This window comes from Arachis stenosperma, chromosome 4 (genome assembly GCF_014773155.1).
Source record: "Arachis stenosperma cultivar V10309 chromosome 4, arast.V10309.gnm1.PFL2, whole genome shotgun sequence".
Classification (NCBI taxonomy): domain Eukaryota; kingdom Viridiplantae; phylum Streptophyta; class Magnoliopsida; order Fabales; family Fabaceae; genus Arachis; species Arachis stenosperma.
This window is the reverse complement of record NC_080380.1, coordinates 111,240,924-111,313,012: the sequence shown is the minus strand read 5'-3', so window position 1 is coordinate 111,313,012 and position 72,089 is coordinate 111,240,924. Positions and strand designations below refer to the sequence as shown.

The 72,089-nt window shown below is 36.6% G+C and overlaps 1 protein-coding gene and 2 non-coding genes across 3 annotated transcripts; 2 read left to right on the top strand and 1 right to left on the bottom strand.

Annotated features, from left to right (window-relative positions):
• Positions 1–9,952: 9,952 nt before the first annotated feature.
• On the bottom strand, positions 9,953–10,056 carry LOC130978855 (small nucleolar RNA R71). The gene has a single exon (XR_009086465.1). It is a non-coding gene; the product is annotated as a small nucleolar RNA R71 (small nucleolar RNA).
• A 19,737-nt stretch (positions 10,057–29,793) lies between these two features.
• Positions 29,794–29,901, top strand: LOC130977690 (small nucleolar RNA R71). The gene has a single exon (XR_009085373.1). It is a non-coding gene; the product is annotated as a small nucleolar RNA R71 (small nucleolar RNA).
• A 14,595-nt stretch (positions 29,902–44,496) lies between these two features.
• LOC130973230 (probable anion transporter 3, chloroplastic) lies at positions 44,497–49,842 on the top strand. The gene is made up of 8 exons (XM_057897666.1): positions 44,497–45,194; positions 45,846–46,072; positions 46,802–47,150; positions 47,258–47,302; positions 47,744–47,890; positions 48,367–48,504; positions 48,969–49,002; positions 49,110–49,842. Exons 1-8 carry the CDS (start codon positions 44,748–44,750, stop codon positions 49,277–49,279), a joined length of 1,557 nt encoding a protein of 518 aa, XP_057753649.1. The 5' UTR covers positions 44,497–44,747; the 3' UTR covers positions 49,280–49,842.
• The last annotated feature ends 22,247 nt before the right edge of the window (positions 49,843–72,089 follow it).

Below are 72,089 nucleotides of genomic sequence, written 5' to 3'. Positions count from 1 at the left end.
TTACAATAGAGGCCAGAAAGTTTCTAGGGTTCATGCTAACACAAAAGGGGATAGAAGCTAACCCCAACAAATGTAGGGCAATCCTATAGATGAAAAGTCCAACTTGTTTAAAAGAAGTCCAGCAGCTGAATAGACGACTTGCAGCTTTGTCCAGATTCCTAGCGGGATCGGCATTAAGATCCCTTCCACTAATGCCAGTTTGAATGGACTCCTGAATGTAAAGAAGCTTTTCAGGAGTTCAAAAGGTTTTTAAGCCAACCTCCTATTCTTACCTGACCTAAAATTGGAGAAGAACTCATCTTGTATTTGGCAGTCGCCAAGAAGGCTATATCGTCAGCATTAATACGAGAAGATGAGGTCGGGCAGCATCCCGTCTACTTTACCAGTAAAGTTCTACAAGGCCCTGAGTTAAGGTATCAAAAACTTGAAAAGTTTGCGTATACCTTAATAGTAGCGTCTAGAAGACTTCGGCCTTATTTTCAAGCTCACACAATAAAATCTGAACAAACCAACATATGAAGCAAATCCTTTTAAAAGCAGATGTTGTGGGTAGAATGGTTCAGTGTGCTATAGAGCTATCGGTGTTCGACCTGAAGTATGAAACTCGGACAGCAATTAAGGTTCTGTGCCTGACCAACTTCATGGCAGAATACGCAGGAGATCAAGAGGAGGCCTCCACAACCTAGGAATTGTATGTAGATGGCTCCTCCAAAGTTGGAAGCGGTGCGGGCATAATACTAGCTAACTCGGAAGGAACTCAAATAGAAGTCTCCTTAAAATTTGAGTTCCCGGCCTCTAACAATCAGGCAGAATATGAAGCCATGATTGCCAAACTAAAGTTAGCTAAGGAAGTCAGAGCAACCAAAGTAGTAGTCCTCAGTGACTCTCAAGTCGTGACTTCTCAGATTAATGGAGAGTATCAGGCTAAAGACCCAAACATAAAAAGGTACTTGAAAAAAACTATGGAGTATATTCGACGATTTGCTAAAACCGAGGTGTGACACATAACTCGGGAGCATAACAGCAGAGTTGACGCCCTTTTCAAGTTAGCAAGTACTAAACCAGGGGAAAACAACAGAAGCCTGATTCAAGAAACTCTCCAAGAACCCTTAGTCATGAAGACAGAAACTAAGCTACATGTCTTAGAAGTTTTTGGATTCGACCTCGGATGGATGACTCCTCTGATCAAATACTTAAAATTTGATATTTTACTGGAGGAACAAAAGAAGGCCAAAAAGATTTGAAGGGAGGCACAGAATTACACATTGGTAAAAAGCGTCCTCTACGGAAGAGGAATATCTACACCGTTGTTAAAATGCGTCCCAACTTCTAGGATAGAGGAAGTGTTGGATGAAATACATAACGGCATATGTGGCAACCATCTCGAGGCAAGATTTTTAGCCAGAAAAGTTATCCGATCTGGATTCTTCTGGCCGACTTTATAGAAAGATGCCAGCAACTTCGTGATAAAGTGTCAACCATGCCAAATGCATGCCAACTTCCATGTCGCTCCTCCAAAAGAATTAATTAGTATAACTTCTCCATGGCCTTTTGCAAAATGGGAACTGGACCTACTTGGGCCTTTTCCTCAGGCGCCTGGACGAGTTAAATATCTCATAGTAGGAGTAGACTATTTTACAAAATAGATAGAAGCAGAACCACTAGCTACTATTACGACACAAAGAAGTCAGAAATTCCTGTACAAAAACATTATCACCCGATTTGGAGTCCCATACTCCATCACGACTGATAATGGTACACAATTTACTAACTCCGCATTCAGAAGCTTTGTGGCGAGCATGAAAATCAAACATCAGTTCACCTTGGTCGAACATCCCCAGGCAAATGGGCAAGCAGAAGCGGCCAACAAAGTTATACTGGCAGAACTTAAGAAAAGACTTCAAGAAGCAAAGGGAGCTTGGGCGGGAGAGCTTCCTCAAGTATTATGGGCTTACCAAACTACACCTCATTCTACTAGTGGAGAGACACCCTTTCGAATCGCTTATGGCATAGAAGCCATGATTCCCGTTGAAGTCAACGAGTGAAGTCCAAGGGTAAAATTCTATGATGAAGTCGGTAACATTCAAGCACACAAGGAAGAACTCGAGTTGCTCTCAGAAGTCTGAGAAAAAGCCCAGATAAGGGAAGCAGCGCTGAAGCAAAGGATGACAAATAAATACAATAAAAAATTCATTCGAAGAAGCTTCGCCCTAGATGACTTGGTTTTAATCCGAAATGACATCGGCGTAAAATAGTCGGGCGAAGGGAAGCTCGCTGTAAACTGGAAGGGACCCTACAAAATAATTGAGGTCTTAGGAAAAGGATACTATAAGGTGTTCAACATGGGAGAATCCGAGCTTCCTAGGTCATGGCACGCCTGCAATATGAAGAGATATTATAGCTAGAAACGAACATCACTCCGTGATGTACTCTTTTTCCCGACTTCATGGTTTTTCCCCGAAAAAGGGTTTTCTTGAAGGGGGTTTTAATGAGGCATCACAGCGAGGGCTAGGGGGTAGAAATTCCAACCCCTTAGTAGCAAAAGCATCCTTGTAAAGCTATATTACATTTAATAATAACATCTCTTTTTCTCTATCTTTTTATTTTTTTTCTTTAAAAGTTTCCATTACTACAATACACACCAACTTAAGCTCGAAAAAGCGCAAACATTCATCGACCGACCTACGTGGTCAGCAAGATAAAGCGACGAGGTACAAGTCGGTGTAAAGAGGTTATAAAAGTCGTTCATGACAAGCTCGAACATGATATAGCTAACGACTTACAAGTCGGAAAGCCTGAGCAGAATAAAATGCATCGCAAAAATAACCTAAGTTACGATTCAAAAAATAAAGCAAAATTGAACGTAGGTAAACAATGTAAATGGAAAGCTAGAGGCATGAAAGTCCCTCAAAAAGTTGAAGGTATAGGGGTTCTTACAAAACCCTCACCAAACGTCATTACAAGAATAATAAAAAAGCTACATTGTTAAAGGTCCTATTCAAAAGGATCAGAAATAAAACTTTTGTTTAAAAACCCTATTAAGGGTTAAAAGTTAGCAGCCATCCACAAAACACACGAAACATCAAAGATAAAGTGTTCAAAAAAGGTCCTACAAACTGGGCCTTATGAGCAACATCTAATAGAACCAATAAGAGGATTGAATCACAATCAGGAGAGGTCAGGTTGGTCACAGATGTCGGAGGAACAGGAGGGTTCCCTTCAGCAGCAGAGGTCGGAACATCCCCAGGTTGAGCAGACGAACTTGGCAGGAACCCCTAAGATAAATCAGCTTCACGAGGAGGGGACTTCACTAAACGCTGACCAGCTATTTTTAACTCAGACTTGGTAGGAGGACGAGGGGGAGACACAATTTTTCCATCAATAACAACTTTGTCAGGGTGAAGAGGTGACAACTCCAAGTCGGGAGCCAAAACTCGGACCTGCTCTTTTAACACCTCAAACACCACCTCGATGCCTTCAGCCACGGACTCTTTCAAGTCTTGATACCCCTCCCTAAGCCGATCCAGCTCCACCCTAAGCTATATTTTTTTAGTAAACAAACACACGTAATTCTGCTCAGCCTTCTCTTTAAAACCCTCAGCCATAGCCAAAGAGCCCATCAACTGCTTCTCCCTCTCGCGAGACTTGGAAAGCGCCTCCTTCAGTTGATCCCTCTCCTCCGTCAGCCTCTTCTCATCCTCACGGAACATGGCTAGTTGACCCTCAAGAGCCTCTAAAGAACGCTGGGTAGCGTTCAGATGAGTCTTTTCAAGTTCCTTGAGCAGAGAAGTATAAACCCCAGTAGTATGAATTCTTCCCCGGATTAAAATTTGGAGATGGTTTCTAAGGAAGGTATCATCCATAGCAATAGTACAATGCAGCAGGATATGCCTTTCATAGAAGTTCACCCCGTTAAAAATAGAATCACCACTATTGGAGATACCAGACTCTGAGGTTTTCCTCTTCTTTGAAACGGGCTCCGAGGTGGGAAGAACTGGAGGGGTAGGTACAAAAGGGGAGGAGGAGGAGGAGGAGGAGGAAGAGGTGTAGGAAGATCTGCTGACTTGGCCAAGCCGGAGGAGGTCTCCCCCAAATATGGCTTCAGAAGAGGAGAAGTAGTTGATGTTCTGCCTTCTTGCAATTGAGCAGCTCGGGCCCGGGCGTTTCTCTTCGCCTCTTGAACTTTTTGGTACGCTTTAGATCCACTTTTCATTTTTTCTACAAAAAGAAAAGAGGCAACATCAGTGAATAAGTCAGAAAAGGCAAAGAGTCATCCACGAAACAAAAAAGTAAATACTACCTAATTCAGTACAAACATAACTCGGAGTTCCAAGGAGGAACTTTTTTGTATCGAGATTTGGAGCGCGCCCCCAAGCTTCTCGATAGAATTCAACTACAGCCTCTTCGACCTCATCCAAATCTACCATATGGTACTTTTCGACAGAGGCTGCCTCTACCCAGTATAAGGGAAAACGAGGCTCATCATTTTCAGTAAGAAAGAAAGGATGGTGATCTTCTACAACTCAGACGTTGAAAAAGAAATTTTTAAAATCATGGAATGATTCATCGAAAATAAAAAATTCTTTCCGACACTGGATGGCACGGAAAGAGACCCGCTGTTGCTTGTTTTTAGACGAAGCATTAAAATGCTTGGTAAGATGAAAAAGAAAGAGATCTTCAGAGAAATCAAGAAATCAAGCTCGCGACTGACAAGCTAGTAAATCTTCATAAAATCCAAGAGTTAGGATGAAGTTGTGAAGGAGCAACTTGGCAGTAAGAAAGAACCTCCGTTTCGAAATCAGAGAAAGAAAACGTCACCCCCGGCCTAGTAAAAAGGCAGTCATACATAAAAATAAAAAGGGGATGTAAATTAACCATTTTGCCAAAACAGACTCAGTCCTCTAAATCAGGGGCAACTAAGTCATATTTGACCTCATCCTCCCCAGCATCACAGAGCCTATGGTGTTTTCGAAATTCATCAACAAAAACACTATCTACCAAAGGAACCTCACAAAGGACAGAGGCATCTACCCATCTTAACAGATCTTCGGGAACCCTCGAGGACATTTTTTGAACAGAAGGGCGAGACATAAGGAATGATATACCTACATTACGCAAAGAAAAAAAATCATCAAAAATAGAGTCGCATGAGAAAAATTTTCTTTAGCAAAACAGGAACTGTCAGCAAAATCATAAAAGAAACAGCCTTTCGGAAAAATACGTAAAGTCTCTAAAGTTTCCTACCTAGTACGATGGCAGAAACTATAATAAACAGCACAATAAAGCCTACCCAGAATCTCCTATCCAAACTTCTCAGTTCTCTTGACAGAAATAAAAGAATCACCGTACAAACAAGAAAGGAAGAAAACAGAGAAACTAACCTTTTTAAGGAAAAGAAAGCTGTCGGTGGAGAATAAGGCAAGCAAGGCACCAAAAACTAAGAATACAGAACGCAGAGCGCTGAGTCGAAGGAAAAAGGGAAGTATACCCAAAGAGAAGACGAAAAAGGAGAGAAGGAAAGAGAGGGAAAGTATTTATAAGATCTTAGGGGCACAATAGTAAATTAGCCCACTCATTAAAAAGGTGCGCCATTTGATGCGTGAGCATCTTTCCTATCTTTTCCTAGTGAATTTGCATCTAATTTATTGAGTTTAATAAAGAATTAATTATCTTTTAGCCAATATGGACGCTACTTTGAGTCTTTTGCAATTTTGTTTATTTTAGGTAGCATTCGGCTGGATTTGATAGAGTTTCTGTAGCACAAGAATCAAAGGAGATGGCAGTAAGGAGCGACGTGTATGCATGACCGACGCGTGCGCGTGATTTGGAGCTTTCCATGGTGATGCGTGCGCGTGACTGATGCGTACGCATGATTTGAAGAATTGCACAGCGACGCGTGAGCGTGACCGACGCGTTCGCGTGACTTGTGAAAAAGACCATCGACGCGTACGCGTGATTGATGCGTACGCGTGACATGCGCCACGTGCGGAAAATACAGAAAACACTTGGGCAATTTCTGGACGGCTTTTGACCCAGTTTTTAGCCCAGAAAGTACAGATCAGAGACTACAGAGTGAAGGAATCAAGTGGTCCCTAATGAGCGGATAATTTATACGCTTTTTGGCATTGTTTATAGGTAGTTTTTAGTAAGTTCAAGCTACTTTTAGGGATGTTTTCATTAGTTTTTATGTTAAATTCACATTTCTGGACTTTACTATGAGTTTGTGTGTTTTTCTGTGATTTCAGGTAATTTCTGGCTGAAATTGAGGGACTTGAGCAAAACTCTGAAAAAGGCTGACAAAAGGACTGCTGATGCTGTTGGAATCTGACTTCCCTGCACTCAAAATGGATTTTCTGGAGCTACAGAACTCCAAATGGCGCGCTCTTAACGGTGTTGGAAAGTAGACATCCAGAGCTTTTCAGCAATATATAATAGTTCATACTTTATTCGGAAATTGACGACGTAACTTGGCGTTGAACGCCAAGTACACGCTGCTGTCTGGAGTTAAACGCCAGAAACACGTCATGATCCGGAGTTGAACGCCCAAAACACGTTATAACTTGGAGTTCAACTCCAAGAAAAGCCTCAGCTCGTGGATAGATCAAGCTCAGCCCAAGCATACACCAAGTGGGCCCCGGAAGTGGATTTATGCATCAATTACTTACTCATGTAAACCCTAGTAGCTAGTTTAGTATAAATAAGACTTTTTACTAATGTATTAGTCGTCTTTTGACCACGTTTCATCTCTGGTCTCAGTTTTGTTTTATTCTTCATCTTAGGAGGCCATTGATCACGTTTTGGGGGCTGGCCATTCGGCCATGCCTGAACCTTTCACTTATGTATTTTCAACGGTGGAGTTTCTGCACACCATAGATTAAGGGTGTGGAGCTCTGCTGTACCTCAAGTTTTAATACAATTACTATCACTTTCTATTCAATTCTCTTTTATTCTTATTCCAAGATATACGTTGCAAAACACTTTGATGAATGTGATGATCTGTGACACTCATCATCATTCTCACCTATGAACGTGCGTGACTGACAACCACTTCCATTCTACCTTAGGCCGGGCGCATATCTCTGAGATTCCCCAACAGAATCTTCGTGGTATAAGCTAGATAGATGGCGGCATTCATGGGGATCCGGAAAGTCTAACCTTGTCTGTGGTATTCCGAGTAGGATCCTGGGAATCCGGAAAGTCTAACCTTGTCTGTGGTATTCCGAGTAGGATTCCGGTATTGAATGACTGTGACGAGCTTCAAACTCGTGAAGGCTGGGCGTGATGACAAACGCAAAAGAATCAAGGGATTCTACTCCAACCTGATTGAGAACCGACAGATGATTAGCCGTGCTGTGACAGAGCTTTTGGACCATTTTCACTGAGAGGATGGGATGTAGCTATCAACAAGGGTGATGCCTCCAGACGATTAGCCGTGCAGTGACAGCGCATAGGACCATTTTCCCGAGAGGATTAAAAGTAGCCATTGATGATGGTGATGCCCTACATACAGCTTGCCATGGAAAGGAGTAAGAAGGATTGGATGAAAGCAATAAGAAAGTAGAGATCCGAAAGGATTCCAGCATCTCCACACACCTATCTGAAATTCCCACTATTGATTTACATAAGTATTTCTATCCCTTTTTATTTTTTATTTATTATTAATTATTCAAAAAATCCATAAACCAATTTAATCTGCCTAACTGAGATTTAAAAGGTGACCATAGCTTGCTTCATACCAACAATCTCTGTGGGATCGACCCTTACTCACGTAAGGTATTACTTGGATGACCCAGTACACTTGCTGGTTAAGTTGAACGGAGTTGTGGAAAGAAAGTGCTGAGTTAATTTTTATGCACATGCCAAAGAGCCATTATTGTTGATCACAATTTCGTCCACCAAGTTTTTGGCGCCGTTGCCGGGGATTGTTCGAGTATGGACAACTGACGGTTCATCTTGTTGCTCAGATTAGGTAATTTTCTTTTCAAAAACTTTTCAAAAGTCTTTTTCAAAATTTTTCTTTTCTTTTTTGTTTTATTCCAAAAAGTATTTTCGAAAAAAATTAATAAAAATTCAAAAAAAATCATAAAATCATAAAAATCAAAAATATTTTATGTTTCTTGTTTGAGTCTTGAGTCAATTTTTAAGTTTGGTGTCAATTGCATGCTTTAAAAATTTTTTTTCTTGCAATTTTCGAAAATTCCATGCATTCATAGTGTTCTTCATGATCTTCAAGTTGTTCTTGGTAAGTCTTCTTGTTTGATCTTGATATTTTCTTGTTTTGTGTCTTTTCTTGTTTTTTATGTGCATTCTTGCATTCATAGTGTCTAAACATGAAAATTTCTAAGTTTGGTGTCTTGTATATTTTCTTTACATAAAAAATTTTTCAAAAATTATGTTCTTGATGTTCATCATGATCTTCAAAGTGTTCTTGGTGTTCATCTTGACATTCATAGTGTTCTTGCATGCATCTTGTGTTTTGATCCAAAATTTTCATGTTTTGGGTCATGTTTGTGTTTTTCTCTCTCATAATTAAAAATTCAAAAATCAAAAATATATCTTTTCCTTTTTTCTCTCCAAATTTTCGAAATTTTGGGTTGACTTGGTCAAAAATTTTCAAAATTAGTTGTTTCTTACAAGTCAAGTCAAATTTTCAATTTTAAAAATCTTATCTTTTCAAAATACTTTTTCAAAAATTATATCCCTTTCATTTTTTATTTTTCAAAAATTTCAAAAATCTTTTTCTTATCTTTATATCATATTTTCAAAAATTCACTAACAATTAATGTGATTGATTCAAAAATTTGAAGTTTGTTACTTTCTTGTTAAGAAAGGTTCAATCTTTAAGTTCTAGAATCTTATCTTGTAATTTTTTGTTTGTGAAGTAAGTAATTTCAAATTTTTGAATCAAATTTTTTTATCTTTTATCATATCTTTTTAAAAAATTTTTATCTTTCTCAAAATTTGATTTCAAAATATCTTATCTAACTTCTTATCTTCTTATCTTTTTAAAATTTGATTTCAAATCTTTTTCAATCAACTAACTAACTTTTTGTTTGTTTCCTATCTTTTTCAAAACCACCTAACTACTTTTCCCTCTCTAATTTTCGAAAATATCTCACCTCTTTTTTTCAAAAATTCTTATTGTTTCATGTTTTAATTTTAATTACATCTTATCTCTAATTTTCGAAAATCACTAACCCTTTTTTTAAAAATTATTTTCGAATTCTCTTTCTCTTCTCTTCTTCTATTTAATTATTTAATTACTAACACTTCTCTTTATCTCTCTTCATCAAAAAAAAAAAAAATCCGAACCCACTCTTCTTCATTCTTCTTCCCTTTCTTTTTCTACTAACATAAAGGAATCTCTATACTGTGACATAGAGGATTCCTCTTCTTTTCTTGTTTTTTTCTCTTTCATATGAGCAGGAACAGGGAAAAAGGAACTCTTGTTGAAATTGATCCTGAACCTGAAAGGACTCTGAAAAGGAAACTAAGAGAAACTAAATTACAACAATCCAGAAACAACCTTTCAGAAATTTTCGAACAAGAGAAGGAGATGGCAGCCGAAAATAATAATAATGCAAGGAGAATGCTTGGTGACTTCACAAAGCCAATGTCCAAATTTGATGGAAGAAGCATCTCCATTCCTGCCATTGGAGCCAATAATTTTGAGCTTAAGCCTCAACTAGTTGCTTTAATGCAACAAAACTGCAAGTTTTATGGACTTCCATCTGAAGATCCTTATCAGTTTTTAACTGAGTTCTTGCAGATCTGTGAGACTGTAAAGACGAATGGAGTTGATCCTGAAGTCTACAGACTCATGCTTTTCCCTTTTGCTGTAAGAGACAGAGCTAGAATATGGTTGGATTCACAACCTAAGGATAGCCTGGACTCCTGGGATAAGCTGGTCACAGCCTTCTTGGATAAATTATTTCCTCCTCAAAAGCTGAGCAAGCTGAGAGTGGATGTTCAAACCTTCAAACAAAAAGATGGTGAATCCCTCTATGAAGCTTGGGAAAGATACAAGAAGTTGACCAAAAGATGTCCATCTGACATGTTTTCAGAATGGACCATATTAGATATATTTTATTATGGTCTCTCTGAATTTTCAAAAATGTCATTGGACCATTCTGCGGGTGGATCTATTCACCTAAAGAAAACGCCTGAAGAGGCTCAAGAACTCATTGACATGGTTGCAAACAACCAATTCATGTACACTTCTGAGAGAAATTACGTGAATAATGGGATACCTCAGAAGAAAGGAGTTCTTGAAATTGATGCTCTGAATGCCATATTGGCTCAGAACAAAGTGTTGACTCAACAGGTCAACATGATCTCTCAAAATCTGAATGGATGGCAACATGCATCCAACAGTACTAAAGAGGCAGCTTCTGAAGAAGCTTATGATCCTGAGAACCCTGCCATGGCAGAGGTTAATTACATGGGTGAACCTTATGGAAACACCTATAACTCATCATGGAGAAATCATCCAAATTTCTCATGGAAGGATCAACAAAAGCCTCAACAAGGCTTTAACAATGGTTGACGCAATAGGCTGAGCAATGGCAAGCCTTTTCCATCATCTTCTCAGCAACAGACAGAGAATTCTGAACAAAACACCTCTAATTTAGCCAATCTAGTCTCTGATCTGTCAAAGGCCACTTTCAGTTTCATGAGTAAAACAAGATCCTCCATCAGAAATCTGGAGGCACAAGTGGGCCAGCTGAGTAAGAAAGTCATTGAAACTCCTCCCAGTATTCTCCCAAGCAATACAGAAGAGAATCCAAAAGGAGAGTGCAAGGCCATTGATATAATCAATATGGCCGAATGCACAAGGGAGGAGGAGGACGAAAATCCTAGTGAGGAAGACCTCCTGGGACGTCCCTCAAGCAAGAAGGAGTTTTCTATTAAGGATCCAGGGGAATCTGAGGCTCATATAGAGACCATAGAGATTCCATTAAATCTCCTTCTGCCATTCATGAGCTCTGAAGACTATTCTTCCTCTGAAGAGGATGAAGATGTGACTGGAGAGCAAGTTGCTCAATATTTAGGAGCTATCATGAAGCTGAATGCCAAGTTGTTTGGTAATGAGACTTGGGAAAGTGAACCTCCCTTGCTCATTAATGAACTAGATACCTGGATTCAGCAAATTTTACCTCAAAAGAGACAAGATCCTGACAAGTTCTTAATACCTTGTACTATAGACACCATGACCTTTGCAAAAGCTCTGTGTGATCTGGGGTCAGGGATAAATCTTATGCCACTCTCTGTAATGGAGAAGCTGGGGATCATTGAGGTACAACCTGCCTTGTTCTCATTACAATTGGCAGACAAGTCATTGAGACAAGCTTATGGAATAGTGGAGGACGTGTTAGTAAAGGTTGAAGGCCTTTACATCCCTGTTGATTTCATAATCTTAGACACTAGGAAGGAAGAGGATGAATGCATCATCCTTGGAAGACCCTTCCTAGCCACAGCAGGAGCTGTGATAGATGTCAACAGAGGTGAATTAGTCCTTCAATTGAATGGGGACTACCTTGTGTTTAAATCACATGGCCATCCCTCCGTGACAAAAGAGAGTAAGCATGAAGAGCTTCTCTCAGTTCAGAGTCAAGAAGAGCCCCCACAGTCAAACTCTAAGTTTGGTGTTGGGAGGCCAAAACCAAACTCTAAGTTTGGTGTTAAGACCCCATATCCAAACTCTAAGTTTGGTGTTGGGACTATACAACATTGACCTGATCACCTTTGTGGCTCCATGAGAGCCACTGTCAAGCTATTGACATTAAAGAAGCACTTGTTGGGAGGGAACCCAATTTTATTTATCTAATTTTTATTTTATTTTATTTTATTGTTATTTTGTGTTTTATTAGGTACATGATCATGTGGAGTCACGAAAAAAATATAAAAATTAAAAACAGAATCAAAAAAATAGCAGAAGAAAAATCACACCCTGGAGGAAGCACAGGCTAGCGTTCAACGCCAGTAAGGAGCATCTGGCTGGCGTTCAACGCCAGAACAGAGCATGAAACTGGCGCTGAACGCCAGAAACAAGCAACATTCTGGTGCTGAACGCTAGGAATGTGCCTAGAAGAAAAGCTAGCGCTGAACGCCAGTAACAAGCATGAAACTGGCATTCAACGCCAGAAACATGCTTTACATGGGCGTTGAACGCCCAGAACGTGCACCACTCGGCGTTTAAACGCCAGAATAGTATGCAAAGGCATTTTACATGCCTATTTGGTGCAGGGATGGAATTCCTTGACACCTCAGGATCTGTGGACCCCACAGGATCCCCACCTAACATATTCCCACCTTACCTCCTAATCCTATTTTACTCTTCCCAATAAACACTCCTACCTCACCCTCTCTCTCCATTCATGGTCACCCCTTCTGTTTTTCATTCACCACCTACATCTATCCACTCTTCCCCATACACCCCACGTACCTTTAAAATTCAAATTCTCTTTCCCACCCAATCCCACCCATATAGCCGAATACACACATCCCTCAATCTCCTCTATATCTTCTTTTTATTCTTCATCTTTTCTTTCTTCTCTTGCTCGAGGGCGAGCAATTTTCTAATTTTGGTGTGGTAAAAGCATAGCTTTTTGCTTTTTCATAACCATTAATGGCACCTAAGGCCAGAAGCATCCAAAAAAAAAGAAGAAGAGAAAAAAGGGAAGACAAAGGCTTCCACCTCTGAGTCATGGGAGATGGAAAGACTCATGTAAAGGGTTTATAGCTCAGTGGTAGAACATTTGACTGCAAATCAAGAGATCCCTGAGATACCTCAGGGGATAAATTGTCCTCCACACAATTATTGGGAGCAACTAAGGATAGGAACACCAAAATTACTAGGAATCATGCAACAGAAACAAGGAAGAGACATAAAGGAGCTCAAAAAGCACCATTGGACCTTCAAGAAGGTGCTACCCTCACTCAGGTGGATTCATTCCTTGTTCTTATTTCTTTCTGCTTTTCGGTTTTTATGCTGTGTTTATCTATGTTTTGTGTCTCTACTTTATGATCATTAGTATGTAGTAACCATGTCTTAAAGCTATGAATAAAATCCATTAATCTTTCACCTCTCTTAAATGAAAAATGTTTTTAATTCAAAAGAACAAGAAGTACATGAATTTCAAATTTATCCTTGAATTTAGTTTAATTATATTGATGTGGTGACAATACTTTTTGTTTTCTGAATGAATGCTTGAACAGTGCATAATTTTGATCTTGTTGTTTAAGAATGTTAAAATTGTTGGCTCTTGAAAGAATGATGAACAAAGAGAAATGTTATTGATAATCTGAAAAATCATGAAAATTGATTCTTGAAGCAAGAAAAAGCAGTGAAAAAGCAAAAAGCTTGCGAAAAAAATGGCGAAAAAAAAGAGAAAGAAAAAGCAAGCAGAAAAAGCCAATAGCCCTTAAAACCAAAAGGCAAGGGTAAAAAGGATCCAAGGCTTTGAGCATCAATGGATAGGAGGGCCCAAGGAAATAAAATCCAGGCCTAAGCGGCTAAACCAAGCTGTCCCTAACCATGTGCTTGTGTCATGAAGGTCCAAGTGAAAAGCTTGAGACTGAGTGGTTAAAGTCGTGATCCAAAGCAAAAAGAGTGTGCTTAAGAGCTCTGGACACCTCTAACTGGGGACTCTAACAAAGCTGAGTCACAATCTGAAAAGGTTCACCCAGTCATGTGTCTGTGGCATTTATGTATCCGGTGGTAATACTGGAAAACAAAGTGCTTAGGGCCACGGCCAAGACTCATAAGTAGCTGTGTTCAAGAATCAACATGCTTAACTAGGAAAGTCAATAACACTATCCGAAAATCTAAGTTCCTAGAGAAGCCAATCATTCAGAACTTCAAAGGAAAAAGTGAGATGCCAAAACTGTTCAGAAACAAAAAGCTACAAGTCCCGCTCATCTAATTATAATTAATATTCATTGATATTCTGGAATTTATAGTATATTCTCTTCTTTTTATCCTATTTGATTTTTAGTTGCATGGGGACAAGCAACAATTTAAGTTTGGTGTTGTGATGAGCGGATAATTTATACGCTTTTTGGCATTGTTTTTAGGTAATTTTTAGTAAGTTCAAGCTACTTTTAGGGATGTTTTCATTAGTTTTTATGTTAAATTCACATTTCTGGACTTTACTATGAGTTTGTGTGTTTTTCTGTGATTTCAGGTAATTTCTAGCTAAAATTGAGGGACTTGAGCAAAACTCTGAAAAATGCTGACAAAAGGACTGCTGATGCTGTTGGAATCTGACTTCCCTACACTCAAAATGGATTTTCTGGAGATACAGAACTCCATATGGCGCGCTCTCAACGGCGTTGGAAAGTAGACATCCAGAGCTTTCCAGCAATATATAATAGTCCATACTTTATTCGGAAATTGATGACGTAACTTGGCGTTGAACGCCAAGTACACGCTGGTGTCTGGAGTTAAACGCCAGAAACACGTCATGATCCGGAGTTGAACGCCCAAAACACGTTATAACTTGGAGTTCAACTCCAAGAAAAGCCTCAGCTCGTGGATAGATCAAGCTCAGCCCAAGCATACACCAAGTGGGCCCCGGAAGTGGATTTATGCATCAGTTACTTACTCATGTAAACCCTAGTAGCTAGTTTAGTATAAATAAGACTTTTTACTAATGTATTAGTCATCTTTTGACCACGTTTCATCTCTGGTCTCAGTTTTGTTTTATTCTTCATCTTAGGAGGCCATTGATCACGTTTTGGGGGCTGGCCATTCGGCCATGCCTGAACCTTTCACTTATGTATTTTCAACGGTGGAGTTTCTGCACACCATAGATTAAGGGTGTGGAGCTCTGCTGTACCTCAAGTTTCAATACAATTACTATCACTTTCTATTCAATTCTCTTTTATTCTTATTCCAAGATATACGTTGCACAACACTTTGATGAATGTGATGATCCGTGACACTCATCATCATTCTCACCTATGAACTTGCGTGACTGACAACCACTTCTGTTCTACCTTAGGCCGGGCGCATATCTCTGAGATTCCCCAACAGAATCTTTGTGGTATAAACTAGATAGATGGCGGCATTCATGGGGATCTGGAAAGTCTAACCTTGTCTGTGGTATTCCGAGTAGGATCCTGGGAATCCGAAAAGTCTAACCTTGTCTGTGGTATTCCGAGTAGGATTCCGGTATTGAATGACTGTGACGAGCTTCAAACTCGTGAAGGCTGGGCGTGATGACAAACGCAAAAGAATTAAGGGATTCTACTCCAACCTGATTGAGAACCGACAGATGATTAGCCGTGCTGTGACAGAGCATTTGAACTATTTTCACTGAGAGGATGGGATGTAGCTATCAACAAGGGTGATGCCTCCAGACGATTAGCCGTGCAGTGACAGCGCATAGGACCATTTTCCCGAGAGGATTAAAAGTAGCCATTGATGATGGTGATGCCCTACATATAGCTTGCCATGGAAAGGAGTAAGAAGGATTGGATAAAAGCAATAAGAAAGTAGGGATCCGAAAGGATTCCAGCATCTCCACACGCCTATCTGAAATTCCCACTATTGATTTACATAAGTATTTCTATCCCTTTTTATTTTCTATTTATTATTAATTATTTGAAAATCCATAAACCAATTTAATCTGCCTAACTGAGATTTACAAGGTGACCATAGCTTGCTTCATACCAACAATCTCTGTGGGATCGACCCTTACTCACGTAAGGTATTACTTGGATGACCCAGTACACTTGTTGGTTAAGTTGAACGGAGTTGTGGAAAGAAAGTGCTGAGTTAATTTTTATGCACATGCCAAAGAGCCATTATTGTTGATCACAATTTCGTCCACCAGTCCCTATCCATCAATTGAAGACTTGCTGATTGCTATAATTAATTCTGATTTAAATTCAAATTTGATATTTAAAATAGGAAAAGATATGATTTTAATTTTAGATTTTAAATTTATTAGGATTAGTTATAAAAAGGAGGTTCCACCAAGGGGTATGCCATCAGATTGAAACTCTGTACATTTTATAACAATCCTAGTTTTTCTTTGAACCATAAGCAACTAATCCTCCATTGTTAAGGTTAGGAGCTCTGTCTATTTATATGGATTGATTTTACTACTTTTTCTATTTTAATTCACGTGGAATGCCAAAATCACGAACGACGCGCACGCATGGAGTACGCGTACGCGTGGTCTTGTTTGCGCGAAAAGCATCATTCTTGCGCCACTCCCGTGCAACACTCTGTTCATTTTTATTTTTTATGCAAATGCATATGACGCGTACGCGTCAGCGACGCTTGCGCATCATGTGCTCCTCTTTTTTTTTATCCGGTTCCTGTTCTAAAATAGCTGCATGGTCAGAAAATTAGTAAGAACTCAATAAAAATCAAATAAGTAAGAAAACTACTACTATGAAAAACAACTAAGAATGAAAAGGAACGATCATACCACGGTGGGTTGTCTCCCACCAAGCACTTTTAGTTAAAGTCCTTAAGTTAGACATGTGGTGAGCTCCTTATCATGGTGGCTTGTGCTTGTACTGATCCAGGAATCTCCACCAATGTTTGTAATTCCAATGGCCACCGGGATTCCAAGCTAGGCGCATAACGCCTTCAAGCAAGTTGAAGCAAGTGACAAGGCCCCAAGAGTGTTGATTGTGGGAATGAATCCTAGGGTCCCAAACCTTGCTTTTACATCTGTCTTCTTGTGGATCACCATTGTTCTCACCGGGTGGCAAGCAATCTGAATTCTCACAAAGACATCCAAACAACCTTTTAGACACATTTAATTGAGCTCTACACCAATCCTTGCATTTCAATTTGGAGCATGCAATCATATTGAACCTTGCTTGACAACTCTTGCCACTAACCATCTTCCTCTTACTCTTAATGCCACAAAGAGCTCTAAGTTGACCATCCGTCTCCAGTAGCCCATATTCAAGTGGGAAAGTAAAGGTTAAGGATATGAATTTTACCCACTTGAATGTTGTATTGGATGGTGATGGCTTTGGAAGAGATCTTGCAAGCTCCACTCCATTGTGTTTTTCTTTGAATTCTTCCACCTCTTTGCAAGCTTCCTCAATTTCAACCTCTTCCTCTTGGTAGCTTTCTTCTAATTCAATCTCTTCTTCATTGCTTACCAAGGGCATGGGAGGTTGTGCATCTTCCTCTTCTTCCAAATGTGAGTATAAACTCCTTTGATTGATTTCCTTACTTTCTTCCATAGGATCTTGAATTGTATCTCTTAGGAAGGAACTTGCTTGTTCCTCTTCCTGGTTCTTGATCATCGACTGCACATATTTCTCTACATTTTTTACACTCGTCTTTATATCATGTTGGAATTATTTCATGAGGAGCTCAATATCTGATGGTGGTTGAGACGAATAAGGAGATGGTGGCTCTTGATATACATAAGAAGGAGATGATCGTTCTTGATAAGTGTAAAAGGAGGATGGTTCTTGGTATGGATAGGAGGTGGTGGCTCTTGATAGTTGGAACATGGAGCATTGAAGTTCCTTTGGTTTTGACTTTGCCACCCAAAATTTGTACAGTTTCTCCATCCACCATGATATGAATCACTACTCGGCTGTGAGTAGTAACCCATGTGATCTCTCTCCATTATTTTTCCTTAGCACAAAACACCAAAAAGGATTAAACGCACCATGTGGTAAACAGGAAAGCAAAAAAGAAAGAACAGAATTCTAAGAATTAAAATAAAACTAATTAGGAAACACCAAACTTAATTTCAGAAATTAAGAAAAATATTGATGCTATTTATTTATTAAAAATATATTTTTTGATTTTTTTAACTAAAATTTAATTAAAATTAAAACTAAAATGTCTAATCTAAGCAATCAAACAACTAATAGTTGTTAATCACTATCAATCTCCGGCAACGGCGCCAAAAACTTGGTATGGTGATTTAACAACCACAGACTAACCGGCAAGTACACCGGGTCGTACCAAGTAATACCTTACGTGAGTAAGGATCTATCCCACGAGGATTGATGGATCAAGAAACAATGATTGATTGATTGGCTTAGTTAGGCAAGCAGAAAAGGGTTTTGAGATATTCAAAAGGTTTAAATTTGAAAATATCAGAAGGCAGGTATGCAAGTAAATAAGTTGAAGATAAAATATTGGAGAAACAGTTAAGGCTTCAGAGTTATCTATTTTTTCGGATTAACTTTTTTTTCTAACTATTTTAATCATGTAGGATTTAATTTATGGCAAACTATATGTGACTAGACCCTAATTCCTTAGACCTTTCTAGCCTTCTCTAAAATTCATCGACTGCCAATGCATTGGTCAATTAATTCCAATTAGAGGGTGAAGTTCAAATTCCAGTTTATATGTCACAAAAATTCTAATTACCCAAAAATAAGAGGATTATATGTCACGTATCCTGTTAAATCCAAATAATTAAAATTTAGGAGAAATTATTTTCAAGCTGTTGTTCAAGTAAAGAACTTTTCCAAGTTTTACAAGAACTCAAGTAGAAAGAGGGTCATACTTCCATTCCATCCAAATTCATAAGATAAAGAGCGAAAACAATTCTTAAATTATAAATCCATACATGAATTAAAATAGAAAAAATAGTAAAATCAATCCATACAAATAGACAGAGCTCCTAACCTTAAAAATGGAGGATTAGTTGCTCATGGTTCAGAGAAAAACTAGGGTTGTGATAAAATGTACAGAGTTCCAATCTGATGGCATACTGATGAGCGGATATTTTATACGCTTTTTGGGGGTATTTTCATGTAGATTTTAGTATGTTTTAATTAGTTTTTAGTAGAATATCATTAGTTTTTAGGTAAAAATCATATTTCTGGACTTTACTATGAGTTTGTGTATTTTTCTGTGATTTCAGGTATTTTCTGACTGAAATTGAGGGAGCTGAGCAAGAATCTGATTTAGGCTGAATAAGGACTACTGATGCTGTTGGATCCTGACCTCCCTGCACTCGGAATAGATTTTCTGGAGCTACAGAAGTCAAATTGACGTGCTCTCAATTGGTTTGGAAAGTAGACATCCAGGGCTTTCCAGAAATATATAATAGTCCATACTTTGCGTGAAGATAGATGACGTAAACTGGCGTTCAATACCAGTTCCATGCTGCAGTCTGGCGTCCAGCGCCAGAAACAGGTTACAAGTTGGAGTTCAACGCCCAAAACACGTTACAACCTGGCGTTCAACTCCAGAAACAGCCCAAGCACGTGAGAGGCTTAAGTCTCAGCCCCAGCACACACCAAGTGGGCCCCAAAAGTGGATTTCTGCACCAATTATCTTAGTTTACTCATTTTCTGTAAACCTAGGTTACTAGTTTAGTATTTAAACAACTTTTAGAGACTTATTTTTTATCTCATGACATTTTCAGATCTGAATTACATACTCTTTGACGGCATGAGTCTCTAAACTCCATTGTTGGGGGTGAGGAGCTCTGCAGCGTCTCGATGAATTAATGCAATTACTTATATTTTTCCATTCACATATGCGTGTTCCTATCTAAGATGTTCATTCACGCTTAATTAGGGAGAAGGTGATGATCCGTGACACTCATCACCTTCCTCACTCCATGAACGTGTGTTTGACAACCACCTCCATTCTACATCAGATAGAATGAGTATCTCTAATATTCCTTAATCAGAATCTTCGTGGTATAAGCTAGACTGATGGCGGCATTCATGAGAATCCGGAAAGTCTAAACTTTGTCTGTGGTATTCTGAGTAGGATTCTGGGATTGGATGACTGTGACGAGCTTCAAACTCCTGAAGGCTGGGCGTTAGTGACAGACGCAAAAGAATCATTGGGTTCTATTCCAACCTAATTGAGAACCGACAGATGATTAGCCGTGCTGTGACAAAGCATTTGGAACGTTTTCACTGAGAGGATGGGAAGTAGCCATTGACAACAGTGACACCCTACATAGAGCTTGCCATGGAAGGAACTTTGCAATTATGTTATTAAGTTGAATATTAAATTGCAGGGATTCAGAGGACAAAGCATCTCCAAAACCCCAACATACTCTCCATTACTGCATTACAAGTAATTAATTCACGCTCTTTTATTTTTCTAATAATCAAACTGATAATTTTAATTGATATCCTGACTAAGAATAATAAAATAAACATAGCTTGCTTCAAACCAATAATCTCCGTGGGATCGACCCTTACTCACGTAAGGTATTACTTGGATGACCCAGTGCACTTGCTGGTTAGTTGTGCGGATTGCAAAAGTGTGATTGCAATTTCGTGCACCATGTTTTTGGCGCCGTTGCCGGGGATTGTTCGAGTTTGAACAACTAAAGGTTTATTTTATTTCTTAGATTAGGAAGATTTTGGCAATTGGGTCAGAGTCTTTTATTTTCTTTTCAAAAATATTATTTTTCTTTATTAATTTTTAATTTTTCTTTGAGTCTAGTGTCTTGGTATAAGTTTGGTGTTAATTGCATATTTTATATTTTCCTTTAAAATTTTCCTATAAGTGTTATTTGTTCTTCCTTGATCTTCAAGTTGTTCTTGTTTATTTTTCTTGTTTGATCTTTAAAATTTTCCTATAAGTGTTATCTGTGCCTTTTCCTGTTTCACTTGGTGTTCCTTGGTGTTTTTCCTCCAAAATTTTCGAAAACAAGGAGTATTAGATCTAAAAATTTTAAGTCTTGTGTCTTTTATGTGTTTTTCTCTTTCATCATAAAATTCAAAATTTAAAAAAAAATTATCTTTTTCAAAAATATCCTAACCACTTTCTCCCTCCCTACTTTTTCGAAAATCTTCATAAAATTTTTCAAATATTTATTTTAATTGTTAATTTTCTTTCTCTATTTATTTTATTTTTATTTTTTATTTCGGTTTTTATTTTATTTTATTTTATTATTTCGAAAATCAATTTTCTTTATATAATAAATTAAATAAAATAAACAATATCAACATCCATACCATCTCCCTTGCTCCATCATGGAACTAAGTGGAAATGAACAGTCCAGGAGGACTCTGGGGTCATATGCTAACCCCACTACTGCTTCATATGGGAGTAGTATCTGTATACCTTCCATTGGAGTTAGTAGCTTTGAGTTGAATCCTCAGCTCATTATCATGGTGCAGCAAAGCTGCCAGTATTTCGGTCTTCCACATGAAGAACCTACAGAGTTTCTGGCATAATTTTTACAAATTGCTGACACAGTACATGATAAAGAAGTAGATCAGGATGTCTACAGATTATTACTGTTTCCATTTGCTGTAAAAGATCAAGCTAAGAGGTGGTTAAATAACCAACCTAAGAACAACATAAGGACATGGAAACAACTGTCAGAAAAATTCCTGAATCACTATTTTCCCCCAAAACAGATGACACAGCTAAGGCTGAGCATCCAAGGCTTCAAACAAGGAGACAATGAATCTCTTTATGATGCTTGGGAGAGATACAGAGAGATGCTGAAAAAATGCCCCTCTGAAATGTTTTCAGAGTGGGTGCAATTAGACATCTTCTACTATGGGCTTACAGAAAAAGCTCAGATTTCTCTAGATCACTCAGCTGGTGGATCTATACATATGAGAAAAACAATTGAAGAAGCTCAAGAGTTTATTGATACAGTTGCCAGAAATCAGCATCTGTACCTAAGCAGTGAATTTTCCATGAAAGAAGAAGCTAAAATAGTAACTGCTGAACTCAGTCCTGTAGATCAGGCTAATGAATTCAATCAGCAGCTGGATTTTCTAACTCAGCAGCTAGCCGAATTCAAGGAAATACTACAAAAAACAAGAATGGCTAACAAAAATATGGAAGTACAGTTAAAACAAACAGAAAAGTAACTGTCAAAACAAATAACAGAAGAATGCCAAGCAGTTTAATTAAGAAGTGGGAAAACATTAAATACCTCACTTCAAAGCAGTAGGAAGCCAAGAAATGAACAAATGGCTACTCAAAATCCCTCTGAGGACAGTCAGAGCCCAGAGAGGAATAATGCTGGCGCTGAACGCCCAAACCATGCTCATTCCTGGCGTTCAACGCCAGAAACAAGCAAGGATTTGGCGTTGAACGCCCAAAGGGAGCACAGTTCTGGCATTCAGACGCCAGAAACAGATAAGGAGCTGGCGTCTAACGCCACTCCAGCTTCCACCCCTGGTATTCAAATGCCAGTGGGGGATCAGACACATACAAGTGCTGATAACAACCCTTCTAAAAAGGCTTCCCAATCCACATCTGTAGGCAATAAACCTGCAACAACTAAGGTTGAGGAATACAAAGCCAAAATGCCTTATCCTCAAAAACTCCGCCAAGCGGAACAGGATAAGCAATTTGCCCACTTTGCAGACTACCTCAGGACTCTTGAAATAAAGATTCCGTTTGCAGAGGCACTTGAGCAAATACCCTCTTATGCTAAGTTCATGAAAGAGATCTTAAGTCATAAGAAGGATTGGAGGGAAACTGAAAAAGTTTACCTCACTGAAGAATGCAGTGCAGTCATTCTGAAAAGCTTACCTGAAAAGCTTAAAGATCCCGGGAGCTTTATGATACCATGCACATTAGAGGGTAATTGTACCAAGCAAGCTCTATGTGATCTTGGGGCAAGTATCAACCTAATACATGCATCTATTATCACAAAACTTGGTTTGACTGAAGAAGTCAAACCAACCCGGATATGTCTTCAACTTACTGATGGCTCCATTAAATATCCATCAGGCTTGATTGAAGATATGATTGTCAAGGTTGGGCCATTTGCCTTTCCCACTGACTTTGTGGTGCTGGAAATGGAGGAGCACAAGAGTGCAACTCTCATTCTGGGAAGACCTTTCCTAGCAACTGGCCGAACCCTCATTGATGTTCAAAAAGGGGAAGTAACCCTGAGAGTCAATGAGGATGAGTTCAATATGGCTGAGAGTCTCGAATCAGAGCTAGAGAATATCTTTAAAGATGTTCAGCCTGATCTGGAGGAACCAGAGAAAATAATAGAACCTCTGAAATTCCCTCAGGAAGAGGAGAAACCTCCCAAACCTGAGCTCAAACCATTACCACTATTCCTAAAATATGAATTTCTGGGAGAAGGCGATACCTTTCCTGAAATCATAAGCTCTACCTTAGAGCCACAGGAAGATGAAGCACTAATTCAAGTGCTAAGGACACACAAGACAGCTCTTGGGTGGTCCATCAGTGATCTCAAGGGCATTAGCCCAGCCAGATGCATGCACAAGATCTTACTGGAGGGTGACGCCAAGCCAGTGGTTCAACCACAAAAGCGGCTGAATCCAGCCATGAAGGAGGTGGTGCAGAAAGAGGTCACTAAGTTACTAGAGGCTGGGATTATTTATCCTATTTCTGATAGCCCCTGGGTAAGCCCTGTCCAAGTCATCCCCAAGAAAGGTGGCATGACAGTGGTTCATAATGAAAAAAATGAACTGGTTCCTATAAGAACAGTTACAGGGTGGTGTATGTGTATTGATTATAGAAGGCTCAATACAGCCACCAGAAAGGATCATTTTCCTTTACCATTCATAGACCAGATGCTAGAAAGACTAGCAGGTCATGAATACTATTGCTTCTTGGATGGATATTCAGGTTATAATCAAATTGCAGTAGATCCCCAGGATCAAAAGAAAACGGCATTTGGTGCGCGAAATTGTGATCACTACACAACTTTGCACAACTAACCAGCAAGTGCACTGGGTCGTCCAAGTAATAAACCTTACGCGAGTAAGGGTCGATCCCACGGAGATTGTTGGTATGAAGCAAGCTATGGTCACCTTGTAAATCTCAGTCAGACAGACTCAAATGGGTATAGATGATGAATAAAACATAAAGATAAAGATAGAGATACTTATGTATATCATTGGTGAGAGCTTCAGATAAGCGTATGAAGATGCTTTCCCTTCCGTCTCTCTGCTTTCCTACTGTCTTCATCCAATCCTTCTTACTCCTTTCCATGGCAAGCTTATGCAAGGGTTTCACCGTTGTCAGTGGCTACCTCCCATCCTCTCATTGGAAATGTTCAACGCACCCTGTCACGGCACGGCTATCCATCTGTCGGTTCTCAATCAGGCCAGAATAGAATCCAGTGATTCTTTTGCGTCTGTCACTAACGCCCCGCCTTCAGGAGTTTGAAGCACGTCACAGTCATTCAATCATTGAATCCTACTCAGAATACCACAGACAAGGTTAGACCTTCCGGATTCTCTTGAATGCCGCCATCAGTTCTTGCCTATACCACGAAGACTCTGATCTCACGGAATGGCTGGCTCGTTTGTCAGGCGAGCGCTCGGTTGTCAGGCGATCAACCATGCATCGTGTATCAGGAATCCAAGAGATAAACATTAGAGCCTCGTTTGCTTGTAGAACAAGAGTGGTTGTCAGTCACTTTGTTCATGAGTGAGAATGATGATGAGCGTCACATAATCATCACATTCATCAAGTTCTTGAGTGCGAATGAATATCTTAGAATAAGAACAAGCGGAATTGAATAGAAAAACAATAGTAATTGCATTAATACTCGAGGTACAGCAGAGCTCCACACCTTAATCCATGGTGTGTAGAAACTCCACCGTTGAAAATACATAAGAACAAGGTCTAGGCATGGCCGTGAGGCCAGCCCCCAGATGATCTAAGAACCAGATGTCCAAAGATGAAAATACAATAGTAAAAGGTCCTATATATAGAAAACTAGTAGCCTAGGGTGTACAGAGATGAGTAAATGACATAAAAATCCACTTCCGGGCCCACTTGGTGTGTGCTTGGGCTGAGCAATGAAGCATTTTCGTGTAGAGACTCTTCTTGGAGTTAAACGCCAGCTTTTATGCCAATTTGGGCGTTTAACTCCCATTTAGGTGCCAGTTCCGGCGTTTAACACTGGGAATTCTGAAGGTGATTTTGAACGCCGGTTTAGGCCATCAAATCTTGGGCAAAGTATGGACTATCATATATTTCTGGAAAGCCCAGGATGTCTACTTTCCAACGCCGTCGAGAGCGCGCCAATTGGGCTTCTGTAGCTCCAGAAAATCCACTTCGAGTGCAGGGAGGTCAGAATCCAACAGCATCTGCAGTCCTTTTCAGTCTCTGAATCAGATTTTTGCTCAGGTCCCTCAATTTCAGCCAGAAAATACCTGAAATCACAGAAAAATACACAAACTCATAGTAAAGTCCAGAAAAGTGAATTTTAATTAAAAACTAATAAAAATATACTAAAAACTAACTAAATCATACTAAAAACATACTAAAAACAATGCCAAAAAGCGTACAAATTATCCGCTCATCACAACACCAAACTTAAATTGTTGCTTGTCCCCAAGCAACTGAAGATCAAATAAGATAAAAAGAAGAGAATATGCAATGAATTCCAAAAACATCTATGAAGATCAGTATTAATTAGATGAGCGGGGCTTTTAGCTTTTTGCCTCTGAACAGTTTTGGCATCTCACTCTATCCTTTGAAATTCAGAATGATTGGCTTCTTTAGGAACTCAGAATCCAGATAGTGTCATTGATTCTCCTAGTTAAGTATGATGATTCTTGAACACAGCTACTTTATGAGTCTTGGCCGTGGCCCAAAGCACTCTGTCTTCCAGTATTACCACCGGATACATACATGCCACAGACACATAATTGGGTGAACCTTTTCAGATTGTGACTCAGCTTTGCTAAAGTCCCCAATTAGAGGTGTCCAGGATTCTTAAGCACACTCTTTTTGGCTTGGATCACAACTTTATTTCTTTCTTTTTCTTTCTCTTTTTTTTTCGTTTTCTTTTCTCCTCTTTTTTTCGTTTTTCTCTCTTTTTTTTTGTATTCACTGCTTTTTCTTGCTTCAAGAATCATTTTTATGATTTTTCAGATCCTCAGTAACATGTCTCCTTTTTCATCATTCTTTCAAGAGCCAACATTCATGAACCACAAATTCAAAAGACATATGCACTGTTTAAGCATACATTCAGAAAACAAAAGTGTTGCCACCACATCAAAATAATCAATCTGTTATAAAATTCAAAATTCATGCAATTCTTCTCTTTTTCAATTAAGAACATTGTTTATTTAAGAAAGGTGATGGATTCATAGGACATTCATAACTTTAAGGCATAGACACTAAGACACTAATGATCATAAGACACAAACATAGATAAACATAAGCACTAAAATTCGAAAAACAGAAAAACAAAAAACAAGAAAATTAAAGAACGGGTCCACCTTAGTGATGGCGGCTTGTTCTTCCTCTTGAAGATCCTATGGAGTGCTTGAGCTCCTCAATGTCTCTTCCTTGTCTTTGTTGCTCCTCTCTCATGATTCTTTGATCTTCTCTAATTTCATGGAGGAGGATGGAATGTTCTTGGTGCTCCACCCTTAGTTGTCCCATGTTGGAACTTAATTCTCCTAGGGAGGTGTTAATTTGCTCCCAATAGTCTTGTGGAGGAAAGTGCATCCCTTGAGGCATCTCAGGGATCTCATGATGAGAGGGGTCTCTTGTTTGCTCCATCCTTTTCTTAGTGATGGGCTTGTCCTCATCAATGAGGATGTCTCCCTCTATGTCAACTCCAACTGAATAACAGAGGTGACAAATGAGATGAGGAAAGGCTAACCTTGCTAAGGTAGAGGACTTGTCCGCCACCTTATAGAGTTCTTGGGCTATAACCTCATGAACTTCTACTTCTTCTCCAATCATGATGCTATGGATCATGATGGCCCGGTCTAGAGTAACTTCGGACCGGTTGCTAGTGGGAATGATTGAGCGTTGGATAACTCCAACCATCCTCTAGCCACGGGTTTGAGGTCATGCCTTCTTAATTGAATCGGCTTCCCTCTTGGATCTCTCTTCCATTGGGCGCCCTCTTCACAAATGTCAGTGAGGACTTGGTCCAATCTCTGATCAAAGTTGACCCTTCTAGTGTAAGGATGTTCATCTCCTTGCATCATAGGCAAGTTGAATGCCAACCTTACATTTTTCGGACTAAAATCCAAGTATTTCCCCCGAACCATAGTAATCCAATTCTTTGGATCCGGGTTCACACTTTGATCATGGTTCTTGGTGATCCATGCATTGGCATAGAACTCTTGAACCATTAAGATTCCGACTTGTTGAATGGGGTTGGTAAGAACTTCCCAACCTCTTCTTCGAATCTCATGTCGGATCTCCGGATATTCACTCTTTTTGAGTGAAAAGGGGACCTCGGGGATCACCTTCTTCAAGGCCACAACTTCATAGAAGTGGTCTTGATGCACCCTTGAGATGAATCTCTCCATCTCCCATGACTCGGAGGTGGAAGCTTTTGCCTTCCCTTTCCTCTTTCTAGAGGTTTCTCCGGCCTTGGATGCCATAAATGGTTATGGAAAAACAAAAAGCAATGCTTTTACCACACCAAACTTAAAAGGTTTGCTCGTCCTCGAGCAAAAGAAGAAAGAAGAGAGTAGAAGAAGAAGAAATGAGGAAGAAGGGAATGGCTTTGTGTTCGGCCAAAGAGGAGGAAAAGTGGTGTTTAGGTTGTGTGAAAATGAAGGGGTGAAGAAGGGTTTATATAGGAGAGGGGGGCTCATGGTTCGGTCATGGGTGGGTTTGGGAGGGAAAGTGGTTTGAATTTGAAAGATGGGATTTGATAGGTGAATGGTTTTTGGGGAAGAGGTGTTGAGGTGATTGGTGAGTGGGTGAAGAAGAAAGAGGGTGGTGGGGTTGGTGGGGATCCTGTGGGGTCCACAGATCCTGAGGTGTCAAGGAAAAGTCATCCTTGCACCAAATGGCATGCAAAATTGCGTTTTTAGCCAATTCTGGCGTTAAACGCCGGGCTGGTGCCCATTTCTGGCGTTTAACGCCAGGTTCTTGCCCTTTCCTGGCGTTTAACGCCAGTCTGGTGCCCTTTTCTGGCGTTAAACGCCCAGAATGGTGCCAGACTGGGCGTTAAACGCCCAACTGCTAGCCTTACTGGCGTTTAAACGCCAGTAGGTTCTTCCTCCAGGGTGTGCTGTTTTTCTTCCTGTTTTTCATTCTGTTTTGCTTTTTCAATTGATTTTGTGACTTCTTATGATCATCAACCTACAAAAAACATAAAATAACAAAAGAAAATAGATAAAATATAACATTGGGTTGCCTCCCAACAAGCGCTTCTTTAATGTCAGTAGCTTGACAGAGGCTCTCATGGAGCCTCACAGATACTCAGAGCAATGTTGGAACCTCCCAACACCAAACTTAGAGTTTGAATGTGGGGGTTCAACACCAAACTTAGAGTTTGGTTGTGGCCTCCCAACACCAAACTTAGAGTTTGACTGTGGGGGCTCTGTTTGACTTTGATTTGAGAGAAGCTCTTCATGCTTCCTCTCCATGGTGACAGAGGGGTATCCTTGAGCCTTAAACACAAAGGATTCTTCATTCACTTGAATGATCAGTTCACCTCCATCAACATCAATCACAGCCTTTGCTGTGGCTAGGAAGGGTCTGCCAAGGATGATGGATTCATACATGCACTTCCCAGTCTCTAGGACTATGAAATCAGCAGGGATGTAATGGTCTTCAATCTTCACCAAAACATCCTCTACAAGTCCATAAGCTTGTTTTCTTGAGTTGTCTGCCATCTCTAGTGAGATTCTTGCAGCTTGTACCTCAAAGATCCCTAGCTTCTCCATTACAGAGAGAGGCATGAGGTTTACACTTGACCCTAAGTCACACCGAGCCTTCTTGAAGGTCATGGTGCCTATGGTGCAAGGTATGGAAAACTTCCCAGGATCTTGTTTCTTTTGAGGTAATTTCTGCCTAGACAAGTCATCCAGTTCTTTGGTGAGCAAAGGAGGTTCATCCTCCCAAGTCTCATTTCCAAATAACTTGTCATTTAGCTTCATGATTGCTCCAAGGTATTTAGCAACTTGCTCTTCAGTGACATACTCATCCTCTTCAGAGGAAGAATACTCATCAGAGCTCATGAAAGGCAGAAGTAAGTCCAATGGAATCTCTATGGTCTCATTTTGAGCCTCAGATTCCCATGGTTCCTCATTAGGGAACTCATTGGAGGCTAGTGCACGCCCATTGAGGTCTTCCTCAGTGGCGTTCACTTCCTCTCCCTCCTCTCCAAATTTGGCCATGTTGATGGCCTTGCACTCTCCTTTTGGGTTTTCTTCTGTATTGCTTGGGAGAGTACTAGGAGGGAGTTCAGTAACTTTCTTGCTCAGCTGTCCCACTTGTGCCTCCAAATTCCTAATGGAGGATCTTGTTTCAGTCATGAAACTTTGAGTGGTTTTGATTAGATCAGAGACCATGGTTGCTAAGTCAGAGGGGTTCTGCTTAGAATTCTCTGTCTGTTGCTGAGAAGATGATGGAAAAGGCTTGCCATTGCTAAACCTGTTTCTTCCACCATTATTGTTGTTGAAACCTTGTTGAGGTCTCTCTTGATTCTTCCATGAGAAATTTGGGTGATTTCTCCATGAAGAATTATAGGTGTTTTCATAGGGTTTTCCTAGGTAATTCACCTCTTCCATTGAAGGGTTCTCAAGATCATAAGCTTCTTCTTCAGATGAAGCATCCTTAGTACTGCCAGGTGCATTTTGCATTCCAGACAGACTTTGAGAAATCAAATTGACTTGTTGAGTCAATATTTTATTCTGAGCCAATATGGCATTCAGAGTATCAATCTCAAGAACTCCTTTCTTCTGATTAGTCCCATTGTTCACAGGATTCCTTTCAGAAGTGTACATGAATTGGTTATTTGCAACCATTTCAATTAGCTCTTGAGCTTCTGTAGGCGTCTTCTTCAGATGAAGAGATCCTCCAGCCGAGCTATCCAAAGACATCTTGGACAGTTCAGAGAGACCATCATAGAAAATACCTATGATGCTCCATTCAGAAAGCATGTCGGATGGACATTTTCTGATCAATTGTTTGTATCTTTCCCAAGCTTCATAGAGGGATTCTCCATCCTTCTGTCTGAAGGTTTGGACTTCCACTCTAAGCTTACTCAATTTTTGAGGTGGAAAGAACTTTGCCAAGAAGGCATTGACTAGCTTTTTCCATGAGTCCAGGCTTTCTTTAGGTTGTGAGTCCAACCATGTCCTAGCTCTGTCTCTTACAGCAAAAGGGAATAGCATAAGTCTGTAGATCTCAGGGTCAACCCCATTAGTGTTGACAGTGTCACAGATTTGCAAGAATTCAGCTAAGAACTGATGAGGATCTTCCAATGGAAGTCCATGGAACTTGCAATTCTGTTGCATTAGAGAAACTAATTGAGGCTTAAGCTCAAAGTTGTTTGCTCCAATGGCAGGGATAGAGATGCTTCTCCCATAGAAGTCGGGAGTAGGTGCAGTAAAGTCACCCAGCTCCTTCCTTGCATTGTTGTTGTTGTTGTTGTTTTTGGCTGCCATGGTTTCTTCTTCTTTAAAGATTTCTGTCAGGTCCTCTACAGAGAGTTGTGCCTTAGCTTCTTTTAGCTTTCGCTTCAAGGTCCTTTCAGGTTCAGGGTCAGCTTCAACAAGAATGCCTTTGTCTTTGTTCCTGCTCATATGAAAGAGAAGAGAACAAGAAAATATGGAATCCTCTATGTCACAGTATAGAGATTCCTTGAGGTGTCAGAGGAACAGAAAAATAGAAGGAAGAAGTAGAGAATTCGAATCTTAATTAGATAGAGTTCGAATTGTGCATTGAGAAGGAGTGGTACTCCATAAATAGAAGGATGTGGGAAGAGAGGAAGAAATTTTCGAAAATCAAGTGAAATATTGTGAAAACATTTTTGAAAAACTTTAATTGATTTTCGAAAATCAAGAGTGGGAAAGAAATCCAGTAATTTTTGAAAAAGATTTTGAAATTAGAAATCAAAAAGATATGATTAAAAACTGTTTTAAAAAAAAGATGTGATTAAAAAGATATGATAAGAAATTATGCTTTTAAAAAGATATGATTGAAAAGATATGATTTGAAAACAATTTTAAAAAGATTTGATTTTAAAAATTAATGACTTGCCTAACAAGAAAAGATATGATTCAAACATTAAACCTTTCTCAACAGAAAAGGCAACATATTTAAAATGTTCAATCAAATCATTAATTGTTAGTAAGTATCTTTGAAAAAGGAAAGGAATTGATTTTGAAAACATTTGATTGAAAAGATATGATTTGATTTTGAAAAACTTTGAAAACTTGAAAAAAAATTGATTTTGAAAACAAAATCCTCCCCCTTGTGCCATCCTGGTGTTAAACGCCTAGAATGGTGCACATTCTGGCGTTTAACGCCCAATGCACTACCTTTTTGGGCGTTAAACGCCCAACCAGGCACCCTGGCTGGCGTTTAAACGCCAGTCTGTCCTTCTTCACTGGGCGTTTTGAACGCCCAGCTTTTTCTGTGTAATTCCTCTGCTGCATGTTCTGAATCTTCAGTTCCCTGTACTATTGACTTGAAAATAGAACCAAAATCAAATAAACAATGCATGCAAGACACCAAACTTAAAATTAGACACTAGACTCAAACAAGAAACATAAAAATATTTTTGGTTTTTATGATTTTTATAATTTTTTGTGCTTTTTCGAAAATTATATGAAAATAGAAAATAAAGGTTTCAGAATTCTCAATTTGGATTCCAGGAATCATTGCAATGTTAGTCTAAGACTCCGGTCCAGGAATTAGACATGGCTTCACAGCCAGCCAAGCTTTCAAAGAAAGCTTCGGTCCAAAACACTAGACATGGCCAATGGCCAGCCAAGCCTTAGCAGATCATTGCTCCAAGAGCAAGATTGATAGAAATCAACAAGCTCTTGTGATGATAGGTTGAAACCTCGGTCCAATAAGATTAGACATGGCTTCTCAGCCAGCCAGACTTCAACAGATCATCATGAAACACTAGAATTTATTCTTAAGAACTCTGAAGAAAAATACCTAATCTAAGCAACAAGATGAACCGTCAGTTGTCCATACTCAAAACAATCCCCGGCAACGGCGCCAAAAACTTGGTGCGCGAAATTGTGATCACTACACAACTTTGCACAACTAACCAGCAAGTGCACTGGGTCGTCCAAGTAATAAACCTTACGCGAGTAAGGGTCGATCCCACGGAGATTGTTGGTATGAAGCAAGCTATGGTCACCTTGTAAATCTCAGTCAGGCAGACTCAAATGGGTATAGATGATGAATAAAACATAAAGATAAAGATAGAGATACTTATGTATATCATTGGTGAGAGCTTCAGATAAGCGTATGAAGATGCTTTTCCTTCCGTCTCTCTGCTTTCCTACTGTCTTCATCCAATCCTTCTTACTCCTTTCCATGGCAAGCTTATGCAAGGGTTTCACCGTTGTCAGTGGCTACCTCCCATCCTCTCATTGGAAATGTTCAACGCACCCTGTCACGGCACGGCTATCCATCTTTCGGTTCTCAATCAGGCCGGAATAGAATCCAGTGATTCTTTTGCGTCTGTCACTAACGCCCCGCCTTCAGGAGTTTGAAGCACGTCACAGTCATTCAATCATTGAATCCTACTCAGAATACCACAGACAAGGTTAGACCTTCCGGATTCTCTTGAATGCCGCCATCAGTTCTTGCCTATACCACGAAGACTCTGATCTCACGGAATGGCTGGCTCGTTTGTCAGGCGAGCGCTCGGTTGTCAGGCGATCAACCATGCATCGTGTATCAGGAATCCAAGAGATAAACATTAGAGCCTCGTTTGCTTGTAGAACAAGAGTGGTTGTCAGTCACTTTGTTCATGAGTGAGAATGATGATGAGCGTCACATAATCATCACATTCATCAAGTTCTTGAGTGCGAATGAATATCTTAGAATAAGAACAAGCGGAATTGAATAGAAGAACAATAGTAATTGCATTAATACTCGAGGTACAGCAGAGCTCCACACCTTAATCTATGGTGTGTAGAAACTCCACCGTTGAAAATACATAAGAACAAGGTCTAGGCATGGCCGTGAGGCCAGCCCCCAGATGATCTAAGAACCAGATGTCCAAAGATGAAAATACAATAGTAAAAGGTCCTATATATAAAAAACTAGTAGCCTAGGGTGTACAGAGATGAGTAAATGACATAAAAATCCACTTCCGGGCCCACTTGGTGTGTGCTTGGGCTGAGCAATGAAGCATTTTCGTGTAGAGACTCTTCTTGGAGTTAAACGCCAGCTTTTATGCCAGTTTGGGCGTTTAACTCCCATTTAGGTGCCAGTTCCGGCGTTTAACGCTGGGAATTCTGAAGATGATTTTGAACGCCGGTTTGGGCCATCAAATCTTGGGCAAAGTATGGACTATCATATATTGCTGGAAAGCCCAGGATGTCTACTTTCCAACGCCGTTGAGATCGCGCCAATTGGGCTTCTGTAGCTCCAGAAAATCTACTTCGAGTGCAGGGAGGTCAGAATCCAACAGCATCTGCAGTCCTTTTCAGTCTCTGAATCAGATTTTTGCTCAGGTCCCTCAATTTCAGCCAGAAAATACCTGAAATCACAGAAAAACACACAAACTCATAGTAAAGTCCAGAAAAGTGAATTTTAATTAAAAACTAATAAAAATATACTAAAAACTAACTAAATCATACTAAAAACAATGCCAAAAAGCGTACAAATTATCCGGTCATCAGCATTCACATGTCCATCCAGAGTATTTGCATACAGAAGGATGCCATTTGGCTTGTGCAATGCACCTGCAACCTTTTAAAGGTGCATGCTCTCAATTTTCTCTGATGTGGTGAAAAAATTTCTGGAAGTATTCATGGATGACTTTTCAGTATTTGGAGACTCATTCAGCTCCTGTCTTGACCATCTAGCACTTGTTCTGAAGAGATGCCAAGATACCAACCTAGTTTTAAACTGGGAGAAATGTCTCTTTATGGTGACTGAGGAAATTGTCCTTGGGCACAAAATCTCGAACAGGGGAATAGAGGTGGATCAAGCTAAGGTAGAGGTAATTGAAAAATTACCACCACCAGCCAATGTTAAGGCAATCAGAAGCTTTCTGGGGCATGCAGGATTATATAGGAGGTTTATAAAGGATTTTTCAAAAATTGCCAAACCTCTAAGTAATCTGCTAGCTGCTGACACGCCATTTATCTTTGATAAGGAGTGTCTGAGGGCGTTTGAAACTCTGAAAGCTAAGCTGGTCACAGCACCAGTCATCTCTGCACCAGACTGGACATTACCATTTGAATTAATGTGTGATGCCAGTGACCATGCCATTGGTGCAGTGTTGGGACAGAGACATGACAAGGTTTTGCACGTCATTTACTATGCCAGTCGTGTTTTAAATGATGCACAGAAGAATTACACAACCACAGAAAAAGAGCTGCTTGCAGTGGTTTACGCTATTGACAAGTTTAGATCCTATTTAGTAGGATCAAAAGTGATTATGTACACCGATCATGCTGCTCTTAAATATCTACTCACAAAGCAGGATTCAAAACCCAGACTTATCAGATGGGTGTTGCTTCTGCAAGAGTTTGATATAGAAATAAGAGACAGAAAAGGGACAGAAAACTAAGTAGCAGATCACCTGTCCCGAATAGAACCAGTAGAAGGGGCGTCCCTCCCTCCTACTGAGATCTCTGAAACCTTTCCGGATGAACAACTCTTTGCCATCCAGGAAGTGCCATGGTTCGCAGACATTGCAAACTACAAGGCAGTAAGGTTCATACCCAAAGAGTACAGTAGGCAGCAATCAAAGAAGTTGATCACGGATGCAAAGTACTATCTTTGGGATGAACCATATCTCTTGAAGAGATGTGCAGATGGAGTAATCCGTAGATGTGTGCCTAAAGAAGAAGCGCAGAGGATCCTATGGCACTGCCATGGATCACAGTATGGAGGACATTTTGGAAGTGAGCGAACAGCCACAAGAGTCCTCCAATGTGGCTTCTACTGGCCTACTCTCTATAAAGATTCCCGAGTGTTTGTGCTTAATTGCGACAGTTGCCAAAGATCTGGCAATCTGCCTTACAGTTATGCCATGCCTCAACAAGGGATCTTGGAGATTGAGTTGTTTGATGTATGGGGTATTGACTTCATGGGACCTTTCCCACCATCATACTCAAACACTTATATTCTGGTGGCGGTGGATTATGTATCCAAATGGGTAGAAGCTATTGCTACACCCACTAATGACACTAAGACAGTGTTAAAATTTTTCCAGAAACACATCTTCAGCAGATTTGGCACCCCTAGAGTACTAATCAGTGATGGGGGCACTTATTTCTGCAATAAACAGCTCTATTCTGCTTTGATTCGTTATGGAGTTAACCACAGGGTGGCCACTCCATATCACCCACAGACTAATGGGCAAGCTGAAGTCTCAAATAGAGAACTCAAAAGAATCCTGGAACGGACTGTAATTAACCGTAGAAGGGATTGGACAAGAAGCTTAGATGATGCTCTATGGGCATACAGAACAGCATTCAAGACCCCTATAGGGAACTCTCCATACCAGCTTGTATATGGAAAGGCATGTCACTTGCCAGTGGAACTAGAACATAAGGCCTACTGGGCAACCAGATTCCTGAACCTTGATGCCAAGTTAGCTGGAGAAAAACGATTGCTCCAGTTAAATGAGCTAGAGGAATTTAGACTCAATGCTTTCGAGAATGCAAAAATATACAAAGAGAAAGCAAAAAGATGGCATGATAAGAAATTGTCATCCAGAGTCTTTAAGCCAGGGCAGAAAGTTCTGCTATTTAATTCTAGGCTCAAATTATTCTCCGGGAAATTGAAGTCCCGGTGGAGAGGTCCATATGTGATCACAAGCGTATCACCATATGGATACGTAGAGCTCCAGGATAATGATTCTAATAAAAAGTTCATTGTTAATGGACAGAGAGTCAAACATTATCTTGAAGGCAATTTTGAGCAAGAATGCTCAAAACTGAGGCTTGATTAAAGCTCAGTAATAGTCCAGCTAATGACAATAAAGAAGCGCTTGCTGGAAGGCAACCCAGCCATTTACAAAGTTTATTTGTTAAATAATTGATTTTTACAGGTATATGTCAAAGTATCTTCAAGGTAAAATAGCAATTGCTTGAATTCACAAAGTTACAAGGGAATTTGGAAGCTCACTGGCGTGAAAAAGCCAGTAAGAAACATTTTGGGCGTTGAACGCCCAAAAGAAGCACCCACTGGGCGTTCAACGCCAGTAAGGGTAGCCATCTGGGCGTTAAACGCCAGAAAGAAGCACCTTCTGGGCGTTTAACAACGTTCTGGGCGTTCAGAAAAATGCCCAGTGACAAAGGACTTCCTGGCGTTCAACGCCAGAAAGAAGCAACAGCTGGGCGTTGAACGCCCAGGAGAAGCAACAATTGGGCGTTAAACGCCCAAAACATGCAGCGTTTGGGCGTTTAACGCAAGAATGGTTGGGAGGAGGTAAAATTCGTTTTTCTTCACAAATTTTCTAATTTTTATATTTCAATTCATGATTTCTTGCATAAACATGTTTCAAAATATCATCCTTCAATTCCAAAAATTTTAATCCTAATTTCTAAAAACCCTAATTTCTAAAATCCTTTTTCAAAAATATTAAATGCATCTTAATCCATAAAGACAAATTGTTTTCCAATCCAATCCAACTCTTTTTTTTAAAGTTTTTCAAAACTCAATTATCTTTTAAAAATCTTCTTTCAAAATTAAAATTAAAATTTATCTTTTCCAAATATCATTAACAATTTTTTCTTTATATCTTTTTCTTATCATATTTATCTTTTATAAATCATATCTTCTATCTTATCTTTTTCTTCTTATTTTCGAAACCCACCCTCCTTCCCTTTATATCCACATTCGGCGCCCCTCTCATCATCCACCATTCCACACTTGCTCTCCTCCTATCCCTCTCCTTTCTTTTCTTTTGCTTGAGGACAAGCAAACCTCTAAGTTTGGTGTGCTTATCCGTGATCACAAAAACATACTCACTTTGATCATGGCCCCTAAAGGAAAACAACCCACCCCAAGAGGCAAGAAAGAGAGTATTCCAAAACCACTTTGGAATCAAGGGAAGTTCTTGACTAAAGAACATTCAGACCATTACTACAAAATAATGGGTCTAAGATCAGTGATCCCGGAAGTCAAGTTCGATCTGAAAGAAGATGAATATCCGGAGATCCAAGAACAAATTCGAAACAGGAACTGGGAAATCCTAGCTAATCCTGAAACAAAAGTGGGAAGGAATATGGTTCAGGAGTTCTATGCTAATCTGTGGCAGACAGACAGACAAAGAATAATTGGAGCTGCCCTCTATGACCATCGGACCTTAGTCAGAGGAAAGATTGTTCACATCCATCCTGACAAAATCAGGGAGATCTTTAAGCTTCCTCAACTGAAAGATGACCCAGACTCCTTCAATAGGAGAATGATAAGGGTAAACAAAGGCCTGGACAAGATTCTAGAGGATATATGCATCCCAGGAGCCAGGTGGACCACCAGCACCACTGGCATCCCAAATCAACTCAAGAGAGAAGATTTTAAACCAGTTGCCAGAGGCTGGCTGGACTTTATTGGGCGTTCTATATTGCCCACCAGCAACCGTTCTGAAGTTACTGTTAAAAGAGCAGTAATGATTCACTACATCATGTTGGGAAGAGAAGTAGAAGTTCATCAACTAATCTCGTGTGAACTCTACAAAATAGCAAACAAGAACTCCAAGGATGCAAAATTGGCCTATCCAAGCTTAATTTCTATGCTCTGCAGAGATGCCGGAGTGAAGATGGGAATAACTGAGTATATCTCAGTTGAGCGGCCAATCACTAAAATATCAATGGAAAGACAACAGCTGCAGGATGATCCAATCAAGAGGAGAGCACAAGAATTCCTCCCAGAACTTCCTCAATTCGAATATTAGGAACATCTTGAGGCATCTGTTTCCAAGTTGCAAGAAGTTATGAACCAAATAAAGGAAGAACAGAACAATCAAAGTGGCATGCTTTGCAAATTGCTTAGGAAACAAGAAGAACAAGGGCGTGACTTAAGGGAGTTGAAGTGCAAGAAATTAATCCTTGAAGGACCAAGCACCCCACAGATCAGAGGAACATCCACTTTCCAAAATACAGGTTGTTGAGTTCTAATTTTAGCTTTAACTCTGTGATAGTGTTATCATAGGAATTTACCTTAGAAGTTATACAGTAGTAGTAGTAATTAGCATATCTATTCTGGTTTTATTTCCAATTAAGTTATAATTTATTTTTCTCATCATCATCAAACATGAATAAAATAGTAAATTTTTAGAATAAAGCGGCAATATTTTTTTCGAGTTCTTAATAAGAAAAATTCTAATTATTTATATGTGGTGGCAACACTTTTTGTATTCTGAATGAATGCTTGAACAGTGCATATTTTGTATCCTGATTTTTACGAATGTTGGCTCCTGAAAGAATGAGAAACACGAAAAATATTATTGATGATCTGAAAAATCATGAATTTGATTCTTGAAGCAAGAAAAAGCAGTGAAAAAAAAAACTTTTACAAGGAATCATTGGATCAAGAAAAAGAAAAAAAGCCAATAGCCCTTAAAACCAAAAGGCAAGGGTGAAAAGGATCCAAGGCTTTGAGCATCAGTGGATAGGAGGGCCCAAGGAAGTAATTCCAGGCCTAAGCGGCTAAATCAAGCTGTCCCTAACCATGTGCTTGTGGCATGGAGGTCCAAGTGAAAAGCTTGAGACTGAGTGGTTAAAGTCGTGATCCAAAGCAAAAAGAGTGTGCTTAAGAGCTCTGGACACCTCTAACTGGGGACTTTAGCAAAGCTGAGTCACAATCTGAAAAGGTTCACCCAGTCATGTGTCTGTGGCATTTATGTATCCGGTGGTAATATTGGAAAACAAAGTGCTTAGGGCTACGGCCAAGACTCATAAAGTAACTGTGTTCAAGAATCAACATACTACACTAGAAGAATCAATGATACTATCTGAATTCTGAGTTCCTATGGATGCCAATCATTCTGAATTTCAAAGGATAAAGGGAGATGCCAAAACTGTTCAGAAACAAAAAGCTACTAGCCCCACTCATCTAAATTAGAATCTGAGCTTCACTTAAAACTCGGAGATTTTATTGCTCCTTAAATTCTTTTTATCCTATTTTGTTCATCTAGTTGCTTGGGGACAAGCAACAGTTTAAGTTTGGTGTTGTGATGAGCGGATATTTTATACGCTTTTTGGGGGTATTTTCATGTAGATTTTAGTATGTTTTAATTAGTTTTTAGTAGAATATCATTAGTTTTTAGGTAAAAATCATATTTCTGGACTTTACTATGAGTTTGTGTGTTTTTCTGTGATTTCAGGTATTTTCTGACTGAAATTGAGGGAGCTGAGCAAGAATCTGATTTAGGCTGAATAAGGACTGCTGATGCTGTTGGATCCTGACCTCCCTGCACTCGGAATGGATTTTCTGGAGCTACAGGAGTCCAATTGACGCGCTCTCAATTGGGTTGGAAAGTAGACATCTAGGGCTTTCCAGCAATATATAATAGTCCATACTTTGCGTGAAGATAGATGACGTAAACTGGCGTTCAACGCCAGTTTCATGCTGCAGTCTGGCGTCCAGCGCCAGAAACAGGTTACAAGTTGGAGTTCAACGCCCAAAACACGTTACAACCTGGCGTTCAACTCCAGAAACAGCCCAAGCTCGTGAGAGGCTTAAGTCTCAGCCCCACCACACACCAAGTGGGCTCCAGAAGTGGATTTCTGCACCAATTATCTTAGTTTACTCATTTTTTGTAAACCTAGGTTACTAGTTTACTATTTAAACAACTTTTAGAGACTTATTTTGTATCTCATGACATTTTCAGATCTGAATTACATACTCTTTGACGGCATGAGTCTCTAAACTACATTGTTGGGGGTGAGGAGCTCTGCAGCGTCTCGATGAATTAATGCAATTACTTATATTTTTCCATTTACATATGTGTGTTCCTATCTAAGATGTTCATTCGCGCTTAATTAGGGAGAAGGTGATGATCCGTGACACTCATCACCTTCCTCACTCCATGAACGTGTGTTTGACAACCACCTCCGTTCTACATCAGATTGAATGAGTATCTCTAAGATTCCTTAATCAGAATCTTCGTGGTATAAGTTAGACTGATGGCGGCATTCATGAGAATCCGGAAAGTCTAAACCTTGTCTGTGGTATTCCGAGTAGGATTCTGGGATTGGATGACTGTGACGAGCTTCAAACTCCTGAAGGCTAGGCGTTAGTGACAGACGCAAAAGAATCATTGGGTTCTATTCCAACCTGATTGAGAACCGACAGATGATTAGCCGTGCTGTGACAGAGCATTTGGAACGTTTTCACTGAGAGGATGGGAAGTAGCCATTGACAACAGTGACACCCTACATAGAGCTTGCCATGGAAGGAACTTTGCAATTATGTTATTGAGTTGAATATTACATTGCAGGGATTTAGAGGACAAAGCATCTCCAAAACCCCAACATACTCTCCATTACTGCATTACAAGTAATTAATTCACGCTCTTTTATTTTTCTAGTAATTCAAACTGATAATTTTAATTGATATCCTGACTAAGAATAATAAAATAAACATAGCTTGCTTCAAACCAATAATCTCCGTGGGATCGACCCTTACTCACGTAAGGTATTACTTGGACGACCCAGTGCACTTGCTGGTTAGTTGTGCGGATTGCAAAAGTGTGATTGCAATTTCGTGCACCACATACCCCTGGTAGAACCTCCTTTTTATAACTAATCCTAATAAATTTAAATCTAAAATTAAAATCATATCTTTTCCTATTTTAAAAATCAAATTTGAATTTAAATCAGAATTAATTATAGCAATCAGCAAGTCTTCAATTGATGGATGGGGACCACTTGATTCCTTCACTCTGCAGTCTCTGATCTATACTTTCTGGGCTGAAAACTGGGTCAAAAGCAACCTAGAAATCGCCCCCAGCGTTTTCTGCATTTTCCGCACGTGGCGCATGTCACGCGTACGCGTCGATGGTCTTTTTCGCAAGTCACGCGGACGCGTCGGTCACGCGCACGTGTCGCTGTGCAATTTTTCAAATCACGCGTACGCGTCAGTCACGCGCACGCGTCGCCATGGAAAGCTCCAAATCACGCGCACGCGTCGCTCTTCGTTGCCATCTCCTTTGATTCTTGTGCTGCAGAAACTCCATCAAATCCAGCCGAATGCTACCTAAAATAAACAAAATTGCAAAAGACTCAAAGTAGCGTCCATATTGGCTAAAAGATAATTAATTCTTTATTAAACTCAATAAATTAGATGCAAATTCACTAGGAAAAGATGGGAAAAATGCTCATGCATCACCGTTACCAATGTAACCGCCCCCATGTGTAAATGCAAAAGTAGAACAGACGCAACGTTTGATCAAATGCGACGGTTCAAGAAATTCAAAATCACGTTGGTTTCAAAATTAGAATCATGTCAGTTTTCCGACTTGAGAAGAAATACCGACTTAAGCATCTCCGAATTCAATTAATACTCGAATCCAACTCATAATTAAAAGATCGGACTCGAGTAGGGGCACTGTTCATACCCTAACCCAAGACAATGGCCAGGTCCAATTAAGTTAAACGGGCCCAATCCAAAGGACTGGCCTCCACTGTTCACCCGACTTCCTCCAAGAAGTCGGACTCGACACGAGTTGGCAGATAACATTTATTCAAATAAGTAACCGCCTCCTCAAATTTCTCACCCACTTCTAGAAGAGATATCACAACAACCCTAAGATAAAGGGACGGTTATCCACCATCAGAAGTGGAACTATTTCAGCGGTGGTTATTGGTCCCGCACCTATAAATATACTGATACTCTCAGGTAAATCTAAGTTCCAATACATTCTAAATCTGCTTATCTCCTTGCTAACTTAGAAATCGGAGTGTCTTTGCAGGTACCACCCTCTATTCTTTCACATACACAACTTGGATGGCGATTCCTAAACATAAAGCAAGTCAAAAATCACATTCCTTTAGTGTTTGGGCCTCTCATTTAAGTCCAACCATCCGATTTTAGGTAAATTCCGGAACACATGTCATGTCTTTGAGGTAGTCATTTTAGACTTTAGAGAATCCACACTTGAGTTAGAGACACTGCGACGATTTACTCATTTTTTTGTTCATTAGAATATTTACTAAATGACAAAAGCAAAATTGGCAACAGTTTTCTACTACTGAATATCATGTTTCGGTATTGGTTGGTGAACATATTATAATTTTCCTATAGTATAACATAGTACCACACTATACAACACATTTTTTAATGAATGATTCTTTTGAAAATTATTATTTAACATTTTTTTTGGTATATAAAATTATCATTTAACATGATAATGACATTTATTAAAATAGTGTTCCATCAGATTCTACGAGTCCAACAATTATTTTAAAAATATAAAATAGTATTTATGTACGAAAAGTTTTCCACCTTATATCACGATTGGCTTTACTAGCTAGGTAGCTAAAGGTTGGGGTTAGTGGGATGTAACTTGGATTAATGGATTGTTTGTTGGTTTACGAAGCGTATCTGTCTTTCTATATAATTAATTTCTTGTGAACATAGAATTATAGTGATATCTTTGTGGTTGATGGAACTTAATTAGATTTTGAAGCATCCAATTGGAAAGTTAGTCCATCTTACAAGAAGACGATTTTGGTGGTGCCAAAAGTCTCAAGTCAACGTGAACAATATAAATTATGCTTTCATACTACTATACTAGTATATTATTTTTCTTTTTTGTCGTTTCAACTCATTTAATCAGTTATAAGACTAGTTTTTTTTATTTAATTATAGAAACGTAGGAATTTTAGAGCTTCTTTCTTTCTCCACACACAACTCATCACAAATTTATTCACAATCAAAGTCTAGATTATTAAAAATTTAGAGGATCTAAATCCGTAAAAAATATTTGACATATAATTATTTAATATAATACATATTTTAATAGAAAAGTCAAAGCTATATTTTTAGATTAATTGTATTTGAAATTAAGTCTTATAATAATAAAAGTTTGAAAAATAATAAATTTTGGTAATTATTGTTATGCTAAATAACTTTTTAATTAATATGAGTTTCTATAAAAAAAATTTTAATTTTAAATTATTAAATTATTTACTTTTTTTTTTTACCCCAAAAGGTCATTATTTTGATTTATATTAGTCCCAAATATACAATTACTTCATCTTTCATCTGTCACTAGATATATTATATTTATACAAAAATGCTTTTTTATATTTCTAAAATTTGAACACAAAATATTTTAATTAGAATATAAAATAATTAACAATTTAACTATTTTCATATTTATTATCATTATATATATTTTGAATAAATAAAAGTGCATTAATTAAAAATTTTAATTGGAAACTAAATCTCATAATTACAAAATTTTCTACTTATAAAAATTTAATCAATCTCTTTTGAATAAATAAAAGATTAATTCCATGATAGGTAAACAAATTATTTATTTTGCAGAAAAATTACTTTTCCTCTTTCACATTATTTATTATCTTTTATTTTTATTTTTTTTTTCTAAATTTAATGAATAAAATCACAGTTATGGAGCATAAAAATGAAATATTTCTTAATAAAAAATATTTAGAAATCATGGGAAGTCATAATTTATTATTTTGATATTTATTTAATATATTTATTTTTTATTTTTTATTTTAAAATTATTGTTAAAATAAATTATATATATATATATATATATATATATATATATATATTAAATAAAATAACTTTTTGTACTATTTCCTAGTCTTTACCAAACATTACTCTTGTCAACAATGGCTGAAGATAGAACTTATGCTGCACATACACTAATTCAGATATGGGATATAGTTATAATATGATACGGAATTACGGATACCTCAATATACAAATTTTAAAGTCAAAAAAAGTATAAATAGATAATGAAAATATTAAATAATATAAATAATAGATATATTATTAGATGTTTATTTTATTAAATGTATAAATAATTATTTTAATATTAAAATTTAGATAAATAATTTAAAAATACAATGTATTTAACTTAATTAATAATTATTTATATTATTTAAAATAATTATTGATTACTTAATATAATTTTTTAAAATTTTATAAAATATGAAAATACATATATATAAATTATAAAGTATTTTTTAAATAAATTATAATAATATTTTAATATTTTATTAATATTAAAATATAAATTATTTTTTTAATTATTTTTAATATCTTATTTTAATTATATAAAATATTTAAAATATTTTTTAATAAACAATAATATATATTATTTTTAAATTTATTTTAAAAATACATACTAAAAATAAAATTAGGCACCTTAACACATCGAACAAATGAAGATGAATATCCTCTCAAAAATGTGTCTGATATACACGAACGGTGCAACTCAATGAACTGATGAAGTGTTCGTGATTTATAAAACCCCTCCCGCACACGTGGTGCCACGTCAGGTGCGTACTTACTACCAAACTGGAAAGTCCCAAACTACCCTTCCACACTTGGCTTACAAAATTGCACCAACCCTCATAGAGTCATAATCATTAATCTCAACCTCTTTCATTTTTTCTCACCAACCCCCACACCATATTAAACCAAAACCAAAACAGTATTAACTGTTAACATAAATTTTTCTTTCTTTTCTTTCTTCACTTGCAATTCTTGGGGGGTTGTTGTGCAAATGCACTATACTCATTCCCCACCAACCTAACCCTTTTATTATACTTTGCAAATCATTACAACCGTGTTCCCTACAAACAATCTCTTTCTTCCATTATGATTTCACATATTTTTTCGAATTAAATGAGTTTGTAAAACTGTAACACACTTCTCTTTGAAACCATTTTCTATTTTCATTTTCCCTTCAAGAATGGCTGCTAACATAAATTTAGCTCCTTCATCTATGTCCGCCACAAGGAGGTTCCATTTTTCTTCATCTTCTTCTTGTTCCTTGGCACCCCATTTGAGTTTTAGAAGGACCAAGTTGGGATTTGAATCCAAAATCCCATCTTTAGTACTGAAAGGATGGAGAAGAACAGAGAATTTGGAGAGCAAGAAAAGGAAAGAACAAGAACATCAACAATGGAGGAGTACCAGTACCAATGTGAGGTGCACTGCAGAGGGAATAGATGGAGGCATGTTCATTGGAAAAAGAGCCAAAGAAGAAGGTGTTAGGATTCCAGAGAGGTTTAAGGTGGTGAGTTTGGTGGCATGTGTTATGTGTCTTTGTAATGCTGACAGGGTTGTTATGTCTGTGGCGGTTGTTCCTCTTGCTTCAAAATATGGATGGTCAAGTTCTTTTCTTGGCATTGTTCAGGTACATATTTTGTTGGAAAATAATTCCCCGAAATAATATTTTATGTTTATAACATATACACCAACTCAGATGAATCCAAAAAGAAAGAAATTTTGATGATGATGATTCATGAATCAGAGGACAAAAAGCAGGCACAAAAAGCCATCCTAGGACTGCAAAAAGAAAATATTTGTTTATTTGAAAAAGGAATCAAATCAAATCATATAATGTATCTTTATTATTAATTTATATTTCTTGGATACTGATGAAAATTTTTTAAACAAAAATTTATTTCATTTTATTTTGTAGGTACAATATAAATGATTACTTTTAAAGTCAAATCTGACTTCCTTTTTTTATTTATTTGGTTTGGTTCTGAATTCTGATCATGATTTAGTGAACATGAGGACGAAGCAGGCATACAGAGCTATCATATAAATGTAATCTTGGACTGCAAAAGAAAATACTTTTATATTTGAAAAGGAATCATATCATCTATATTTATTATTAATATATATACAGATCCTACTTCTTTAGGGAAAAAAAATTAAAATATTTTCTTGAACATAAGTAATTTCTTTTGAAGCAACCTAAGATGTTTTTGTTTTGGTTTTGGTTTTGGTGAATTACTCACTAACATGAAGATTGATGCCTTATGTATGCAATTACCAGTCATCATTCTTGTGGGGATACATATTCTCCTCTGTGGTTGGAGGAGCTTTGGTGGACAGATATGGAGGGAAAAGGGTGCTGGCATGGGGTGTTCTTTTGTGGTCTCTGGCAACTCTTCTTACCCCTTTGGCAGCCAACCACTCCACAACAAGCTTGTTGGCAATTCGCGCCTTCTTCGGCCTAGCTGAAGGAGTGGCGCTTCCATCCATGAGCACTCTCATGTCAAGGTGATTCCTCAAAACTTCTATTGAACATGTAGACATTGTAGCTATGCCTTTATTTAACACTAGGGAAATGAAGTGCTCAAGAGTTTTTCATGCCATTCTTGTTCTTGGACGATAAGGTATTACTTAACGAGTTTAACTTTGATGCACCTATGGTTTAAAACGTTTTACATAGTTGCCGGATTTTATCTGTTTTCGGGTGACCATTCACGCAATCAATGTAAAAGAGAGTTATTTTTGCTGACATGAGGTAATGGAATGTACTTGTAAAACTGTTTTACTTTATTATCTAATTTAGAATAAACCACAAATTCAGAATTTGAAAGATTGAAACACAAACAATTAGCTTATAAAAGAACTAAACAAGCTTGTGGTATATGAAAGATATACCCAGTTTAACACATTTCCCCCAAAATGTCATCTTGATTTTGTTTCCATTGGCATTGCTTATTTTCTTATGTGAGTTTGGGGTAATTTGTGAAATGAATTACATCTTTAAGATAGCATGAGCTTATTTAGCTCTTATTGTTTATTAGCATTTCAGTTTTTCAAGGATTAAAGTGGTGATTTACTTTGTAATCCATGTAATCTACCTAATCCAATAGGACAAGAGTTAGTTGTTCTCATGGTGAATATCGACGAAACATAGCTTCTCTTATTGTTGTTGGATATGCATGCAAAGCGAGTTCTCTGAAAAATCAATTCTGATCTTTATCTTCATATATATTTTAGTTGGTTCCCAAGTAATGAGAGGGCGAGTGCAGTTGGAATTTCAATGGCTGGATTTCATCTTGGCAATGTTATAGGCTTGTTGCTCACACCAATTATGTTGTCCACTATCGGAATCTCCGGTCCTTTTATCTTATTCTCCTCTCTTGGGTTGCTCTGGGTGACAACATGGGCGTATCGAGTCACAGATGATCCTCAAGAAAGTAATTTCATCAGCAGATCAGAGCTAAGATTGATACAAGCTGGAAAAGCAGCTTCTCCCAAGAAAAGCAGCCAGTTTCCTCCACTACGCCTTCTACTATCGAAATTACCATCATGGGCTATCATATTTGCCAATGCAACTAACAATTGGGTGAGTTCTACTTGCCTTTGGATGATATGAATCAAGATTCGCTTGCTATTATGAACTCGATTTCGAATAACAGTGATTATTGTTTTAAAACTTTGCTTAATTTGCAGGGCTACTTTGTTCTTCTCTCATGGATGCCAGTTTATTTCAAAAGCGTAAGTACTTTCTCAATTTGATCTTGACATAGTTATATTAATGAAACAGTTTTTTTATTCTGCTTCTTATGTTGTTTGAATAATCAAATGGAGATTACTTATGAATTAAGTAGCTATATATCCTTCTTGTTTACTCATCGCACTAAGTATGCCATGTTCTGAGCATGTCAAATTAATTTAATTCTGCCTAAAGTTGACATTATTTGTCTACAATAACAAAGTCAACCAGGTGCTTGGTTGCATTCTTGTTTAGTTAGTAACTTTGAATGCCACATGAGCACTGCAATTGAATATTTCTTTCTCACCCCCCCCCCCTTTTTTTTTCGTTTTGCTTAGTTCCCTTTTCGAGTGGATTGAACTTGAGCAGAAGTAATTTATATAGACAATATGAAGCAGGGAACTTTCAATAATGATTCTTTTTCTAATTTATAATTTCTGCAGGTATATAATGTGAATTTGAAGCAAGCAGCTTGGTTTAGTGCAGTTCCATGGGCAACAATGGCCATTTCAGGCTATCTTGCTGGTTCTATATCAGACTCCTTAATCAACAAAGGGTACCCCACGACATTTGTCAGGAAGGTCATGCAGGTAATTTACCTTTTTCATCAGCACCATCGTTGCCAAAGGATGTGTTTCTGACCATTTGAATTGCTATGCCTATTACCTAGCTGTGAAAACAAAAATTGAAAGGAAAATATATATGTTCACTTTGAAACAATAATGGTGCATTTGCGAGTCGGAATTCTGGAGGGAAGGGGAAAAGTCCAATAAGACACCTTTAAAGTGAGTTCGCCTCTATAATGTGGAAGTAAATATCAATCTACCCCAAAATCAATAAAGTACATTGTGAACGAACTTGAGTTAGTCGAGTGGTCAACTCATTCGTCTGCTTAAGCAAGTGTTGGGGGGTTCAAATCCATATTATTAACTGACAAGACTATTTCCTCATTCATGTTGATTTTTAGTACTAATATATATCTGAAGTATTATATTATCTAAGGGCATGAATATGCACCATTAGCGAGTTTGAACTTTGAACCATGAATACTTTTTGTAACTTACAGACCATTGGATTCATTGGGCCAGCAGTGACCTTACTGTGCCTATATTATGCCAATTCACCAACAACTGCTGCCACTCTCATGACTGCGGCTCTGAGCTTGAGTTCTTTCAGCCAGGCCGGCTTTATGCTAAATATACAAGTAAGTTCAACTCTCAAAATTTCAACATACCCTTTAAGAAAAGCACACTTATCATATTTGATGCAAACTTAGAAGAGAGATGTTATCTGTACGCAATGTTTGTGTTAACCCGATGTTGACATAGTCCTTATCCATCGTTCCATGCGGTGTAAGCTCCATTTGGTTTGGGTGTTAATCCCATATAATAGTGAACGAGAGTATATTGTCATGATGTGTCGTAAATGCTCTCTTCGTATAACATTAAGTGAAGATTCACGTACAGTTGTCTTCATGTGAAGTTGATAGTTATATTGGTTAGATAACAATTTAATCAAACTCGAAACTTGTTAAATCATTTAACAGTTCTCAACTATCGACTTCACATAAAAATAACTGCATGGAAGTTTTTGCCATAATGTTACCCAAATTACAAGTTACATTGGTTACACCAGAACCTCACAATTTTCACATTTGTATATGGTCAGGATATTGCTCCTCAGTATGCAGGAATACTACATGGTAATTGATTTATTTAATCAAATAATGTATTATATTTATAGGGAATACGTTTTTTTTTCATTTTATTTTAAGATTTTCTTTTTGCTTATAATAATTTATTACTACAGGAATATCAAATTCAGCTGGGACTTTAGCAGCTATCATAAGCACAATTGGAACCGGTTATTTTGTACAGTGGCTGGGTTCATTTCAGGCTTTCTTAACTTTAACAGCAGCTCTTTATTTTGTCACAACCATTTTTTGGAATCTTTTTGCTACAGGCGACCAAGTTTTGTGAGTTTATTATTCATTAGTAAATGTTTTCATATTTTTGAGAATCTGAATCTTAGAAGATTTCCAAGTTCAAATTCTCATGAACGTGACAGCATTTAATAACGGCACGTTTTGTGGGGAAATTTTCCACATCTTTGCATCCCGATAAAAGCCGAAGGAGAAAATCATTGGTTTCAAAATTGGGGGAGTGATCTACTAGGAGAAAGAAATGAATGAAGATCATTTTTTTATTTATATAGTTTATTATCTTAAAAATGAGATTCGTCATGTATTTAGTAGTTCTAAAATGAAACGAAATAAAGTGTACGTTTCTTTTTTATATTTTTTAAAATTTTTTAAATGAACCAAAAATTGTGAAGTGTGTGTGTGGATAATGTATATAGTTTCAGGTGGTTTAGAAAGTGATAGGATGAATATATTTTACATTCTTGTATAGATTACAAGAAAATATGCGATGAATAATCTATTTACTATTTTGATGCATAATGTTACGTGTCATACTGAAATACTTAAAACTAAAATTCAGTTCCCTGTTGCCATTGGGATTGCGTCAAGTGTATATTAAATTGATGTGCCAACTTAATTTTGTTACATCCACGACGATGGAGTTTAACCTAAGATTTATGATTGGACCATCCCTACTACTTTTTGGTTGTGGACAGTATTTTTAGTTTGATAGACTAAAGACTAATTCGTCGCAGATCTGAATTCTATTTAAAGTTCTATTGTTAGCCAATAAATTATTGTATGCATAAATTATTGTATGAATAATCTGATCACTCGATGATCACTTGAATAACTCAAATTGGTTACCATCACTACTATTTGATCATTATGTTACTTACCCTCAATCTTAAAATTGGAACATTTTTTAATATTCAAAATATTGCAAGTCTTTACCAATGCAAAATAATGTTATTTTATTCTTGAACAACTCAAAATTTCAAAGATGTAACTGCCATTTTGCCATTCTCTCCCACGCTCTCACCACCATCTCATTCTGCCATTTTATGTATTTCACTTCTCTAAATCCTACCTTTATTAAAAAAAAATTCGTTAAAGAAAAAAAAATCAAAATGGAATTTAAATAAATAAGAAGATTCGGAAGGACTTGAGCTAAATTTTCTTTTTTATATATATTTGGTAACTAATTTTTTATGTACACAAAATATTTTTTATTTTTTTATTATACTAGCGTTTATAAAAATTGCATTTAAAATTTATGCGTATTATAAATATTTGTTGGGCCACTTATTTTTATATAAAATAATTGACATAAAATCAATTATAACTCAATAATTAAAGAATTAGTAAGAAACATAACTTGAATTGCTTTGGTTCAATTCTCAAAAAAAATTATTTTAGAACCTAAGGATGTATGTGATTCAAGGATTAATTTTCATGCCTAGGAATATCGTTACTAGGAATATGATTCCTTGGAATAATATTACCAAGTATATAGTATTCCTATGTTTGGTTTGTAAAAATAAAATCTATGAAATATTAATAATATGCCTAGGAATGTTTTAGTTTTTGTTTGATTCATATTTAATATATTTGAGAATTGTAAATACTTTGTCCAAAATGTCCTTATAATTTTTAATTAGAATATTAATGATTAAATTTAATAAATATATATATAAAATAAAAATATAATAAAATAAAATATTTTTAATTAAACTTTTTAGACTCTAATTTTTAAATAAATATAAATACAATAAAATATTATTTTTATTTTATTTTTAAATTTACTAAAATACTCCTAATATCAAATATCTTTAATTAAAATTATTATTGATTCTATTTTTTTTAAATTTACTAAAATATCCCTAATAACAAATATCTTTAGTTAAATTATTTTTTACTCTAAATTTTTTTAAATTTACTAAAATATCTCTAATATCAAATATCTTTAATTAAAATTATTATTGATTCTAATTTTTTTTAAATTTACTAAAATATCCCTACTAAAATATCCCTAATAACAAATATATTTAGTAAAATTATTATTGACTCTAAATTTTTTTAAAGTTACTAAAGTACTCCTAATATCAAATATCTTTAATTAAAATTATTATTGGTTCTAATTTTTTTAAATTTACTAAAATTAATTAAATTATTATTGACTCTAAATTTTTTAAATTTACTAAAATACCCCTAATATTAAATATGTTTAATTAAAATTAACACAAAATACGAATCTAAATTTTCAAAAATTTCATAATTCATAATTCGTCTGATAATCCATAATTGAACTTATATAAAACAAATCTCAACGATTCTAACCACATGTGTATTAAAAAGCTTTACTATTATCCAAATTAAAGTTACAAAGAAGTCTCAAAAAGTTAAAATTTACTAACAGACACACAACTCTTGTACAAGAACGCAAACACATCAACAAAATGAAATCAATATTACAATAGACAACCTCATACATAGAAAAATGATCACAATTATCGTGTATGATGTCTTCTCCTCTATTGGTTCCACATTTCTTGTGCAAGTTGATCCCTCTATCTACCCCAAGCATCGCTCATCTCAATATGGTGGATCGTTCCCCCATCTACTCCAAGCATATTTTGATCTACTATCTCATCAATAGGATCCACAACCATCACTCTTCTAATGTGATTATGCAAAAGGCAACATGCAGTTATAATTCTTCCTTGAGTTTTAATAGGATAAAATGACCTTTCCCTTAAAATTCTCCATCTTGCTTTCAATACTCCAAATGCCCTTTCAATGACATTTCTAACTTGTGAGTGTTTTATATTAAAAAGTTCTTGGGCTGTACTAGGTTGATTATGTGGATTAAACTCACTCAAATGATATTTTTGTCCTCTATAATGTGCCAAAAATCCTTCATAATTCATGTATCCAGCATCACATAAGTAATAATGACCTAGTGTGACATACACAATTGAACAAAATTAATGAAAGATCAAATGGTTACTTTGATAACATATTAAAGTCTCAATAAAATACCTTGGAGAACACTAAACCCATTACGAAATAGTGCATCTCGCAATACCCTAGAATTCGCAGCTGAACCCTCCCAACCCACCAGTATGTAGATAAATTGCATATCGGGAGCAACCACTCCAAGCACATTGGTTGTTATGTCACCTTTTCTGTTTCAATATCTAGGCTTATTAGCCTCAAGAACATTGACTTTGATATGAGTACCATCTAAGACTCCTAGGCAATCCTAAAATCCAAAACAAAGATCAATTAACTCAATCCTAAAGAACACCAACCATATGAGATTTAATAACATTGGCAAAATAAATTATCTTAAACCATTTCCATCGTTCATCCATTCTATCCTAGCTAAATGGTTGAGGTTTCTTCAATAAGAGATTATGACATCTCAAAATAGCAAGCAATACATCATTAAACCGCCTACTAATTGTTTCTTCAGATCTCACAAATTGTCTCTTTATTACTCTAATTTTGACGTCATGTGCTATAATATGTAAAAATATGGCAACCATTTCTTCCACAACCATATTCCTAATACTTGGTTCTAACCTTCCAACCCTTTTAAGCATGTTACACAATGCATGAAAGGCACATCTATCCATTCTTGTATTTTCTATACATGCTAGATCACTAAAATAAATAATCCTATCAACACTAATATCTCTTATTACTTGCCTACTATAACTATCATTCCATTTTTTTTTTCAATTGCAATATAATCAAAACATAGCAAATCATCAACAACTTAACCATAAGGTCATTTATTGATTCGAAATATAAAATCATGCAGGCAATAACTTTCATCTTCTGTTTGGGATCTATTTTGTAAAAAAAAAAATATTAAAATATTTAGCTAGAAGACTTAACTATTTATTTATTCTATGTAAACTTTTTTTATCATTTAAAAAATAAAATTAATAGCCATACTTCAAACTTATTCGAAATATTTAAAAGGGAGCATATTTAGCATTCTCAAACTACAGATGAAATTAAATATCAAGGATAGTCATCAAATAATGTTCAAGCTAGCCAACTGGAATTAGCCTAAATGGGGTAGATGATTAGGATAGAGTTCTCCCTTCCCTTGTACCCTGGGTTCCAAACCCCCTTTCTTTGTACCCTAAAAAATAAAATAATAATGATTAATCTCCAAATCCCATTTGTCCTATCTTGTCATACTCATAATGATGTTGTTTGACAGGAAAAAAGTAGAAATTAAAACATTTCCTACCATATTAAGAATATTTAGTTAAAACTTACCTCCTTTGTTAAGTGATCTATAGCTAATAGTCCTTGTAATACAGGTCGACCCTTCTCAATTGATGGTGTATAAGCAGTCAAATGTGCCCTTGGACAAAAGCAGCTGGACCTAAAAATATAAACCTTAGATCAAATACTAAAACAAGCTTATAAAAAGGGCCTCTTAGGACTATAACTAATCCATGAACCAATCAATATTCATATTCCATCTTTAATATAGAAAGCATGTCAAAAGTGTTCAGTGTACCACAGGCCTCAACAAGATACGCTATCATAACATGCTTTAGGCAACTTCTTCAACTTTTTTTAAATTTTATATTGTAAGTTTTGCTATTCAAACATCAAATACACAGCAAGTATGTGGCAGACATTTGCAACTTGAAGGATAAAAAAACTTTTTTGGGGTAAAATAACATTTTTTTCCCAGATAAAAGAAGAGTATCGTTAAGACGTAGAGAAGAATCAAATAAGATGACATGATGATAAGAGATCCTCCCTGCAAAAAAAAAAAAGAAAAAGAAAAAGAAAACACTGTTGATGAAGTGTAACTGTTCATCGGGAGAACAGAACCACCTAAACTTAACCCTCCTAAAAAGGGAGTTTGAACGCTAGATTACCAATCACTCTAATAGTTGCATACTTCTTTTGTTTTTGAATCTGTTAGACTGAGCTAAACGTGAAGTATACTCTTACTGATAATCAAGTCCTGAGAACCTGATACCCAGAACATTAGTTGGTAACTTTGAAATTGTTCAAGTCTATCCTTTAGTTAGTAAATCCCAACTTGATTAAACTATATCACAGAATTCATTCAATGGATTAGAAACTTAAACATTTCATTATCTTTATAAAATATTCCACTTTTAGCTCCGTAATAAGTTATATGGACACTCGCTAGCAAAACTTTTTACATAACTTGGAGGAAGTAGTTATATATATATGCGAGTAAGTTCTTGAACACTAACTCATAATAAAACCACTTTTATTGTGAATATGTGTAAGTTTGAGGTCATGGAATGGTGTCTATCTAAAACTTTCAAATTCTGGCCAACTCATGTAATGTATATGATCTCTGCTATGTTAGGAGGATCTAGTTCTGGCTGCCAAAAAGCTTGCAGAGTGCCAGAAAATAATAGCTTTCCTAGAGAAACAGTTAAAATCCCTAGCTACACTGGAAGATTTCTTTATTGACACTGCTAGCATTCCAGCAAGTCCATCGCTTGTTGCCCAAAAAATCATAGTAACTTTATACTAAAAGAATGATCACTTAAGTGAAATATACATTGTCATTGTAAGTGAAATTCTATATCATCATTTAATTTTGATGAAAGGTAACATCCAATAAATTGAATGCTGCAGACATGCTTTATACAAATTAGAGAACTTCAATTCTAATCCAAAACAACTTGAAGTTTGATTGTAGGATATCAACAAAAGAGAATCAAAAGCATCATAGTTAAATAGAACACAAGTAAAAGGATGCAAAAGCATAATAGTTAAATTGAGTTGATTAAATTCAAGTTCAGCTAACAAAATTGTAATGAAACAAAATTATCTTTTTTTAGCTCTCAGTGACATAGTGCATGTTTGGGCGCCATTATTTTGTTAAAAAACGATCTTTTTCAATGAAAAAAGATCTTTTTTATTTTTTAATGTGTTTGACAAATTTCTAGTAATAAAAGTAAAAGCACTAGTAAAATAAAAAAAGATATTTTTTGAGAAGCTGTAGTTTACCTCTTTTTTTAAAAGATTTTTTTCTTTAAAAAAAGATATTTTTCATGTAATAAATAAACAAAAAGTACTTTTATATTATTATACCCAAACATAATTGATAGATAAAAAGACCTTTTTACATGAGATATCCAAAGATAAAATTACTTTTACTTCTCTATAAGATCTTTTAAAAAAAGATAACTCAAAAAAAGATCTTTTCTTAAAAGCTCACCCAAACAAGCCCATAATTGCAAATATCTGGCAGAGTAAAAGAATTGCAAGCAATTTTGGTTCTTGAAAAATAATGAAAAACAGCAAACACATGACTAGGTTATGTGCTCCAAAACTCAATCACCAATTCACCATCTAACCTTCATTTTCTCCCCTTAAATTTCAAACACCACAAACTCAAAAGCACTCACTGTGGAAAACAACTTTTCAACTTGTGACCTTATGCAAACTTAACAACGATGTTAACTATCTCAGATCAGTGTCATCATCAAATCATCAGAAATTTGGTGTCAAAAATATCGTAATCATCAACTTACATACCTTATTCGGAGGGTAGCTCCTGTTTCCAACATCAATAGCAACCAATTTGCTCTTATTTAGTATCCCCTGCAACCAACAGAAGAAAGTGAGAGAGGGCAAGAGAGAGAGAGGGAGATCAAAAGAGAGAGAGAGATCGAAATTGAAAGAGAGACAGAGGGAGAGAGAGAACCGTATGCGAAGAACTGGAGAAACGGTGGCAAAGCTTCCTCATCGACGGCGAACTCGACGCCAAGCAAAAAAGTGACAGAGGAGAGAGACCAAACGCGAGCACGTGATGCGGAAGATCCGGCTAGAGGCGCGGCAGCGATGACGGCAAGCATTCAGTAGCGGTGAACCGATGTGAGCTGCGATGATGGAACACGAACGCAAACGAACGATTAAAGTGAATTTTCTTCTAGAATAAGGCGAGGGGTAGTCGTGCAAACTCAAATCGGTGGCGAGACGGTGCTGACGCCGGTGGAGCCTCCATGAATTTGGGGAAAAAGCTCGGCTAGGTTTTAGTTTCGATGGAAGAGGGGCTCTGCTAAGGTTTGGATTTCTGATTAAATGAGGAGTAAAAATCTGAAAAGAAGGGTTGGAGTGAAATTAACAAGGGTATTTTGGTCTTTTCACTTTATTATACACATTCCATTCCCATTGAAATTAAAGATAACCAGGGAGGAGATGGGAATGAAATAGGTTAGATTTTGATTCCAGGAAATAAAACATACCCATGAATAATTTTTTAAATCTTGAACCAAATATGGGAATAAGATATTCTCATCTCAAAATTTCTGGGAATATACTTGTATTCCCTCCAACCACACACACCCTAAGAATCTAAGACAAAAAAGAATGTGAGCCTGGCAACTATAGGAGATATTGCTTTCATGGAGACTCAAATTTGCAAGGCAGTGTGGTTCCATGTTCGTAGTTAGAAAAAAGTGATACGAAATCTCACAGAATTGAGAAGATCACGTGTTGTTTAGGGTTAAACAATTATGTACAGAATCCAGCTACACAAACAATTAAATATAAATATATTCAAGTTTTCATATGATATAATATTATTAGCTGTTCTGAGAAAATATCTGAAACTAATGTAGTTTGGACCTAGACGTGAGGTCCAAACTCATTTGGATGAAGCTTCGATTTGTTGACTAGTGGGGTGAAGTTGTCCGATGTCTTTGAGTGGATGGTGATGGGGGGAACCCACAAATGCTTAAGTTAGTAAAAGTTTAAGGTAGGTTTAAATGGATTGGAATTGAGAAATACCTGAATTAGAAAATGGATTCTCTCAATTTTTTTAACAATTGAGAGAGTAAAGTGTGATCTTCCATCATTAATTTTATAAGTGGGACAAAAAATAAATATGAAAGAGAAAGCAATAAAGGGTTAGAGATCACACTTTACACTCTCAATTTTTATTAACAATTGAGTGGATCCATTCCCAATTCGATAAGATATTTATAAAGGTAGGTAATGACTTGACCATCACTCATGTATCTTTCCACCCCTATGATGGTGGGTAGTTTCTTTCTTAATATCTAGGAAGTTATCTCACGTTGTGGTGGTGATTGAGTTATGGATAATCTTTAATATGATGTTTGACATGGTATTACTTGTCATGTAAGTTAGGTCGGGCGTGGGTTGTGAAACCGACGTCCTGAGCAGATCAGGCAATTTGACCCACGTGTCTAACCAACATGATCTTGGTGGATCTGTTGGACTTCTTGGACTTCATGTGTAATTGGATTTGTTTATTTGGATCTAGCTCTTATTTCTGGGTCAGGATATGAACACTAGCCTATATTGAAGATGGACTATGTTGGTTGTTGCCCGACTTAGATAATTACTATCTTCAATATTTAAAAAAAAATAAGTTGAAGATTTGTTTAAGATTTATTTTAAAGTTTTAATGTAAGATATAATTTTTTATTAATGTTTTATAAACACATTTTACAAAAAGAACTGATGAAAATATTAGTTTTTGTCAGATTACAATAAGTGAGTCTCAAACTTGAGACCTCTACATGAAAAAGGAGGATATATACTATTGAGATACAGTTCGTTGGCACCAATAGAAGTAATTTGATCATAGATCATTTTGCTATAGGATCCAATGAAAAGATTATGTGAACATTAATTTTCTAGTAAGAGTGTAAGAATTTTGTAAATTGACACCATTTGTTAATGGTCCATTGATACAATATACAACATAGGCAAAGAAAGTTAGGTAGAGTTTGGTATAGGATATTGAGACTAAAATTGGGAGATTAAAATTCAGTGAATTTTGAGGATGGAAACTGAAACTTTAATAATATTACTTTTTTAAAATGTTCTCATTCAAAATTTTACATTTTAAGTTTATCCTCTCACACTCTCCCATCCACAGCCAACACTACTCTTTACAGCCTCTACCTCTCACCTCCTTATCCCATTCCACCTCTCACCCTCTACTACCACACCTCTATTATCACCCCTCCTTGCAATCCACTATTACCAACAACAATTATAACAAGAACAACAACAATATCATAAACATATTTTAAAAACAGAATAAAGAGAGAAGAAAAGAGAAAAAAAAGAGAAAGAAGAGGAAAGAAGAAGGAGGAGGAGGAGACAGCAATGGCAAAAAGAAGGGCCGCCATCGCCAAACAAAGAATGGATGGGATGACGAAGGAGGCGACACTAGAGCCTGAGTTAGAGATGCATCTAGGGGAATATGTGACGGTACGGATTGGAGTGGACCGTAGGTGCTAGGGACAACATCGAAAGTAGCAATTGCTACTTCCGACAACTTCTATCTATTATATATGATATTTTAAATAAATTATATATTATAAATATTTGAATAAAAATTTATATTATAAAATAATATTTCAACAAAATAATTAGTTAATAAATTTGAATATAACAATTTAATTATTTTTCAAGTAATAAAAAATATAATTTAATTATTTTATATTTTTATGTTGTAGTTTAGAATATTATTTTAATATTTTAAAAATTGTATTACATGATAATTAATCTCTAAATAAAAAAGATTTATGTTTTTATATTTTTTATTTAAAGATAAAAGATTATGTTTGTCATTTAAATATTATATATTAAAAGATATTTATTTATTTATGTACTAGTAATGTCTAGTGTATTCTATATTTATTACATTCTATTAATGCTCTTCTTTTATAGTAGTTTTTTTATTTACATTTAATAAAATCCAATGATTTATAAAAATGTGGCACATTCAATATGTACGAAATTGTTGTGCTTATTTTAGACATACCCCTTATTCCTCAGAGTAGCCAACAAATTTTTTAAACATGTCTCATGTCTCTACAACATTTTTTATCTATGACTGCAAATTTTTTTGTCACGGTAAAAAAGTATGACCATAGGTCCTCTATAATTACTATTTTTGGGCGTGACCTAAAAAAAATTTTGGTCACGGCTTTTTTAAAATCCATGGTCTAAAAGTACCTATGGTCACCATTTTTTAAAAAAGGTTGACCAAAGAGTACCTATGGTCACGGTTTTAGAAGATGTTTTAAAGGGATCTATGGTCACAATTTTAAAGAGTGATCTAAAAGGATCTCTGGTCACGAATTTTTAAAAAATGATGATCTAAAAGGGCCTATGTTAATAATTTTGAAGAGTAACCTAAAAGGATTTATGGTCACAATTTTGGAGGGTGACCAAAGGAGATCTATGGTCACAGTTTTGAAGAGTGGCCTAAAAGAGTATATGGTCACGATTTTTCAAAAAAGGGTGACCTAAAAGGGATCTATGATCACGGTTTTAGAGGATGACCAAAAGGGATCTATGGTCACGATTTTGAAGAGTGACTTAAAAGGGTCTATAGTCACAGTTTTACAAAAGAGTGACCTAAAAGAGTTTATGGTCATGGTTTTTGGGGTGGCCTAAAGGTATCTATGGTCACAGTTTTAAAAAGTGACTTAAAATGGTCTCTGGTCACGATTTTGGTGGGTGGCCTAAAGGTTCCTATGGTTACAGTTTCGAAAAGTGACCTAAAAAGGTCTATGGTTACAGTTTTACAAAAGGGTGACCTAAAAGGGATCTACAGTCACGATTTTGGAGGATGGCCTAAAAGGATTTATAGTCACAGTTTTGAACAGTAATCTAAAAGGGTCTATGATCACGGTTTTATAAAACGGTAACCTAAAATGAGTCTATAGTCACGATTTTGGAGGGTGACTCACGATTTTGAAGAGTGACTTAAAAGGATCTATAGTCACAGTTTTACAAAAGAGTGACCTAAAAAGGTCTATGGTCACGATTTTGGGGGTGACATAAAGGAATTTATAGTCACAGTTTTAAAGAGTGACCTAAAATTAAAAGAGTCTATGGTTACGATTTTAATGAATTAGGACTGTTATATCATTTTTTATAATTGGTCATTATACATAATTAGAATTAAAATTTAAGTAATTCTAAAATAATTTTAAAAAAATTTAATTTAAATAATTAAAATTTTAAATTTAATTTTGTGAATAAAATAAATTAATTAAATAATTTTATATTTTAAATTAAAATAATTATTTAAATTAATTAATAAATGAATAAATAAATATCTTAATTATTGTTAAAATAATTTTAATATATTATAATTATCTTAAATTACTATTTTATCTATTTTTTATAATTTCAAATAAAAAAACTCCATCCTAAAACGATATTGTTTGACGTTAAAAAAAAAATTAGTTACTCCTTTCTCACTTTCTGAACCTACTCCTAACTCTTTCACTATCACCTCACCTTCCAAAATGGTAGCCACCCCAACTCTTTCTCTGTGTGACCTCGGTTCACTGCCACCGCACTCTCGCCTCCGTCACCGCACTTCTCGTCGGATCCACCGTATCGTGTACTCACAAGTCGCGTCTCACCTCTCTCCTCCATCTGTGCTGTGTGCTCGAAGCCCTCAATCCATGCCCACCTTACTCTCTCCCAATCTCAAATTCTCTCATCTCCGGTATCTCACTGTCCCCGTTCTCGCACTCAAAGTCGTTGTCGCTCCATCTTGTCACCGTCTTGCACTCAATTACATGCCTTCTCTATGCTTGTCATCACTAGCGGTAAAAGCAGAACGTTTTAGCACTACAAAAAAATATAATTATTTTTTAACAAAATATCCATTTATTTCAAAAATTTCAATTGTCTTTTAATAAAAAATTTGTCACAAAATTCAAATTGTTTGTAACAAATTATTTGTTTGTTACAAAATTCAAGGACTGTTTTGTAATTAAATTAGGTTTTGATCATTTGAGTTTAAATTAATTAAGATTCTTATATATATTTTATGATTTTAGATATTTCATATATTTAAAATTTAAAAATTTTAGTAATTAAAAACTAATTAGAATTTTATATAATTTAATTTAAATATTGAGATTTTAGGTCCCATTTTATAAATAAAAAATTTAAGTAGAATACTTTTAATTTTAAATTAAAGAAATTATTCAAAACTTAAAACTAATTAGTAAGTTGACAAATAAATATTATATTTTTAAAATAATTTAAATAAATTATGTTTGATTTTAATTACTACTATACCTTTTAATTTTATTAAAATTCTTACACTATCCTAACCCTAACCCTAATCATAATTTTTCAAATTTAACTCTAACTCTAACCCTAATTTCAAATATTCCCACCCACTAACCCTCACACACTCAACAAAGAAAAAAAAAATGAAATACAGAAAAGATGGAGCAAGGGGACGAGGGATCGATGGGAGAAAAAGAAGATAATAAGAGGAGGATGGCGACGGCGGAGGGAGGACCGCAATTCGCCGTCGCTGTCATAGAGAAGAGAGCCAGAAGGGGGGGGGGAGAGAGAGAGTGATGCGCAAGAGAGAGAAGAAGTGTAGGATTACAAGTGTTCATAACATGCAACGGAAGTAATAAAGTAATCCTATTGATCTATTTTGTACTTAAAACTTTATTGAAATAAGATGGGTTAGATGCCAATACCTGAGTACCCTAGTGAATGAAAACTTTCTCCTTCAATAGTACGAATGTACTATGTGTATCCACACCGAGACTGATCCTTGTTGTCAACTCCTTGAGCAATGGATTTAACTGAGAAATTTCTTGCAACTCCTTACACCAGCAATTCTTCTCTAAGAATTGAAATATTTGTGTATGTGGAGGTAAAAGAAAAACTTGTGTTTTTCTTTTCTTTTATCATATACACATATATATAGTATGAGATTGGTGACTGATTTGTGAATCAAATTACAACTTACTTTGAAACATAATCAGTTAGGATCTTATCCATATTTAAAACTCATCGTAGAAAAATAATTAATTATTTAATATTCTCAATTATTATATTATTATATTCATGGTGCTAGCAAAGAATGTAATAATATTCCATTTGAATTAATATAATTATTTATTTGATCTAATCAAAATAATAATTAAATGATTATTTACCAAGAATTAGAACACTCGTTAGTGTGTGACCCCATAGGTTAAATACTAAGTGGGTAGTAAATTAGTCATACTAAATTTACTAATCAAGGTTGGCATCTAGCAACGCTCCTTGATGACCCGATAGTATGAAGTAGTAATAATATTTTTATTAAGAACCCAAGATGAACAAAAAATACAACTCCTTCTATCTTTTCAGCTCTTGGCTAACTTTTAGAGTACGATTTTATTGTCAAACTCTAACTTGTTACCATTATTATAATGAATTGTGAATGACTTAAGAAACTCATTTCTTAATTCATTCAAACCCCTTAGTCAAGGCATTGTTTATTTCATTCATTATAATCGTAAAGCTCAAACTCATTACCATAGTTGATGGATTCCATTTTGACTAATCATCAATTCTATAAGTATTTAAATCATACCCAATGTCCGTTCAACTAACACCGTAGAGTGTTAGGTGTCTGGAATTAAAGTATAACAAATACATTGTCAATTATTATGATAGTCGCAGGTCAAAGAAAAATTCTAATATTATGTTCATCATAAGAATATCCTATTGAAAAATATATGGTAACTATAACCATTAGGAATTCTTAGAGTGAGTCAGTTCAATGATTATATCTCTATATATACCATTTATATACATAATTTAATAAATGAGATCTATTATATATTAATCTATCCGAATCACTAATGTCCCATTTTTAGTGATTCTACGATTAAGAACAATTTAAATTAAAAATACTCAAAAAACGTATATCTCATTATTACGATCCCTATCATAATTATTTGTTTCTAATTTTAATTAAGGACACTACCATAAATTATAAAAGTTTATTCTTATAAAAAGGAATAATAATAATAATAATAATTCATGATAGTATTTTGTTGGATATATACACTTATCTCTAACAATTTTCCACTTGCACTAGAGCCAATGACAGATTGGATCTAGGGCATATATATATTTCCAACAAAATCTCCCACTTGCACTAGAGCCAATCAGTCATATATTTCAATCCCAATTCCCACATGTGCTTATCAAACTCTTTTGATCCAAGCGCCTTAGTGAATGGGTCTGCTACATTATCCTTCCCAACAACCTTTTGAATTTCAACGTCTCCACGTTCAACGATCTCTTTTATCAAATGATACCTTCTCAAGATATGCTTAGATTTTTTATGTGATCTTGGCTCTTTTGCTTGTGCAATGGCTCCATTATTGTCGCACAGTAATGGAAGTGGTTCGTTAATTGAAGGCACCACACCAAGCTCGTTTATGAACTTCTTCATCCACACAGCTTCTTTAGCAGCCTCACTTGCTGCTATGTACTCAGCTTCAGTCGTTGAATCAGCTACAGTAGCTTGTTTGGAACTTTTCCAACTCACTGCACCACCGTTTAAGGTGAAAACATAACCTGAAGTAAATTTGCTATCATCTTTGTCTGAGGTAAAACTTGCGTCAGTGAACCCTTTTGGTATAAGTTCAGAATCTCCATAGATGAGGAATTGGTCTTTGGTTCTTCTTAAATATTTAAGAATGGATTTAACCACCTTCCAATGTTCCTTACTGGGATTTTCCTGATATCAACTAGCTACTCCTAGCGCATATGCGAGATTAGGACGTGTACATGTCATGGTATACATGATAGCTCCCACTGCACTAGCAAATGGTATTCTACTCATGCGTACTCTCTCTTCAGAAATTTTAGGACAATCCTTTCTGCTGAGAGTAATTCCAGTACCTATTGGTATATAGCTCTTTTTGGAATTTTCCATGTTATACCTTTTCAATATGGTATCAATGTACATAGACTGTGAAAGTCTGAGTAACTTTTTAGATTTATCTCTATTGATCTTTATTTCTAGAATATAGGCTGCTTCTCCCAAATTTTTCATGGAGAATAGTTGAGATAGCCAAGTTTTGGTATTTTGCAATGTTGGTACGTCATTTCCTATTAGTAATATGTCATCAATATAGAGTACTAAGAAAATGACTGTACTCCCACTAAACTTTTTGTATATGCATGGAACCTCTTCACACCGGATAAAATCGAACTTTTTGATTGTCTTATTAAAGCAAATGTTCCAACTTCTAGAAGCTTGCTTTAGCCCATAAATGGCGCGTTGCAGCTTACAAACTTTACTATGATAAGACTGAAGTGTGAAACCTTCAGGTTGTATCATGTACACTTCCTCTTTGAGTTCTTCATTAAGAAAAGCTGTTTTCACATCTATTTGCCATTTTTCATAATCATAGTATGCTGCTATAGCAAGTAGAATTCGAATAGATTTGAGCATTGCCACATGAGAAAATGTTTCTTCATAATCTATTCTCTCATTTTGACGGTATCCCTTGGCAACTAGACGGGCTTTATAGGTCTCTACCTTACCATTTTCTCCAATCTTTTTCTTGTAAACCCATTTGCAACCAATAGGTTTTATGTCTTTTGAGGGTTCAACCAAAGTCCAAACATTATTGATCCTCATAGACTCTATTTCGGATTCCATGGTACTCTGCCATTTTAGACTTTCGGAACTTTGCATTGCCTCTTCATAAGTCTTAGGATCATTATCATCATAATCAATCCCATTTTCCATATCATCTTGCACCATTAGGTTTAGCCTTAGTGGTGGATGATATTCTCTTGTGGACCATCGAAGAGGTAGTTCTTGTACCAAATTTGGAGGTTGCTGAACCGGTTCCAAAGGTAGTTCAAGGATTGGTTCATTAATCTCTCTTTGAACTACTATCGGTTCGTTATCCTAGACTCTTGAAGATGATAAATTTGGTGTTAGTTTGAGTACATCTAAAGTTGGTTTCTCAACTTGAATTTCATATTCTTAAGCTTGTACTATTTCATTGGTTTCTTGAACTTCATCAAATTCTATTTCTTCACCTTGTCTTCCTTCAGAAAAAAATTCTTTTTCTAAAAAGGTTCCACCTCTTGCCACAAACACTTTGTGGTCAGAAGGGTGATAGAAATAATAATCCATTGTTTCTTTAGGGTAACCAATGAATCTACATTTATCGGACCTAGCATAAAGTTTATTACTTTGCAATTTCTTAACATATGCTGGACATCCCCAAACTTTAATGTGTTTGAGATTTAGTTTTCGTCCTTTCCATATCTCATATGGTGTTGAAGAAACTACTTCAGTGGTGATGACATGTCATCATGTCATATTTTTCTATGCTTTTTCATACAAGAAATTGATGATTAGTGCCTAAATATTGAATGCTTTTGTGCCTAAATGGCATATTTTTTTGATCTTTTAATTTTATAAAATTTGTAGGAAATAATAGAAGAAGAAGCAATAAAAGCACCAAAAAGAAGAATCATACTCCCATGGTGGCAAGAGAGTTGGAAACAAACTCAAACAGGCTTCTGAGTTAAGCAAAGAGGATTTGCAACCCTGACCTCTTCACATTCTAACATAAATAACTTGAGCTAAAAAACTCCAAATGAGGTGATTTTAGTGGCATTGGAAAGTAGACATCCAAAACGTTCCAAGCATATATGGCACTGTATGGTGGACACTAAATCTGAGGGAGAAAACTTGCCTCGAAAATGCATAGATGAACATGGTATCAACCTGCAGTAAGGCCAGCTGACCTCTTTACCTTCCAAGGAGAATAAATTGATATGTAGAGCTTGAAATGATGCGCTTTAAATTGCATTGGAAAGTAGACATCCAAAGCTTTCCAATGATATATAATAGTATGGGGTGAACTGATGAGCGGATAATTTATACGCTTTTTGGCATTGTTTTTATATAGTTTTTAGTAAGTTTGAGCTACTTTTAGGGATGTTTTCATTAGTTTTTATGTTAAATTCACATTTCTGGACTTTACTATGAGTTTGTGTGTTTTTCTGTGATTTCAGGTAAATTCTGACTGAAATTGAGGGATTTGAGCAAAACTCTGAAAAAGGCTGACAAAAGGACTGCTGATGCTGTTGGATTCTGACCTCCCTGCACTCGAAATGGATTTTCTGGAGCTACAGAACTCTAAATGGCGCGCTCTCAACGGCGTTGGAAAGTAGACATCCAGGGCTTTCCAGCAATATATAATAGTCCATACTTTATTCGAAGAATGACGACGCAAACTGGCGTTGAACGCCAAGTACACGCTCCTTTCTGGAGTTAAACGCCAGAAAAACGTCATAATCCGGAGTTGAACGCCCAAAGCACATCATAACTCGAAATTCAACTCCAAGAGGAGCCTCTGCTCGTGGATAGATCAAGCTCAGCCCAAGCACACACCAAGTGGGCCCCGGAAGTGGATTTATGCATCAATTACTTACTCATGTAAACCCTAGGAGCTAGTTTATTATAAATAGGATGATTTACTAATGTATCAATCATCTTTTGATCTCAGTTTTGCTTTATTCTTCATCTTAGGAGATCATTGATCACGTTTAGGGGGCTGGCCATTCGGCCATGCCTGAACCTCTTGCTTATGTATTTTCAACGGTGGAGTTTCTGCACACCATAGATTAAGGGTGTGGAGCTCTGCTGTACCTCAAAGATTAATGAAGTTCTATTTTCTTTTATTCAATTCTCTATCTTATTCTTATTCCAAGATATTCATTCGTACTCAAGAACATGATGAATGTGATGAGCTAATAACTCTCATCATCATTCTCACTTATGAACGCGCGTGATTGACAACCACTTCCGTTCTGCGTGTAACAAGGCTTGAATGTGTATCTCTTAGATTCCCCAACAGAATCTTCGTGGTATAAGCTAGATAGATGGCGGCATTCATCTGGATCCGGAAAGTCCAACCTTGTCTGTGGTGTTCCGAGTAGGATCCTGGGAATCCGGAAAGTCTCACCTTGTCTGTGGTATTCCGAGTAGGATTCCGTTCATGAATGACTGTGACGTGCTTCAAACTTTAACCTGCTGGGCGTTAGTGACAAACGCAAAAGAGGGATTCTATTCCAGTAGGAGCGGGAACCAACCGGTGATTGGCCGTACTGTGACAGAGTGCGTGCATAGCTTTCACTGCGAGGATGGGATGTAGCTATCAACCATGGGTGATGCCTCCAGACTGGTTAGCTGTGCGAGTGACAGCCGTGCAGGTTATTTCCCCGAGAGGAATGAAAGTAGCCACAGCTGATAGTGAACCCCTATACAAAGCTTGCCATGGAGAGGAGTAAGAAGGATTGGGTAGAAGGAATAGGAGAGCAGGCGTCCTAGAGCTCTACAGCATCTCCATTCCGCTTATCTGAAATTCCCACCAATGAATCTACATAAGTATCTCTATCCCTTTTATTATTCCTTTTTATTAGAACAATCCAATTATCACTATTACAAATGTTCAATCCGCCTAACTGAGATTTGCAAGGTGACCATAGCTTGCTTCATACCAACAATCTCTGTGGATTCGACCCTTACTCACGTAAGGTTATTACTTGGACGACCCAGTACACTTGCTGGTTAGTTGAACGGAGTTGTGAAGAAAATAAACAGTGCCCTAAGAGTAAACATCCTTTATAAACAAATAACAAGTGATCACAATTTCGTCCACCAAGTTTTTGGCGCCGTTGCCGGGGATTGTTCGAGTATGGACAACTGACGGTTCATCTTGTTGCTCAGATTAGGTAATTTTCTTTTCAAAAATCTTTTTCAAAATTTTTCTTTTTATTTTTCGTTTTTCTTCACATTATTTTCGAAAATATTAATAAAAAAAAAAATCCAAAAAAAATTAGAAAATCATAAAATCCAAAAATATTTTGTGTTCTTGTTTGAGTCTTGAGTCAATTTTTAAGTTTGGTGTCAATTGCATGCTTTTAAAATTTTTCTTGCATTTTTTTCGAAAATCCATGCATTCATAGTGTTCTTCATGATCTTCAAGTTGTTCTTGACAAGTCCTCTTGTTTGATCTTGATGATTTCTTGTTTTGTGTTGTTTGTTGTTTTTCATGTGCATTTTTGCATTCATATTTTCCATGCATTAAAGATTTCTAAGTTTGGTGTCTTGCATGTTTTCTTTGCATCAAAAATTTTTCAAAATTATGTTCTTGATGTTCATCATGATCTTCAAAGTGTTCTTGGTGTTCATCTTGACATTCATAGCATTCTTGCATGCATTCATTATTTTGATCTAAAAATTTCATGCATAAAAGTATTTTTGTTGTTTTTCTCTTTCATAATTTAAAAATTCAAAAAAATCAAAAATCTTTTCCTTATTTCCCTCCAAGATTTCGAAATTTTGGGTTGACTTGGTCAAAAATTTTCAAAATTAGTTGTTTCTTACAAGTCAAGTCAAAATTTCAATTTTAAAAATCTTATCTTTTCAAAATCTTTTTCAAAAATCATATCTTTTTCATTTTTTTTTAAATTTCGAAAATTTCAAAAATTATTTTTCAAAATATTTTCAAAATCTTTTTCTTATCTTTATATGTAATTTTCGAAAATTAGCTAACAATTAATGTGATTGGTTCAAAAATTTGAAGTTTGTTACTTTCTTGTTAAGAAAGGTTCAATCTTTAAGTTCTAGAATCTTATCTTGTAGTTTCTTGTTAGTTAAGTAATTTTAAAAATTAAATATTTTTCAAAAATATCTTTTTCTTAAAACTTTTATCTTATCTCTTTATCTTATTCTTTTTAAAATTTTATCTTTTTCAAAATTTGATTTTAAAATATCTTATCTAACTTACTATCTTCTTATCTTTTTCAATTTTGATTTCAAATCTTTTTCAATCAACTAACTAACTTGTTGTTTGTTTCTTATCTTTTTCAAAACCACCTAACTACTTTTTCCTCTTCTATTTTCGAAAATATCTCTCTCTTTTTCAAAAAGTTCTTTTTAATTAATTAATTATTTCATGTTTTAATTTTAATTACATTTTATCTCTAATTTTCGAAAATCACTAACTCCTTTTCAAAAATTGTTTTCGAATTCTCTCTTCTCTTTTCTTCCTCTATTTAATTATTTAATTACTAACACTTCTCTTCACCCCTCTTCATCAAAAATCCGAATCCATTCCTCTTCTTCTACCCCTTTCTTTTTCTACTAACATAAAGGAATCTCTATACTGTGACATAGAGGATTCCTTCTTTCTTTTTTTTGTTCCCTTTTCTTTCATATGAGCAGGAACAGGGACAAAGGCACTCTTGTTGAAGTTGATCCAGAACCTGAAAGGACTCTGAAGAGAAAATTAAAAGAAGCTAAATTACAACAATCCAGAAGCAACCTTTTAGAAAATTTCGAACAAGAGGAAGAGATGGCCGAAAATAATAATAATAATGCAAGGAGAATGCTTGGTGACTTCACAAAGCCAACATCCAAGATTGATGGAAGAAGCATCTCCATTCCTGCCATAGGAGCCAATAACTTTGAGCTTAAGCCTCAACTAGTTGCATTGATGCAACAAAACTGCAAGTTTTATGGACTTCCATCTGAAGATCCTTATCAGTTTTTAACTGAGTTCTTGCAGATCTGTGACACTGTAAAGACAAATGGAGTTAATCCTGAAGTCTACAGACTCTTGCTTTTCCCTTTTGCTGTAAGAGACAGAGCTAGAGTATGGTTGGATTCACAACCCAAGGATAGCCTGGACTCATGGGATAAGCTTGTCACTGCATTCTTAGACAAGTTCTTTCCTCCCCAAAAGCTGAGCAAGCTGAGAGTGGATGTTCAAACCTTCAAACAAAAAGATGGTGAATCCCTCTATGAAGCTTGGGAAAGATACAAGCAGCTGACCAAGAGATGTCCATCTGACATGTTTTCAGAATGGACCATATTAGATATATTCTATTATGGTCTCTCTGAATTTTCGAAAATGTCATTGGACCATTCTGCAGGTGGATCTATTCACCTGAAGAAAACGCCTGAAGAGGCTCAAGAACTCATTGACATGGTTGCAAACAACCAGTTCATGTATACTTCTGAGAGGAATTCCGTGAACAATGGGGTACCTCAGAAGAAAGGAGTTCTTGAAATTGATGCTCTGAATGCCATATTGGCTCAGAACAAAGTGTTGACTCAACAGGTCAACATGATCTCTCAGAATCTGAATGGATTGCAACATGCATCCAACAGTAATAGAGAGGCAGCTTCTGAAGAAGCTTATGATCCTGAAAACCCTGCCATGGCAGAGGTTAATTACTTAGGTGAACCTTATGGAAACACCTATAACCCAACATGGAGAAATCATCCAAATTTCTCATGGAAGGATCAACAAAAACCCCATCAAGGTTTTAACAATGGTGGACGTGCAAGGCTGAATAATAGTAAGCCATATCCATCATCTTTTCAGCAACAGACAGAGAACTCTGAACAAAACAATTCTAATTTAGCCAACATAGTCTCTGATCTGTCAAAGGCCACTTTCAGTTTCATGAATGAAACCAGATCTTCCATTAGAAATCTGGAAGCACAAGTGGGCCAGCTGAGTAAGAAAGTTATTGAAACTCCTCCCAGTATTCTCCCAAGCAATACAGAAGAGAATCCAAAAGGAGAGTGCAAGGCCATTGATTTAATCAAAGTGACCGAATGCACTAGGGAGGAGGAGGACGAAAATCCTAAGGAGAAAGACCTCCTGGGACGTCCTTCAAGCATGAAGGAGTTTCCTATTAAGGATCCAGAGGAATCTGAGGCTCATCTAGAGACCATAGAGATCCCATTAAATCTCCTTCTGCCATTCATGAGCTCTGAAGAATATTCATCCTCTGAAGAGGATGAAGATGTGATTGAAGAGCAAGCTGCTCTATATTTAGGAGCTATCATGAAGCTGAATGCCAAACTGTTTGGTAATGAGACTTGGGAAAGTAAACCTCCCTTACTCATTAGTGAACTAGACACTTGGATTCAGAAAACTCTACCTCAAAAGAAACAAGATCCTGGCAAGTTCTTAATACCTTGTACCATTGGCACCATGAGCTTTGAAAAAGCTCTATGTGATCTGGGGTCAGGGATAAATCTTATGCCACTCTCTGTAATGGAGAAGATGGGGATCATTGAGGTACAACCTGCCTTGTTCTCATTACAATTGGCAGATAAGTCCATAAGACAAGCTTATGGATTAGTAGAGGACGTGCTAGTAAAGGTTGAAGGCCTTTACATCCCTACTGATTTCATAATCCTAGATACTAGGAAGGAAGAGGATGAATGCATCATCCTAGGAAGACCTTTCCTAGCCACAGCAGGAGCTGTGATAGATGTCAACAGAGGTGAGTTAGTCCTTCAATTGAATGGGGACTACCTTGTGTTTCAAGCACATGGCCATCCCTCTATGACAAAAGAGAGTAAGCATGAAGAGCTTCTCTCAGTTCAGAGTCAAGAAGAACCCCCACAGTCAAACTCTAAGTTTGGTGTTGTGAGGCCACAACCAAACTCTAAGTTTGGTGTTCAAACCCCATATCCAAACTCTAAGTTTGGTGTTGGGAATACTACACACTAAATTGACCTGATCACCATGTGGCTCCATGAGAGCCACTGTCAAGCTATTGACATTAAAGAAGCGCTTGTTGGGAGGCAACCCAATTTTATTTATCTAATTTTATTTTATTTTGTTTCTTTGTTATTTTTGTGTTTCATTAGGTACATGATCATGAGGAGTCACGAAAAAATCAAAAAAATTAAAAACAGAGTCAAAAACAGAAGAAAAAAATTTTTTCACCCTGGGGACGCACGGGCTGGCGTTCAACGCCCAGAAGGTGCATCTGGCCGGCGTTCAACGCCAGAACAGAGCACCATTCTGGCGTTGAACGCCCAAAACAAGCAACAACCTGGCGTTTAACGCCAGGATGCGCACACAGAGGACAATCTGGCGCTGAACGCCAGAAACAAGCATGAAACTGGCGTTCAACGCCAGAATCATGCATACATGGGCGTTTAACGCCCAGAACTAGCATCA

Excerpts from the sequence above, each read along its gene's own strand:
- LOC130973230 (XM_057897666.1), top strand. The coding sequence starts at position 44,748 with ATGGCTGCTAACATAAATTTAGCTCCTTCATCTATGTCCGCCACAAGG. Across the intron at positions 45,195-45,845 it reads CTTTTCTTGGCATTGTTCAG|TCATCATTCTTGTGGGGATA; the intron begins GTACATATTTTG and ends TGCAATTACCAG. Across the intron at positions 46,073-46,801 it reads ATGAGCACTCTCATGTCAAG|TTGGTTCCCAAGTAATGAGA; the intron begins GTGATTCCTCAA and ends TATATATTTTAG.